This window comes from Artemia franciscana, chromosome 14 (genome assembly GCF_032884065.1).
Source record: "Artemia franciscana chromosome 14, ASM3288406v1, whole genome shotgun sequence".
NCBI lineage: Eukaryota > Metazoa > Arthropoda > Branchiopoda > Anostraca > Artemiidae > Artemia > Artemia franciscana.
In genome coordinates this window covers 14,017,595-14,089,683 of record NC_088876.1, presented here as the reverse complement: position 1 = coordinate 14,089,683, position 72,089 = coordinate 14,017,595, and the positions used below count along the sequence as shown (strand labels likewise).

The 72,089-nt window shown below is 36.0% G+C and overlaps 1 protein-coding gene across 1 annotated transcript; it reads left to right on the top strand.

Moving 5' to 3' along the window:
- Positions 1 to 20,823: 20,823 nt before the first annotated feature.
- On the top strand, positions 20,824 to 68,247 carry LOC136035359 (UBX domain-containing protein 7-like). Its single transcript, XM_065717109.1, has 9 exons — positions 20,824 to 21,059; positions 32,521 to 32,625; positions 39,157 to 39,318; positions 48,223 to 48,359; positions 53,442 to 53,588; positions 55,087 to 55,311; positions 58,048 to 58,288; positions 61,010 to 61,095; positions 68,065 to 68,247. The coding sequence occupies exons 1-9, from the start codon at positions 21,005 to 21,007 to the stop codon at positions 68,224 to 68,226; spliced, it is 1,320 nt and encodes a 439-aa protein (XP_065573181.1). The 5' UTR covers positions 20,824 to 21,004; the 3' UTR covers positions 68,227 to 68,247.
- The last annotated feature ends 3,842 nt before the right edge of the window (positions 68,248 to 72,089 follow it).

The following is a 72,089-nucleotide window of genomic DNA, read 5'->3' as shown; positions in this document are numbered from 1 at the left end:
TTAGTTCTGCTCAAAATAAAGAACTAATAATCCAGAATATAAACTTCAGAAACCGGTTATTTCTGTCTATTGAACGCAGAATTTCTCTTTATGATGCAAATTAAATAAAAAAAAAAGTTTTTTAAATGAAAGTAAGGAGCGACGTTAAAACTTAAAACGAACAGAACTTACTCCGTATATGAAAGGGGCTTTTCCTTCTCCACGCCCCACTCTTTACGCTAAAGTTTGATTCTTTCTCTTAATTCTACATTTTAAAACAGTAAAAAAAACTTTAGCGTAAAGAGCGGGGCGTTGAGAAGGAAAAGCCCCTTTCATATACGGAGTAATTTCTGTTCGTTTTTTAAGTTTTAATGTTGCTCCTTACTTTCATTTAAAAAACTTGATTTTTATTTAATTTCTGAACGTTTTTGAATCAATGCATGTTTTGATTTTGGCTCTCCGCAGAGGAATAATTAAAACGAAATTTGTATATTTATTTTTTTTGGCTAAATGGCTTTCTCATAATTTTGATCGAATGATTTTGAGAAAAAAAGAGCGGGGGAGGAAGCCTAGTTGCCCTCCGATTTTCGGCTAATTAAAAAAGCAACTAGAACTTTTAATTTTTTACGAATCTTTTTATAAGTAAAAGATATACGTAACTTATAAATTAGCTTACGTAAACAACTTTTGTATTCTTATGTTTTTATTACATATATGAGGGGGTTTGCCGCCTCGTCAGCACCTCGCTCTTTACACTAAAGCTCAAATTTTGTCCCAATTCATTAAGAATGACCCCTGAATCACAAAAGCCGCAGAATATATAGTTGAAATTACTAAAAATACTTTAGCGTAAAGAGCGAGGTATTAGGAGGAGGTGAGCCCCTCATATGGATAATAATTTCTGTTCGTTTTAAGTTTTAATGCTGCTGCTTACTTACAGCTGAAAAAACACTTTTTCATTGTTTTTTTTTAAGTAATGCTAGTAAATCCTGCGCTTTCTTTACGGAAAATTTCTTCCCTCGTGACAAATTCCTCGATGGAAGATTCCCCCAGCATATCCCCCTCTTCTCAACCCCTGCCTCCAGCCAAAAAATCCTCCTGAAAACGCCTGTACACTTCCCAATCACCATTACTATATGTAAGCACTGGTCAAAGTTTTAAAATTGTAACCCCTCCCTCGGGGACTATGGGGGAGTAAGTCGTCGCCAAAGACATAGTTATAAGGTTTTTCGACTACGCTGAATAAAATGGCTATCTCAGAATTTTGATCCGTTGACTTTGGGAAAATAATTAGCGTGGGAGGGGGCCTAGGTGCCCTCCAATTTTTTTGGTCACTTAAAAAGGGCACTAGAACTTTTCATTTCCGTTAGAATGAGCCCTCTTGCAACATTCTAGGACAACTGGGTCGATACGATGACCCCTGGGAAAAAAAAAACAAACAAACAAGCAAACAAACAAACACGCATCCGTGATCTGCCTTCTGTCAAAAAATATAAAATTCCACATTTTTGCAGATAGGAGCTTGAAACTTCTACATCAGGGTTCTCTGATACGCTGAATCTGATGGTGTGATTTTCGTTAAGATTCTGTAACTTTTAGGGGGTGTTTCCCCCTATTTTCTAAAATAACGCAAATTTTCTCAGGCTCGTAACTTTTGATGGGTAGGACGAAACTTGATGAAACTTACATATTTAAAATCAGCATTAAAATGCGATTCTTTTGATGTAGCTATATACCAAAATTCCATTTTTAAGACTTTTGGTTACTATTGAGCCGGGTCGCTCCTTACAACAGTTCGTTACCACGAACTGTTTGACTAAGTCCACTCTAGAAATATCCCCTAAACGTGCTATTTTTTTGCCAAATGGCATCGTACTTTACTCCGGTGTTATCCAAGACTAATATAAAGAATGCAATTAGCTGTGATTATTAGCTTCTGAATGAACCCTCAGTCATCTCCCAGCGATGTTAAAGGAACTTTCTAGCACCACAGGGAGGGGAAGAAGGAGTCGTCAGTTCTATCCATGCAAAAATTAAAATTTCTTTGTTTTCAAGGTAGGGGACAGTAAACTTCTGTTCAACGCTCTTTGACGATGGCGATTTTATATTCGCACTATTTGTGTCATTTTGACGCCACGTCGTGATGGATGAGATACAGGGTTTTTTCCAAATTCTCCTTAGTATGTTTTCAAAAATATTTCATAAATTATTGTTCTTTAAAGTCTACATAATAGTTATTATTCATTTTTTACTTGGTAGTTTAAAAAGAAACATACCTTAAAAATTCGACAAATACGTCCCATGGTCATGCTTCCCTCTACTTGGTTGTAGCTACTGTTGCAACTATTATGAGATGTTATAAACCTTATTATTTTTATTGTCAGAATTTTGCCAAATTTTATTGCCATAAGTGTGTTTTTATCTGTTATGACATTAACAACAAAACTATATATATATATATATTTATATATATATATATATATATATATATATATATATATATATATATATATATATATATATATATATATATATATATATATATATATATATATAGTTTTGCTGTTAATGTCATAACAAAGAAAAACACATTTATGGGAATAATTTTTTTTTTTTAGTAAAGCGTACATGACACTTAGGCTTTTAGAAGGCTTAGGAGGCGTTAGCCCTACTTCTGTTTGTGGTCAATGCTGCTGATTTTTCGTCTCGTTTATTCGTTGATAGTGATTTCTGTTTGGTTTAAGTTCTAAGTATTATTTGAGTTTATTTATGCTCGCATTCAGTTTAATGTCGTTTTTCATTTTCGTTGAAAAATTTCTTTTTTGGGAAAAGTTTGTGTTAAGCTAATTTAAGTAAAGGACGCATACCTTAGATATGGGATGGAAAGATTTTTATTCGTTTTCATTGCCTCTATAAACGATGGCTGTTTTTTGCAGTTTTGACTGATTTTCTCTTTCCCATCCCATGAATAGGACCTAAAACAGGACCTGACTATAGCCTATAGAGAAAAATTGTCTTTTTTGGAGAAATAGAGCACAGAATGTTGCTCAGATGAAAGCTTATATAGTGAATTCAGCAACACATATATCATAGTTGCGATAATAGCTACAACCTAGTAAAGAGCAAACCACTGCCCGTAATAACCGAACACGTAAACATGCAATTCAACAATAAAATAATTATTTGTAATTCTGATAACAATTTTAGAAAATGTCGGAAAAGAGTTAGAAATCCCTGTCAAATCGAAATAAGATGTATACGCAATAAGCATAAGCAATAAGCATAAGCTTTGATCTTTAGAAGGCTTTGCAAACAAGAGGTCCTAGATATCCCATTATCTTTCTTTCAGGACGTCTGGATGGCTTGAATGTTTTTGCATAGCATTCAAAATGGTATTTAGTTTGAACTGCGTGATTTATTGGTCAATATCTAACAACAAAAAGGCAAGAAAATCTTCGATACAACCACATACTGCGAAAAAAAAAACTATTGAAAATAGAATTTACTTACTGTTTAATACACAATGGCATTCATTCCTGGAAGGATGAGCTATTTACGATTACATAAAAAAAACTAGTTTTTTTAACTGAAAGTAAGGAGCGACATTAAAACTTAAAACGAACAGAAATTACTCCGTATATGAAATAGATTGTTCCCTCCGCAATCCCTCGCTCTTTACGCTAAAGTTTGACTCTTTGCCACAATTCTGCTTTTTAAAACAATTAAAAGCTTTAGCGTAAAGAGCGAGGGATTGCGGAGGGAACAATCTATTTCATATACGGAGTAAATTCTGTTCGTTTTAAGTTTTAATGTCGCTCCTTACTTTCAGTTAAAAAAACTAGTTTTTTTTATGTAATTTCTGAACGTTTTTGAATTAATGCATGTTTGATTTTGACTCCCCACACGTAAACTATTCAAATGAAATTAGCATATTAATTCCTTTTTTGGCTAAATGGCTTTCTCTTAGTTTTGATCATACGATTTTGAGAAATATGGGATGGGGAAGGAGGCCTAGTTGCCATGCAATTTTTCCGTTACATAAAAAGGCAACTATTAATTTTAATTTTAACGAATTTTTTTATTAGCAAAAAATATACGTAACTTTAGAATTAACTTACGTAGCAAACTTTTATATTCTTTAATTATTATTATGTATATGAGGGGGTTTGTACCCTCGTTAATACCTCGTTCTTTGCACTAAATCGTAAGTTTTGTCCCAATTCTTTAAGAATGACCCCTGAATCAGAAAGGCCGTAGAATAAATAGTTGAAATTACTAAAAATACTTTAGCATAAAGAGCGAGGTATTTATCTCCTCCTAAATACCTCGCTCTTTATGCTAAAGTATTTTTAGAACCCCTCATATGCGTAATAATCTTTGTTCGTTTTAAGTTTCAATGCTGCTTCTTCCTTTCATTTGAAAAAACGTTTTCATGTTTATTTTTCATTGTTTTCTTATAGTAATGCTAGAGAATCCTGCGCCCCTTTCATTGAATTTTTCTTCCCCCATGACAGATTCTCCAAGGAAAGATCCTCCAACATAGCCCCTTCTCCTCAGCCCCACCCCCAAACAAAATAAAATCCCCCTGAAAACGTCTGTACACTTCCCAATAACCATTACTATATGTAAACACTGGTCAAAGTTTGTAACTTGCAGCCCCTCCCCCAGGGATTGTTGGGGAGTAAGTCATGCCCAAAGACATAGTTATTATGGTTTTCAACTATGCTGAACAAAATGGCTATCTCAAAATTTTGATCCGTTGACTTTGGGAAAAAAATGAGCGTGGAAGGGGGCCTAGATGCCCTCCAATTTTTTTGGTCACTTAAAAAGGGAACTAGAACTTTTCATTTTCGTTAGAATGAGCCCTCTTGCGACATTCTAGGACCACTTGGTCGATACGATGACCCCTGGGGAAAAGAAAAAAAAAAAAAAAAAAAAAAAAAAAACAAATAAACACGCACCCGTGATTTGTCTTCTGGCAAAAAATACAAAATTCCACATTTTTGTAGATAGGAGCTTGAAACTTCTACAGTAGGGTTCTCTGATACGCTGAATCTGGTGGTGTCATTTTCGCTAAGATCCTACGACTTTTAGAGGGTGTTCCCCCTATTTTCCTAAATAGGGCAAATTTTCTCAGGCTCGTAACTTTTGATGGGTAAGACTAAACTTGATGAAACTTATATATTTAAAATCAGCATTAAAATGCGATTCTTTTGATGTAGCTATTGATATCAAAATTCAATTTTTTACAGTTTTGGTTACTATTGAGCCGGGTCGCTCCTTACTACAGTTCGTTACCACGAACTGTTTGATTTAATAATACTATAAAAGAGAAAGTTTGTTAAATATAGCTTTCGTTTAGTAAAGTGCTGGTCTTTAGATGGTTTAGAGGGTTCTTAGCCATACTCTTGTTCGTGGTAATTTTTTGTTCGTTTCAGATCTGATGATTCCTTGCATTTTTTGTTTGTTTTGAGTCTCATTATTTATTGACAGTGCTTCTAGTTTTATTCATTTCATTATCCATTGCTGTTTATTTCAGCTTTTAGTGTCATTTGGCTTTATTTCTGTTTGCCTTTGCTTTAATGTAGCTCTTTACTTTACTTTGAATTTTTTTCGCAAAAGTTTTAACATGAATCTCTCTTCTTTTTGAATTGACATTGTTTTTGTTGGTTAATAAAAGGATTGTATATAGTTTGGTTTTTATAGCACTTGGTATCTACCTAATGACATATAGCGATCGCAAATTCTGTCGGTCGATCTGTCGGTCTGTCTGTCCCGGTTTTGCTACTTTAGGCACTTCCAGGTAAGCTAGGAGGATGACATTTGGCAGGTGTATCAGGAACCAGACCAGATTAAATTAGGAATTGTCACTTCCCCGATTCGACCATCTGGAGAAGGGGAGTGGGGGGACGGTTAAATCGGAAAAATAAGAAAAATACAGGTATTATTAACTTACGAACGGGTGATTGGATCTTAATGAAATTTGGTGTTTGGAAGGATATCGTGTCTCAGAGCTCTTATTTTAAATCCCGACCAGATCAGGTGACACTGGGGGGAGTTGGGGTGGGAAAACCTAAAATCTTGGAAAACGCTTAGAATGGAGTGATCGGGATGTAACTTGGTGGGAAAAATAAGCACAAGTCCTATATACGTGATTGACATAACCGGAAAGGATCCGCTCTCTTTTGGGGAGTTGGGGGGAGGGTTAATTCTTAACAATTAAAACAATTAGGTATTTTTAACCTATGAAGCAGTGATCGGATCTTATTGAAATTTATTTTTTTGAGGATATCATGTCTCAGAGTTCTTATTTCAAGTCCCAATCGGATCCGGTGACATCGGGGGAGTCGGGGGGACCTAAAATCTTGAAAACGCTTAGAGCGGAGGGATCGGGATGAAACCTGGTGAGAAAAGTAATCACATGTCCTAGATACCATAACTGGAACGGATCCACTCTCTTTGGGGTAGTTGGGAGGGGGTACTTCTGAAAAATTAGAAAAAAATAGGTATTTTTAACTTACGAAGGAGTGATCGGATCTTAATAAAATGTCATGCTTGGAAGGATATTGTGTCTCAGAGCTCTTATTTTAAATCCCAACCGAATCCGGTGACATTTTGGGGGAGTGGGGGGGGACTATAATCTTGGAAAATGCTTAGAGTGGAGGGATCGGGATGAAACTTTGGTGGTAAAAATAAGAATAAGTCCTAGATACGTGATTGATATAACCGGAACGGGTCCGCTCTCTCTGGGGAAGTTGGAGGGGAAGTGTTAATTCTAAAAAATAATAAAAAGGAGGTATTTTTAACTTACGAAGAAGTGATCGGGTCTTAATGAAATTTCAGGTTTAGAATGAACTCGTAACTCAGATCTATCATTCTAAATTCCAACCGGATCCAGTGTCATTGGGAGAAGTTGGGGATAGGGGGGCGGAAATCAGGATGCTTTCCTGTTTTCATCAGGATGAAACTTGGTGGAAAGAATAAGCACAAGTCCAAGATAAGTGACTGACTTAACCGGACCGGATCCACTCTCTTCAGTGGAGTTGGGGAGGAGGGGAGTAATTCGGAAAAATTAAGAAAAAAATGAGGCATTTGTAACTTATGAACGAGTGATCAGATCTTAATGAAATTTGATATTTCGAAGGATCTTGTGCTTTGGAACTCTCATTTTAAATCCCGACCAGATCTGGTGACACTGGGGGGAGTTGGAGGGGGAAACCAGAAATCTTGGAAAGCGGAAATTTTGGAAAACGCTTAGAGTGGAGAGATCGGGATGAATACTGACGGGAAGAATAACCACAAGTTATAGATACCTGATTGACATAATTGGACCGGATCTGTTCTCTTTGGGGGGGCTGGGGGTTGCTATTTTGGAAAAATTAGAAAAATTGAAATATTTTTATCTTAAGAACCGGTAACCAGATCTTAATGAAATTTGGTATTTAGAAGGAACTCAAGTCTCAGAGCTCTTATTTCAAATCCCAACCAGATCTGTTGACATTTGGGCGAGTTGGAGGGGGAAACCGGAAATCTAGGAAAACGCTTATAAATGTCGTAGATTCGTGATTGATGCAACGAGACTAGATCCGCTCTCTTTGGGGGAGTTAGGGGGTGGGGTTCAGTGCTTTGGCGAGTTTGGTGCTTCTGGACGTGCTAGGACGATGAAAATTGGTTGGCGTGTCAGGGAGCTGCATAATTTGACTTGATAAAGTCTTTTTCCCCGATTCGACCATCTGGGGGGCTGAAGGGAGAGGAAAAATCAAAAAAATTGAGGTATTTTTAACTTACGAGTGGGTGATCGGATCTTAATGAATTTTGATATTTAGAAGGACCTCGTGACTTAGAGCTCTTATTTTAAATCCCGACCGGCATTAAGCCTCTGAATTTCTTTTTAACGCAATCCATTGATTCTTAGAATTTTGCTAGAGTTAATACCATATGTTCTCTTGGCTCTTGGCTCTTCCGACCTCGTCACAAGTGCCATATGAGCTCTTTGCTCTTGTTATGCTTAAGATTTTTGCTTAGGCCTACTATTTGACTACTATTTGATCAAAATTTGCAAACATTTTATTAATAAGCTTCAATGTAGAATGTTAGATGGATGGGGAGATATAATAGTAATAAAACAAATGAGTTTCGAATCTGCTTAATTTTTGTCTTTCTATATGACTGAAGCCGTCCTTACTCCCATCCTGTTAGAATCTTGAAATTTGATGAAGATTAATTAACTATTTAATTTTAAGAATCTCGCTGCATCGTATTTTTTTTCAACTGCTTAGATGCTTAAATACATATATATATTATATATATATTATATATATTATATATATATATTATATATATATATTATTATATATATGTATTATTATATATATTATATATATATTATTATATATATATTATATATATATTATATATATATTATATATACATATATATATATATTATTAATATATACATATATATTAGATACATAAGCTCGTTGATTATAAAGAGCTCTGTTTTGATGTTTCAAAAATAAAAACAGGATGTCAAGAACCCGTGGAACCAGATTTGCGTTAAGGCTCTCTTGGTTCAAAAATTTCAACCGAGGTATCTTCATGGTAAGAAATTCTAAAGCAGATCAGAATAAAAAAAATAGAATATTTTGATAAAATCTTCACGAAGAAGCAGCCCTTGAGGGAGGGGGGTGTAATTCATGAAGAATGAGCCAGATTTACCTGTATAATTTGAAAAATGAACGGAAATTAAATGAAAAAATGTTTTTTTTTAAACTGAAAATAAGGTGCAGCATTAAAACACAAAACGACAGAAATTGTTCCGCAGATGAAGGTTTGCTCCCTCCTCAATACCTTGTTCTGTGCGCAAAAATTTGACTGTTTGTCCCAATTTTTTAAGAACGGCTACTAAAGTACAGGGCCGTCTAATTAGAAAAGAAAGATTTTAAAAAAATGCTAACTGCTTTAATGTAAGGAGTAAGGTATTGAAGAGGAGTAAACCCTTCATATACGGAATAATGTCTGTTCGTTTTGGGTTTTAATGTCGCTCCATACTTTCAGCTAAAAAAGTTTTATTGAATTAAAATAACAGGTATTATTTTTTTTATTTCTGCCATCTATCAAAAATGGCTGAATTGAGAGGATTTTCATCTTCCTGTATTAAAAAGGTCATGCAGAAATTTGAAATAGAATCTGGACTACATAAACAGGACTAGAACAGTGGGATACAGCCTAAGATTGAGTCTGACATAGGGGAACATAATTAGGTGGTTAATTTGTATCAGTTTTATTGACGTATATTAGACAGGCTGTGAAGTAATAATTTTTGTCTGTTTTAAGTTTCAACTTCGCTGTTCACTTCACTTGGAAAAATTTTGTTTTTTTAATTTAGTCTTTGCTCGGTTTTGATTCACATTTCATGTAAAAACATCGCTGGCCTTATCTTCTTTATTTATACCAAATAATTTCTGTTCGTTTAAAGTTTTAATCCTTCTCCTTAGTTTCAGTTGAAAACAAATTTTTAGTATAATTTTTAATCAACACCGATTTAGGGCAGATTAGACACCTCTAGAAAATAGTGCAGACAGCCTTGACGGGTATGAAAAACTTCCAGTCTATGGTATAAAGTTCATTATCCATACTTTACAAAACAATAAATGTTTTTCAGGAACTTTTGTTTTCGATGAACAAAAAGCTGTTTTTACCCGGCCGACTTCGCCTGAAAAACCAATAATGAAGACAGGTCCATAAATAATGAACCAATAATATATCGCCTACTTACTAGCAGACACTAGAAGGCAACAGTAACTAAAGAGAGCTGTTTAAGGGCTCATTTAAAAGCTTATATTTATGCCTAATCACTTTTTATAAATTTAACTTGATAGTACATTCCCGTAAAGTGCACTTTTGGTTGTTTCCCCAATTTTTCATATGAAAAAAGTACTTTTTTCAATGGAATGGGCAAAAAAACGTGTTTTTCAAAACCTAGGCAGGATCAAAAAACTAAGGGGACAAGGATGTTCTTTCCCCTCAATTACTGCCATAAGAACTAGCATACAGGCATCATCGCAGAGTGAGGTTTGAAGGTTCAATTGAAAGTACTGATCATTCATGCTTAATTATTGGTATATTTTTCGTTGAAAAGTTGATAGTTCTTGTTAATTTGTATTTGTTAATAATATTTTACCTTTAAGATGAGTAGGCGATTTATGAAACATACTAAGAGGGTTTGGAGGGGAGTAAATTTGAGGGGTTGTTATAAACCTTCAGTTAAAGGCTTTGGACCATATTTATTACTTAATACTTCTACTTAAGATTTTGCACCAATAATACCGTTTTCAGTGCTGTATGGCACTTTTGGATTGTAAAATCGATAAAAAGCCTGTAGATATGAGTAATAGATTTAAATGAGCCGTTCCGGGACATGCTTTAAAAAATGAGTGCCTCACATTTGCAAAAATAGTGGATTATCTGAAAAGTAATCATAAGAAGGGACTAACCTTATTGAAAAATAAATCCAAGCAGGAACCAAACGTATAATAACTTAGTCTGAAGTCCAGTGCTCTACTAAGAGAACCACGCCTCTAATAATGCAATTTAATATATTTATGTTTGTAGGACTTTAATTACGGAGCTTTTTAATGGGGCGTGGAGGAGGAACATCTGGGAGGTGATCTTGCAAAGCTACAGTTAAGGGTTTTGTGCCGTAATAAATGCAATGATACCGTTTTATACTTCTAAGATTTTCAACTTACGAAGTGGCACCAAAAGTGCTCTCTTCAGTGCTATATCTCGCTTACTGATTATAGAATTCATAAAAAGCACGTAGATATAAGCTAAACTTTTCAAATGGGCCATTAACCATCGCTCTAAAAAGTTCTGGTAGCCCACTACGCCCAAGCTTTCCACTTGAGACATGGCACAAAAATAGTCGTTTTTAGTGCCATTTGATACTAATTTGATAATACGCAGATGTTGTAATTTATTAAAAGAACGTAGATATGAGCAATATTTTGCATATGAGCTATCAAAAATCTATCTAAGATGTTCTAGTTGCGCGCTAGACCAACCCTTTAGGAAACGGCGTAAAAAGCGCCTTTTGCGTTCCAAATGCCACTTGCAAATGGTGGAATGTATACCAACCACGTGCTTATGAGAAATAGCTTTTGAATGAGCTCTTAAGGATTTCTCTATGATGTTCTAGTAACCCGCTAGGCCTGGAAAAAAGAAGAAGAAAAAAAGAGCATTTTAATGTTTTTTTTAACTTTCAGTTACTATGGGCTGTGGTTTACTCTTTGCTAGATTGCAGTTAATGCTAGTTAAAATTGAAATCTGTGAAATCTAAAAGATGGTAGAATTTGTAAAAACCTAGTAAATATAAGCAACAGCTTTTGATCGAGCCATTAGACATCTATCTATGATAGTGTGGTAGCCTGCTAATGTTTCAATAGCTTACTGATGAGCAGACGATTTATGAAGATTACTAAGAGGGCTGGGAGGGTGAGTTTACGGGAAGGGTTCTTGTAAGCATCCAGTTAAGGGTTCTGGAACATAACTATTACAATAGTACCTGTTTTGTACTTCAGAGGTTTTTTTTCCTTAAGAAGTGGCACCAAAAATATTGTTTTCAGTGCTATATCGCACTTACGAATGGTAGAACGGATAAAAAAAAGCACGTAGATATGAGCAATAGCTTTCAAATGAGCCATTAAACACAACTCCTCTAAGTTCTGCTCGTCCAATAGCCCCAGCTTTTCCACTTAAGACATGGAACCAAAAGTGCCGTTTGTAGTGCCATTTGGAACTTGCAGATGGTGGAATTTAAAGGAAGAAAGTAGATATGAGCTACTTCTTTTATATGATCTATCGAAAATCTGTCTACGATGTTCTGGTAGCCTGCTAATGTCACTCCTAGGGAAATGACACAAAAAGTGCCATTTTGGTGCCATAAGGCCCTTGCAGATGGAGGAATTTATGAAACTCACGTAGATATGAGAAATAGCTATTGAATGAGTCATTAAGTATCTCTCTATGATGTTCTGGTAGCCCGCTTGGCCTGCTGAAAAAAAACGGGTTAGATCAGTGCTACTGATGCAAAAAAATGATTTTCCTTGTTGTTCAAATAGGGGAACTGTAATTTTGTTGCTCAGGGTTTTCGACCATATTGATTCCAATGGTACCCTTTTCATTTTGATCTGAGGCCATTTGCGAGAGGCTTCAGGCTTTTTTTCGAAATCACCATAAATTTCTTTTCGCAATAAACTTTTACTTTTATGACGAACCAAATACTAGTTACCATTCCTGAGTCAGTGTTAGCTGGCAATTTTTATTCACTGGCCAATTATTTTTTCAAAAACGCGTTTTTTAAGTTTTGGTTATTATGGGCTTTGGTTCCCTCTTTACTAGGTAGCATGTAGCTGCAACCATGATAACTCCAATTTCTTAAAGAATATTGTCTTAAAGTTTTTACAAAGACGTATAAAATCGAAAAAAAGTACTTTTTCTATCATTTCTGTGAAGAAAGCCGTCAAATTTTTAATTTAGCATCAAGTGATATTGTCTGTATCAAATTTCAGCTTAGCATAAGCAAAGTTAAAACGGACCTACGAATAAACAGGAATTTGAAACCATTGCCATTTAGAAATGTCATGTATAGTATTTCAATATTTGAAACACTACACTGCTATTACAACATACACTGACAACGCATCGCAACTCTGATGCAGATCAAACAGTTCGTGGTAACGAACTGTAGTAAGGAGCGACCCGGCTCAATAGTAACCGAAACTCTAAAAAATGAAATTTTGATACCAATAGTTATATCAAACTTACGAGCCTGAGAAAATTTGCCTCATTTCAGAAAATAGGGGTTCAGAAAATAAAGTCATACAATATTAACGAAAATAACACCATCAGGTTCAGCGTATCAGAGAACCTCATTATAGAAGTTTCAAGCTCCTATCTACAAAAATGTGGAATTTCGCATTTTTTGCCAAAAGACAGATCACGGATGCGTTTTTTTTCAGGGGTGATTGTATCGACTGAATGGTCCTAGAATGTCGCAAGAGGGCTCATTCTAACGGAAATTAAAAGTTCTTGTGCCCTTTTTAAGTGACCAAAAAAATTGGAGGGCACCTAGGCCATCCAAATTGGAGGGCACCCCAAAAGTCACCTGATCAAAATTCTGAGATAGCCATTTTATTCAACATAGTAGAAAACCTAATAACTATGTCTTTAGGGACGACTTACTCCCCCGTAGTCCCCTTGGGAGGGGCTGCAAGTTACAAACTTTGACCTGTGTTTACATATAGTAATGGCTACTGGGAAGTGTACAGATGTTTTCAGGGGGATTTTTTTAGGGGAGGGGGGGGGGGTAAGTGGGAGGATATTTCCACGGAGAAACTTGTCATGGGGGAAGAGAATTTCAACGAAGGGGGCACATGGTTTTCTAGCATTATTTGAAAAAAAAAAACAATGAAAAAATAAATCTGAAAAGTTTTTTCTACGGAAAGTAAGGAGCAGCATTAAAACTTAAAACGAACAAAAATGATTACGCATATGATGGGTTTACCTCCTCGTTATACCTCACTCTTTACGCTTAAGTATTTTTATTAATTTTAACTATTTATTCTACGACCTTTGTGATTCAGATGTCATTCTTAAGGAATTGGGACAAAACTTAAGCTTTAGGATAAGGAGCGAGGTATCGACGAGGGTTGAGCCCCCTCATACACGCAATGAAAACATACGAATATAGAAGTTCGTTACGTAAATTAATTCGTAAGTTACGTATTTTTTTAACAATGAAAACGTTTGTAAGAAATTAAAAGTTCTAGTTGCTTTTTTAAGTAATCAAAAATTGAAGGGCAACTAGGCCTCCTCCCTCGCTCCTTTTTTTCTCAAAATCATCCGATTAATTGTAATTAATTAATATGAAAATTTCGTTTTAATTATTTATGTGCGGAGAGCCAAGATCAAAGCATGCATTAATTCAAAAACGTCCAGAAATTAAATAAAAAAAACAAGTTTTTTTAAATGAAAGTAAGGAGTAACATTAAAACTTAAAACGAACAGAAATTACTCCGTATATGAAAGGGGCTTTTCCTCCTCAACGCCCCGCTTCTTACGCTAAAGTATCTTACTGTTTTAAAAATAGAGTTAAGAGAAAGAGTCAAACGGAGACTGTGGGGGAGTAAGTCGTTCCCAAATACATAATCATTAGGTTTTTTGACTATGATGAATAAAATGGCTATCTCAGAATTTTAATCGGGTGACTTTGGGAAAAAATAATGAGCGTGGGAGGGGGCTTAGGTCCCCTCCAATTCTTGGTCACTTAAAAAGGGCACTAGAACGTTTCCATTAGAATGAGCCCACTCGCGACATTCTAGAACCACTGGGTCGATCCGACCATCCCTGGAAAAAAAACAACAACGAAAAAACAAATAAGCAAATAAACACGCATCCGTGATATGTCTTCTGGCAAAAATACAAGATTCCACATTTTTTGTAGATAAGAGCTTGAAACTGCTACAGTTAGGTCCTCTGATACCCTAAATCTATTGGTGTGATTTTCGTTAATATTATATGACTTTTGGGGGATGTTTCCCCCTATTTTCTAAAATACGGCAAATTTTTCAGGCTCGCAACTTTCGATGGATAAGACTAAACTTGATGGAACTTATATATTTAACATCAGCATTAAAATGCGATTCCTTTCATGTAACTACTATTGATATAAAAATTCCGTTTCTTAGAGTTTCAGTTACTGCTGAGCCGGGTTACTCCTTTCTGTAGTTTGTTACCACGAACTGTTTGATATGTATTACCAGTGCCTAAAATTTGAGTGTCTAAAAATTAGTGAATGTCGACATTCACTGGTGAATGTCTTAAATACCTTTTTTTTTCTCGATGGATTGAGTCAGCGCTGCCAGACAACTTTTTCAATTAAAATCAAGGTTTGATGATGACAGGTAAGGTTAGATTAGGCTCGGTCAAGTATGAGTTGGGTTAAGTTTGGTTTTTAACCCATTTCTGATATTCGTAACCAAATTTAACGTAACCTAAATTAAACTAACGTAAAGTGTAATAACCTGACTTAAATATTTACCTTCATATGATGCGTCAGACTGATAAAGCTGACTCGCAGAGCTAAATTGGAGGGAGGTAAGCAAAAACAGCCTCGTTAAAACGGGTTATTCTACAAGCTTATTCCTTTGCTATCGGGTCTTAAATATCTATAGAGCGTCGTAAATTTGAACAGATTCAATATTTAATCGCTCAACACAGCTGAACCAGACGTTTGGAGTGACGAGGGAGGGTACACCGAATGCTTATTATTAGCTTTACTATTGACACAGAGATTTATTGTTACTAAATGTTTTCTACCTAAAGCATTAAGGCAGGACGAGCTCTCGAGGAATCTTCCTTGAGAAGGAATGTGTTCCCATTAGTTTGCCTGACGTTCCTGAATTAATGATTTCGGCGGTTTTTATTTTAACAGATATAAAGAAATCTGGTGAATATTTTGATCTAATAAAATCTTAAAGCCGACAATTATTTTTTTTAATTCCAAAATAATTATAAAACCTGTTTCGGGTTTGCATTCTAGATTGCTACACTTGACACTGTTGTCATAGTGTGTCAAAAAATAGAGCAAAAAATATTCTATTCAGTAATCAGAAGCTTATTTCTATAATACATGCTTGCTGGTTGTAGTTTCTTCAAACACTTTACTTATTTGTGCTCAGTAGTCAAATTTCCCCTAAAAAAAACTAGATGCAACTGCAATCGGAGCGCGTGAAAATGCATAAATTAGACCAAGGGACTAACCACTCGGATTGTTCTTGAGCGATTCAGTGAAGTATTAGTTAGTTGTAACCGGTTTAAACAGAGTCTGTAGAATAAGTAGTGTGCAGACACCAAGCTGCCGGTTCAAAATAAATATATATAAAGAAATTACACTGTATAAATAATTACAATAATAACTGCTAAGGATAACCTGCACCTAATCGTAATTTTGAGTGAGAAATCCCTTAAGTTCAACCTTCTCATGTTTATCTAGTTGAAGCGACAAAGAAAACTGATAACTTTGTCGTTGAACGAGTTGCCGCCCCTGAAAAAGAATTGACTAGGGAGTAAAATGTTTGGACTTCCGCTAGGCCTTAAACAAGATGCACTATAATTCTTTAACATAGACTTCTGATAATTTTTACTTTAAATTATTACAAGAATGTATATCTGCACGTATTAATTTACGTATGGCTTTTTATTTATTTATTCATAAGAAACTCATTTATTCATAGGAAATATTAAAGAATGATACTATCCAAAAAATACCTCCAAGGAAAAAATGGTTTTGGAGATTATGGAGACGAGGCTTCAGTGACTCTGACGGGTCACTCAAATCCCTGTGCCGGAATTATGTAATTAGGGAACATTTAGATTATGGTCACATAACCGATGAAGTGCAGAGGCTAAAAATATCGGAATTTTTGAGACAATATTTAATTAAAGGCGTGCTGAACCAACGTGTATTCGAACCCCAAACAACTGAACTACTATAACTGAACCACCGTCCAAAATGAACTTCTGCGTAGCAAAACCACCGTGCACGCGAGTCCCCATATAACTGGGCCCCTGTGCAAATGAACCCTCGTAAAACTAAACCACCGGGAAACTGAACCCAATTTAACTAAACCCTTGTGCAACTGAACCCCTGTGCATATATAAACATATATATATATATATATATATATATATATATATATATATATATATATATATATATATATATATATATATATATATATATATATATTAAGCAAGGAATGAGCATAATAATCTTCCAAGCGTAAAACTACCACGAATCACTACCCATAAATAAATGAAACTCAAAACAAACAAAAATTACAATAAACAGCCGAATCAAACTCATATCAAGCAAAAATTAACATGAGTAGGGCTGATAACCCCCCTGCCTTCTCAAGACCAGAACACAATTTGCGCTTTTCTGACAAAAAAAAGTAAATAAAATAAATGACCTTGGATGGTCAGCTTAATTGATATATACTAATATTTATTCCTTAAAGCTTTGAATTTTTCTATTTATGAACGTAAGAAAAATGAAAACATTTATAACTAATTTTGTTATCCGTAAAAGGCAAATTGTGTATTGATCTTGAGAAGGCATGGCTCTAAGAATTAGCTGTAAAGGGGGAGAAAAGAAGAGGATGGAGGTAGAAATTGTTTTATAATTCCCAGGCAGTTCTAGTCTTTTTTATAATTCAAAAATTAAAAATCAACCAACCGCAAGGGGTATTTTTGGGGAGAGATTTTTCACGGTAGATATTTTCTCCAAGGGGAGGGGACCATTTTTCCATGACTTAGTATTTCTTAAGGGTTATTTTGAACAGGGGGTGTTTTTCCCGAGGGGGGATGGTTGTCCTCTAGTCACTTTTGACTTTTAAAAAGGGCACTAAAACTTAAAATTTCTAATTGAATAAAAGATCCTTATTAATAAACATGATTAACAAAAAACTCCACAGCTCTCGGGGTAAGGGCTGTAGGTTATGGCAAGTTACCCATTGTCAAAATTTAACGTTTTTATAGAAGGGATTATCGTACAAACTTTGGAGCAGGCTCAATTGAAGAATCTGAGGTAATTAGAGCACAATCAGCCTCTCCCTCTTAACCGCCATTATTTCCACAAATGCATCTGATCGAAATAAAAAAAGTCATTTGTTTAAAACAGTCTAAAGGTCAAAATAGCCATGCCACTGCTTTTGGGGCAAGGGCTGTATGTTAAGGTAGTTGCTGATTGTTAACAAACAAAATTTTTATAGCAAAGCTTTTTCTGTGAGCTCCGGGGGGGGGTTACTCATTCGATTTAAAGTCAAAAGTTTCATGCACTTTTTCAAAGTTAAAAGTTATCAGAAAGCTTCCACCCCCAACTCTCTTTTTTCACCAAACACATCCAATCGATCATTTTGAAATGGTCATTTATTTAAAACAATATAAAGGTTAAATAACTATGTCTCTAGGTTTCACGACTCCCTGCCCCTGGTGCACGGGATGTGAATTACTCAAGCTACTTATTGTTGACATATAACGTATTTTTTTTTTATCAAGAACGCAGCATGCTTGATCCTATAAATAAAAAGCATAGAGTATTAAGGTTGCCAAACACAATTAAAAAACATTTTTGCCTTAGTGTTTGTGAAAAGGAAATACAAGCAATATCTAGAATGGCTGATGATACCAGCCATCACATTGTTCAGAAATTTTTAGGAGCATCTTCAACCAAATCAAGAGGCACTATGTGCATACAGTTTTACAGGAAGACGTATCTGCAATGTTTCGAGAACATCTGAGGGTATAAACCTGAGGGTACAGAGTTTAAACTGTCAGGGCATATTGAAGGATTGTTGAAAAAAGGCTTGAGGGCAACCAGTCCCCCTCCCATGCCCTTTTTAGCTGCAATCTCGTCAAAGACATCTAATCCCAATTCGTTATCTAGATTCACAAAGGTAAAATATTTTCAAGACATAAACTTATTATTTAATGTCCAGATAGGTCTGGATCATCTGAAAATTAAATAAATATGCTTCAATGGTTAATGACATCTGATCTACTTTTTTTTCCAAAAATAAAACAGAGCTTTTGTATGAATGATATTGACAGTCGTTTATATCATGACTTTAAGAAACAAACAATTCCAACAAGGTTGGACATATAAAGATTCTAACTTTTGTTTTACCAAATGATACTGCCTCATATCTTTAGAATGCTTAAAAACTGAGTTCAGTGGTTCAGTTGTACGATGGGTCACTTACACAAAGGTTCAGTGTTAAGGCGGCTCAGTTTTATGGTGATTCATTTGCACGGTGATTTAGTTGCAGAGTGGTTCAGTTGCACGGTGGTTCACTTACACGGGGGCTCATCTAAATGAGGTTGAGTTGCACGGGGGTTCAGTTGCACAAAGGTTTAATTAAATTAGGTTCAATTGCCCGGTGGTTTAGTTTTACGAGGATTCATTTGCAAGACAAATATCCAGTTTGCCTTTTTCAGCAGCATAATGCAAAGCTGTCTCGTTGTACGAGCCACCTTTTATGTTTGGGTCGGCTTCATTGCTCAACAGCAGCTGACAAATATCCAGTTATCCTCTTTCAGCAGCATAATGCAAAGCTGTCTCGTTGTACGAGCCACCTTTTATGTTTGGGTCGGCTTCATTGCTCAACAGCAGCTGACAAATATCCAGTTATCCTCTTTCAGCAGCATAATGCAAAGCTATGTCGTTGTAATAGCCATCTATTATGTTTGGGTCAGCTCCATTTTTCAGCAGCAGTTGACAAATATCCTTTCTGCCTATTCCAGCAGCTAAATGTAAAATTATTTTATTCTTGCAATTCCTTTTTTTATATGGTTGTTGTCTGTAGTCTGTTAGGGGTATTTTCTGGAAGATAATAATGCAGCCACTTCACAGGCAATTGAGACAGTACGATTTGAATGTGTGGACACATGCATGAATATTGTCCACTATCCATTTCACAGTGGTTGCATTGAGTTTCTGTTTTTAATCCTTTAAACACCTTCAAGGTTTGTAATTATTTCAATCCGTAAAATAACCACAGGTGTTGGCTAGCACCAAGAAGATGGAAACTAAAACTATGTGGGTTTAGTTGATTCAATAGGTTCAATGCTCCAAAGTTACTAAAAATTAAAAAAAAAAAAAAATGACAAAAACTAGGCTTTGTCCGCAGTTGCTCTGTAGAACCGAAGGCAATAGATGGCATGAAGAAAGCCATCTTTCCCCAGTTTTATGTGTTTGGTCTTATTTTCAGTTTCAGTTTTTCAGTTTTAAAATCAAGTAGCTACATTATCTCAAGAGGTACCATTTATCTTGAGTTTTTATCGCTGTCGCGTATAGCTTTTCTTATTCATTTCTCAGAACAAAACGCGGTTTTCCCTTTCTGTTTAAGCCCTAATTTTTCGTCATTTTCCTACCTTGATTTTTAGCATAATGGCAAAGCGACAGGCTCTTTAATTTAATTGATTAATTCACAATACGAAAACGTAATAGCAGAACGAACAGCAATTGATGGAACTCCGTTTTGCTTCTCGTCAGTCATTTAGAGTGTGTTCTTACTGCTTTTCATAGATTAGTCTTAAACCATTTTTTAACCGCTTTAAACAACGGTCAGAGACGAATGGGCAAAATGAAAGCAGATATTCCTCTGTTTTAATGCATGTAATGCAGTATATATTTGAACCTTGTGCTAATCTTTTTTTTTTTGCAGTTTTATGAATAATAATGAGCTGTGACTTTGTATTTCCCCTTTATCATTCGTGAATAACTGTTTGGAGGTGGTGGTAATTTTTTTTTTATCCATTTAACTCAGACTCAATGGTTAAAGGCCAGGTGTTTGGAATTCTTCCAGATGTTCTGTCGCGATCCAGAATTTAGCGGGCTGTCATTTGGAGATTGAAAAAGTGAGAAAAAGTAGGGGTTGATAAAAAATTTCTTAATTGTAAAGCTTTAATGAAAGAATGAAATACAACTACGTTTAGATTCAAAATCAAATACATTTCATTACTTTTTTTCGAGCTTCTAGCTGATTCTTTCTGCAAAGTTCATCAAATTGATCAGCGAAATCACATTTGGATCCCATCGTACTGTTCTCTGAACTTTTAGAATGTGATACTTCACTCTCAAATCGCTCGAATTCCTCCAACAAAATAAAAAGAAACTTTCTTACTGAAATTCTAACGAATTCTGGGAGCTATCTACCAATTTCTACCGATAACTCACAAAGGTTTACTGATTGTTTAAAAACACAAATGGAAACGCTGCATATTGCCTAGACATATTTCATTAAGAAGAAACTGAAACAAAAAAGTTAATTTCTTGGAATAAGCACAGCATGATTATGAGTTATTGCAACTTCGCATTTGCAGAATATTTATGAGTCAATGTTTAGATAGGAGAAATTTTCATTATTGTGCACTTATTTAGGCTGCTTCAGCTAACCATGGCAGACAATGATAGATCTAACCTTCTTTCTCAATTCATGGCTGTCACTGGCTGTAAGTATTGTCACTGCCTATTTTGAAACATTCATAGTAAAAATGATGGATACCAAAAAGAGTATTAATTTACAGTTAGGCCTACTGAGAAGGGAGTACTATTGAATTCTTGTTAAATTTGGAGATAGCCTATTTCTGTTGCTGAGCTATGAATTTTGTGAATGTACTTTTGTGATGCCTTTTATATGCTTTTATAAAATACAAGGTAAAATTCTACTTTAGCTACTTTTGGCTATCTTGGAAAGGGATACTTCTACAGCAAATTCAAATTTAAGCAATTTTTGACCTAACCTTATTATAAATAATTTTTGCTCTGACAAAATGTAGTATAATTTTATTGAAAATGGCGAGGAGGAAATGTGGTATTGTTTTGTTAAAAACAACCAATAATTCATACTTTAATTGAAAATTTTTATCATTTTTAGGAGTTCAAAAAGTATGTAAATTGGGACTTTTTAAGTGATTCTAATATTTGTAAAGAATATAAAAAAGGCATTAAGTAGCATGCTTATTTTATTGGTAAGTTAGTTATATGAATTGCAAAAGTTTTACCTTAAGCTGTATTAATGTTTAGGCCTATTTGTTTTTTTAAACAAAATTTAGGAAATGATGATAATGATGAGGTAATTTCAGACCCTTTTTGACCACATAATCACTCAGGCTTTTGTTTTTTGAAGAATGATTCTATGTGTCTTCTCTGGTGCATAGGCTACAACAATCACAATCAATTAAAATATGTTCAGCTGTCTCTTCACTGTCACAATGATCATAGATGTTATCCTCTCCATAAAATCTTGCAAGGTACAAATAAGCACCTGCATGTCTGGACCTTAAACAAAAAGCTATTGTTCCTTCTCTTCTGGTCAGATTCCTGTAAAGTTTCAGTTCCAACCTTTTTGTTTTTTGCATTGTAAACCAGTTTCCAGAGAGGTTACAATTTTCTTTGAAGTAGTATTGCTGCTGCTTTTTTATAACCTGTTTAATCATCATAATCTGAATTGGAGTTTCACAACTTGTAAAAGGGTTACAAAGAGTGGTGCAATTTTTTGTAGTTCTTTCAGCTAGTTTGTTTCCTTGTATATCAACATGAGCTGGAACCCACTGTAAAACAATTTCTTGACCTGTAAGTATTGTGACCAATTCTCAATAACAACTGGCCACTTCTCTTGACCATGTCAATGAGTACCTGCATGTCTGGACCTTAGATGAAATTTTATGGTTCCTTCTCTTTAGGTTAGATTCCTGTAAAGTTTCAGTCCTGTCTTCCCTCTTGTGTTTTGTATTGCAAACCAGTTTTCAGAGAGGTTAAGTTTTTTTTTGAAGTAGTATTGCTGCTGCTTTTTTTTGTAACTTCTCTAATCATCATAATCTGAATTGGAGTTTCACAACTTGTAAAAGGATTGCCAAGAGTGGTGCCATTGTTTGCAGCACAGTCAACTAGTTTGTTTCCATGTATATCAACATGAGCTGGAACCCACTGTAAAACAATTTCTTGACCTGTAAGTAGTGTGACTAATTTTCTGTAACAACTGACCATGTCCCATCTCTGCTTATGTTGGCAATAGCTTCTAGTGTGCTCTTTGAATCAGAGCAAATTAATACTTTTGGATATTCTTTTAGCTTTTTTTGCATATATCATTGCTTTCTTTATTGCTATCACTTCAGCTTGAAAAATCAGCATTTGTTTAGGTAACTTGTACTGTGCTGTAATTTTCTTTTTTGGTATAACAAATGCAGCATCAACTGGACTAAAATCATCTACTATGGATATGTCTGTATAAATATCTAGGAAATCCCTAAATGATTCTTCAATCAGCATCTTGAAGCTAGTGGTGAAGCCTAAATTTCCTTTGTTTTCCATAATTGTTGAGCATTTTATTCTGTAGTACTCCATGGTGAGGGTAACTCCATGTCTGGAATATTTAGCATTTCTGTGATCTTTAGTTCTAGGTCAAATTGAGCACATATTTAAATGGATCTTTCAAGGAAGTTTATTTGATTCTGTTTTCTGTATTTGTTTGCAGTTACATGCAGACCTTGTTTTATAATCCTTGATTTCACTGGATCTGTTTTATCTGACCCTCATACTCTTGCTAAATATCTTAGTGTAATAGTGTTCCTTCTAGTTTTGAGGTCTTTGAGGCCACTTTCTGGCAACATGAATGATACTGGGGTCATTTTCCAAGCTCCAAATGCAATCCTCAATGCTGTGTTTTGGATAACATTTAGCTTTTTGAGGGATGACCAATTTGCAGGGTGATATGCAACTGCTGCATATTCTAACTTTGACCTGATATATGTTGTGTAGAACTGAATTAGAAAGTCAGCTTTGCTTCCCCATGTGATGGCTGTTAATGTCTTTATTATATTCATTCTCACTAATAAAGGCTGCTTTAATGCTTTCAATGTGTAAATTCCAATTCAAACGTTTTTCTATTGTGCATCCCAGAAAATGTGTTTTGTCCATAAATTCAGTGGGCATTCTATTTAGGGTTAAAATTGGCTCTTCTATAGATTTCTTTCTTGTGATAAGGATAACTTTTGATTTGTGAGTCAAAAAGCTTAAATCAATGTCACTTGCTCAATTTTTAAGCTGTCTAAGAATGGATTTTATTACTGGCATGACTTCTTCAATTGTTCTTCCCACTGCCCATAGGTTATTTTCATCTGCAAAAATTCATGCCCTAGAATCACCATCATCTGAAGGTATGTTGTGTTCACTCAGATTGTAATAATCTGGACCCAAAACTGATCCCTGCGGGACTCCTCTTTTTCTATTGGTAGATTGGCTGGAGATAGTGTTTCCCACCCTAACATGCACTTCATGATCTTCAATATCGTTTTTTGTAAACTTTAACATTCTTCCACAGATCCCTGCCTCAATTATTCCTAGTAATATCTAACTGTGTACCAAATTATCAAATGCACAGTCGACATCCAGGAAGACAGTTATCATTACCAATCCACTTTTTAAAGCATAAACAGTATCACTTGGGAAACAAACTAGGTCTTCTATTGTATTCTTATTTCTCCTAAACCCACACTGCAAATTTTTCAGTATTTTTCTTTTTTCCATTTCCAGTTTAACCTTTTTGTTTACAACTTTTTCATAAATTTTGCCTAACACAGGTAATAAAGTAATAAATCTGTGGTTTTCTATTGTTGAAGTGTCTTTACCTGGCTTAGGAATCATCACTGCTAATCTTGCCTTCCATACTTTTGAGAAACATCCACTCATCCAGGTAGTTTTTTTTTATTATTTTTAACTTGTTGAGGATACACTATATCTGCACCAGGGGCTATATTTGGCAAATTCCTGATGATGTCCTCTATTTCCAACAAAGAGAATGGCTGATTGTATGGTTCCTGTTGGTTTTTATTAGTCAGTTGTTTCTGTTTTGCTGCCATTCTTGATACTGCTTCTTTATCTGAATTCTCCTTTTCAATTGTTTTTTCCATATATTGGACACTTGCATTAGCTTTGTTCATATCACTTATCCGAGTTATATTTCCACAAACTAGAGGTGGGCTGCTTTTTTTGCTGCTTGTTTTGCATCCTGCATATAAACCCATAAACATTAGGCGCTAGTTTTCTGAAATTTAGATTTTGAAGAAACTCTAATGCTGCTCTTTTTTGCTATGGACTCTGTTCTCCTAAACCTTGCATAGGATTGTTGGTCAGATTTTCTAATTTTGTTGCTATGGCATATATTCTTTCATTTTTCACATAGTCCTTCTTTGCCTCTTCACATTCTTTACTCAACAAAATGTTGTTTTTGTGAGTCCTTTTTTAGCTACCTTTTAGTGGAAAAGCTTTCTTTGCTGCTGTCAATATACTGCCTTGAAATACATGAATTTTTTCATCAGTCAATGTCTCTGCTTCCACTAATACCTGAATTGATATGTTTTCAAGCTGTTCTTCATACTCAAGCCAATTTGCTTTCTTCAATCTGAAGTTACGAGAGCTTGTGCTGTTCAATTGGGCTGGATTATTATTGATATTATGACCCTCAATTCAGATATTTATGGGGAAATGATCATCAAATAGCATTATATGATCCAGAATTGTAACAGTAGTCCTTGTGGCTAAGTTATGGCTTTCATGATTCTATGATAAAATTTTAAGGTTCATTTTGAGCATTGTCAATTATTCTGTTCATATTACAAACACTGGCAATTTTTTGCTGATTGAGACACCCTAACTCTAATTCTTCCACAAATCTGCTAAGTCTTTCAGTTCAATCAGATAGTGATATGTTGCTCATTTACAACAATTTGGCTTTACAGAGTAAACATATTACCATTTTTTCTATAGTTTCTTGTTTTGTAACCTTTCTTATTTGTTCAACACTGTTTGCTGAAGTAGAATTGTTTGGCGCTAGTCTTTCCATATCTGTCCTGTTAGCTGCATTTGCATAGCTATTGTATGTTACTTAAGCCACCCTGTTACTCATTTGGTAATTTTCTGCCACTTGAAGTATTTCATGATTTTGTTTCCTCACTGGGCAAGCAAATGAAGTAGAGGCACGACTTCCTCTACAATTGGCACAAAAATAAGCCTTGGTCTGTCTGGTGAGATATCACTTTTCAAAAGACATTTGTCTGATGAATGTTTATTTGAACAACATAGGCAAACTGGCTCCTTGGCTCTGCAATCCTTTTGCAGGTGACCATATGTCTGGGATTTGTGGCACTGCATGATTCTACAATGGTAAATATGGACTTCTCTTTTCCTCCCACAAAACTAAATGTTTGGAGGTAATGTATCACTTTCAAATATTACCATTACTGCAAAACTATCTTCTAGGTTTTTTTTTTTTTGTTTTCCTGTTGAACCTTTTCTTTTGCTTCATGAATAGACTCTTTTTTAGGCACTTACATGCATGGTTGGTACACTCAGTTTTTTCGATATATCTACTGTATGTTACTTTGGCTGTAACCTCTGCATGGGTGCTAAAGTCATCATCAGTGATAAATCTAATATATTTTAGAGAGTGTATAGTTGGAGCGATTCGAAATGCCTTGACTAAAATATCATGTTCCATACCTTTGCTTGGTCCCTGCCAGTTCATAAAACACGTATGGTCGGGAAAGCAAATTGTTTTCATTCTTGCAATGCTTCATACAAACACAATAGTATTTATTTCTAATCTCAATATGTAGAAGCTTTTTTGAATAAATACCACTGACGAATCCGCAACCAGACAAGGCAGAATACCTATTGCCATAGCTTTTAATGCACCAGTCACTGTCAACTATAATACAAGTCTCCACTGAGCCATACATGTCGATTTTTTCGCCTGCTTTAATAGCCATTCTGCGCCCAATCCTGCCATTGTTCAGGAAATATTGAAGAAGTGTTTTTTCCAAGTTCTCGCCAATGTCCATTTCATATTTTACAAAAACTTTTTGTGACAGACAGTTTAAACCAAAAGTAGAAAAAAGCTCCCGAATCTGGGGACAAAGGCTTACCATCTTTTATTGCACCAACTAAAAACTTCCTTGTTAACGTTTATCGTCCTTTGTTGTAAAGTTGGTTCTTTTCGCTTTTTTCAGTCTTTTATTCTTTTGGTTGTAAATCTGATTCCCAACCGTGTGACTGGCGAGATGTTTACGACTTTTTTTCAGCACTGGTGGCATTTCAGTGTGTAAAGTAACCTCTTCACTGCACGATTTACATTTGAAAATGAAACTTGAACGTAATCCAGCCCTGAACTCTCTGTCGAACATCATATTTGCGATAAGTTGTATGTCTTGGCGCCTGAATGAAGACATTGGCTAACAATTCCGGCTTTCAAAGAGTATGCAGAGGATGGGGGTAGGAGGAGATCAGTTTCCTATTCCATTATTCTTGTTTATCATCTTTTGCTCTAACTTAGTTTTTGTCCTTCCTAATTACATGAATTTTGCTATATTTGTTATCAAGAGAAAATGACAAATGTAGTAAAAACTGGTAAAATTATTATTTTTATAGAAACTAAAATTGGAATTCAAGTCGTTTCAAAGAGAATTTGAAGAAAACGCCACTCTAGTGTGGATTGTTAAGATGGGACCCTCAAAGCCTCTTGTTTAGAGTTTTAGACGAAGGAAAACTGATCAGCTCTCTTTTAATTCCGATTGTAAAGCAACAGACCTTTGGTCGCACAAGATGACAGAAAGCGTTACTTTGTTGCAGCACAATCCCATGAACAGTTTTTTTTTGGCACTAGACCTTCCCCGCCGATAAACTCTCCCGCACTGAAAGCCCCAAAGTAACCCCTTCCCCCGTAGAATCTTAAGAAGCCATGGAGAAAGTGCAATAGGTGCAACTCATTAGAATGCCCTAAGGGGTAACAAAGGGCTAGATGACGGACTTTTTAATGTAATATACCCTGCCTTCTTCAGTAATAAAATTAAATGAGAAAACTAATGAAATCAAACAGTTCATCACGTTTTATGAGCAAAACCATGAACCAAACAAACCAGATGAAAATAAAAAGAGAAACACTGACAACACAGAAAGTAACAAGAAATAAAACTCAAATTGAAAAAAATCTGAAACTCTCCCTGAAAAAAAAATGTATTTTTGTCAAAGAAATATCCATAGGATAGCTTTAGGACTAGGCCTAAGTTGAAGTGTTTCATATCAAGAATCCTACAAAGATGAGCTTTCTCTTCACGAGTCACTCAGATAATAAATTAATAAAATTCATAGCTTACAACGGCTAAACTTTCTATTACAAGGATAAACATGAACAAGAAGAAGAACAATAGAGAATTATTTTCGTAAGACGTTGGAATTCTATATTTGAATGAATATGTTGACCTTTTGTCCAAGGGTAGTCTTCAGCAAAAGATAAATATATAAAAGAAAAGAGACTTGCATTAAAATACGACCATTAAAACCAAATGATTTTTTTTTTAACAGTCCCAGTATCCTTACTTCAGCGAAGTTTAATCAGGGCACTATTGGACTGAGTCTTGGTTGAAATAAGGGGGGGGGGTCTTAGGCAAAAACTTAGGGGGGTGCAGTGTGACAAGGGTGCCAGTAATTGACCAAATTAGCTAATTTATTTAAAAAAAGAGTGAAAAACAGGAAAAAATGAGGAATGAGGTCACCAGATAAATCTTGGGGGGGGGGGTGCTCTTTAAACCTTTAAAATTGCTCTGTTTATTTTGTAGTTAAGAAGGCAGGGAGATGCCTCGAAGGGTTGAAGGCGAAAATATCCCAAGTCTCATTGAGCCTTCAGATAAGTAAGTAAAAAAGTAAGTATTAAGGCACTAGACCCTCAAGGTCCAAACCGGCGGTGCTAATTATCGTTTTGTGACCCCTCAGCCAGGACCTGCAACGGGGGGCTTGAGGCCAGCCATCCTGTGCTTTTGCATACCCTTCCTGCTTACCTTCCCCAAAGTTCTCCAGGTACCACCTGGGTCACTTCTGGCTGAACTTACTGAGTCATGCCAATGATCCGATTTGTTAGTACAAAAAAATTAAATGCCCCTTAAACTTAAAAAAAATTAGAAGGGTGCGTTAAAATGCACCTTTTAAGGCATCTCCCTCTCTAACTAACTACAAAATAATCAGAAGACCTAATTGTAGAGATTTAAAGCCATTATATGCAAATTTTTGGAATTTCCACACAACAAGGAATTCACATAAGACAGCAAAATTCTTTTAGATATTAAAAATATTTCAGCTAGCAAGCTAGGGAGGGAGGAAGATGTGAAATTAATATTTTATCCTTCTTTATTTCAGGGAATATTTCTGTTCCCAGAATATTTATTGAATATTCCTATTCTAAGCTGTTATTATGAAAGTAAATAGTAACACTAAACCCCAAAATTAGCAGAATTTATTCCATATAGGAGGGGGGCTGTCCCTCCTTCATCTGCACCTCAAACCAAAAGTGAGACCAACCAGCCCTGGGGGGGGGGGAGTATTTTACGCGAGGGGGGGGGGGGGGTAAACACCGTCTCTAAAAATGTTGCATAAAAAAGGAAAATAAAGTAAGAAAATTGAGATAATAAAAAAAAAAAAAAAAAAAAATTGCAAGAAAATATGTAATCGAAGGTTCGAGGAAAACAGGAGCCAACAAATCAGCAAAAAGCTGTGTCAGTTTCTTAGTTATATTTACCTATAGGGGGCGAAGTGGAATCAGCCCCCCTTTGCTTTAGAAATATTTATTCGAATCTTCATAAACAAATCAAACAAACTTATTACCTCCCCCTTACATTTTCATGAATCCCTTGCAAGAGTTGTAAATCCTTGAGAGTGTTTGACATGCAGGTTTCAACCGAAGGTTCTATAGTTCAGAAGCCTTGAGAGAGATTATGTAAATTTACAAGAATACTGGGATTTGTGGGGGGAGGGTTAAATAGAAAATATGCATCTCTAGGACTTCCAAGTTATGATAAGCAGTTTTCAATATGCTATGCGGAAAAAATTGTAGGACAGAAAAATATATTGGCGATTTTCAAGATTTAACCAAAAACTGAAAGTGGGGGAGTCTGGGGTTATCAGATATCTCTTAGGATATCTAATAAATATTTTGAACTATATGTTTTGTGCTTTCGCTGTGGTGCTGTACTTTATGGTTGGGAGAAATTTTCTGCGGGGGATGGGTTTCCTGTGGTGGGGGAGGATTTTCCAAGGAGGAAAAACATCAGCCCCAATTTTCACCCCTAGACCGTTTTTCTAAGAACATTCCTTAAACCTTGGTTCCTATAGGCTATGGTTCGCTTTTTACTGTGGTGCAGCTATCGCTGCAGCCATGATCACATAAAAATATACTGGTGGATTTAAATATAAATTGGAACACCTTATGCATTGGAGGAAATTAGATCTTGAAACAATTTATGGTTCCAAAGGGTTTTCTTTTTATGACCAAATGAGAAAACGGTTCAATGGCATTATTCTAATCCTAAGAACTAAGTGATAAACTTTTGGAATTTTTTTTTTGAAAATTTGCAGTTACTATCATAATTTTAATTGGATGAATCGATGGATTTGAGAGTAATGAATCCAAGGATATTTGTGTTTTGTCCTTCAGATGCAAGTTGCAACTGCAGGCTTGAATCAAACTCCTGTGTTTTAGAAGAAAAATTGAACTTGAACAGTACAATTTTTATACCAGATGTAAAAAAAATCGGCAAAAGGAAACGCTATGTCATCACCATCTGGGTATATAGTTCTTTTTTATACTACAAAAGACTTAAAGTTAAGCATTAATAAACCTTGGCGTAAAGAGCGAGGACTTTTAAAGTTTGGTATTTGCCCAGATATTCAGGATAATTGTGTTCCGTCTGCGATTAGAAAAAGTTCATAATTGGAAAAATAGGGAGCTAGTGGTGCAGGGACTTTTCTCATGTGACTTTTGGGTCCTTAACTTTTGGGTATAATGAAATTATAACTTTCGGGGCATATAGCCAATATTGTATTTTGCTCAGGGAAACCAAGAAGTATTACATGGATTTTTTTTATGTTATCCCTATCTTAAGATGCATCTTGGTCACCATTAGTTAAAATGCGCGAATATCTCAAATGGTAGCCTCTAAAGCATGTCACGTATTGGTATTCCACCTCAAGGCCAAGCAAATTTACTGGAGCAAATCAAGGCATCCGTGGTTCCAGGTCTTTAGCTGTGCATTTTCAAGCCCATATCAAACTTAAAACCAACAAGGAATAATTAGATAAAAACGAACTACTGCAGGGTACCAATTTTTGAAAATTTATGAGAAGGCGAGATCTCTTTGCTTAATCAAAAATGAAGACACCCGTAGACATCTTTATAACATATAAGAGATTTTTTTCTCAGTAGAAATACTAACAAAAAGCAATTCCAAATCTATGACGAGAAATAGCCCCAAAATGACACTCCAGTGAAAGCGATAAATATTCTGAACCTCTACAACTCTTTGTTTTTTTTTTAATTTTGGGGGAAGGCGGGTTAATGTAACCATATTTGGGCTCAAGACTGGGAAACCATATTGTTTTTCTGTAAAATTAAAAATTGGTACTTACATATGTTTGATTACAAGATCTTCGTAGCTCCTCAGAAAATAAGGCACATTGATTATCCAACGACCATTGTTCAAGATATCAGATTTTAAATTGCGGCCAGCTTTTATTGTTTTTAGTCTCGGTGGTTCTGTAATGGTTTCCCCTTGCGTAGATATTTCCTCCAAGTCCAGCAAATACTTTGGAAGTCTTGGTCTTCCGTGTTTCATGTATATTTGTTTTAACTTTTCCCTGCCCTTTTGCATATTAATTAAACCAAGTGCTCTTTTATTGTGCTTTTTTCCCATAATTCAAACAGTTTTCCAATCTTTTGGTGAACAGGCGAACAGAGGACATGCATATTCCATGACAGGTCAGATGCACGAAATGAATAAGGGCAGAATAAACTCGTCAGGGAGGAGACTTTTGCATCGTAGGATAACTTCTAGCTTCTTGGAGCAAGAGGATCTAATTTGACTGAGATGCCTGGTTCATAAGATATCTGAAGAGAAGTTAACTCCAAGTAGTCGTAGTGTTTCAACTCTTGCTATTGCCTTTCCTTTTAAGATGCAATCAGGATTAGCCCTCATATTATGCCGCTTAAAAATTAGGAGCTCTTTGGTTTTCTATGCGTTCAAACTTACAAGTAACGCATCTTCCCACTTCTCAATTTTTTCTATGTCAGCCTGAAGCTCCTTGTGGGTCTGCTGGTATCTTCGTTCTTTGCAATTGATGTTTTTGTTGTCGTATCATCAGCAAAGTGGTGAGGTTTCTTCACAAGTTTGTCACCTAGGTCGTTTATGAACACCAAGAAAAGAGTTGGCCCAAGAATTCTTCCTTGGGTTAATCCTGATAAGAGTGGGTGTTCTTTTGGTACTAAGCCGTCGAGGACAACCTGCAATGAAAGTCAGCAAGCACATCAAATAGTTGACCATCAACTTCAAAGGTTTTCAGTTTAGAGAAGTCCCTTGAGTTATACACGATCAAAGGCTTTAGCGATGTCAGAGGAGAGAAGACGAATATCGTGCCCTTAAAAGGACTTTCCGAGAGAAAATTTTCTTTAATTGTGTCTGCTTCCACAGATCCAGTCTCTAACAGATACATTTATAAAAAATTACTAGTGATATTAGTAGTTTTTGGCTGGGTATTTCACAAGGGTAGTACAAAGAACAGTATTGGCTCAGTATTAAAGTTTCTTGGTTTTTTGTATGCACAGTCATTACCAATGCGCATTTCATGGAACAACTCTACCAACTTATTAAATGGTCTTAGGCACGGTCCTAAAATATCATCTAAATGGGTTACATAGAAGGTTCATAGTAATTACAGTCTGGCAATAGAAAGTTAAATCAATAACAGAAGAACTTAATTTCTTTATGAATATTTTGGAGGTGCAACTAAAGATGGGAAGTTCGGGTTTGAAATACACAATCATTAACTGTCTTGCTTTAACAACTTTTGTACTAATGGTCAGTGTATTTCTAGGTTCAAGCGAAGAATTGGCAAAGAATTTTCTAGATGCATGTTCGTATAATTTGGAAATGGCTATTAACATGTTTCTTGAAGGTGGTGATGAAGCAAGGCCCCAGGGTTTGTCATCTATGTCTTTATTACTGTTGCTTATGCTGATAATATGATGAGAAGAGTATAAATGCTTTTCTTTAAACAATAATTTTTGTCTAAATAGCAGCTATTTTTAGATAAAATTTGGACAGTTATAAATCCTGTCACTTAGTAGTATTTTTATTTTTGATAATCTTTCCATGATTATTTATGAGCACTCCAGCACAGGAAGAGGGGGAAACCCGCTCGAAATTAGTCCAAAAACCCTCCTTCCAGGAAAAATGCTCTTTTTTGAGACTAAGACATGAGGACAAAGTGGCATTTGCTTGGGAATGTCTAAAAGCAACAACACAAATTTTCTGGCAATTATTTCTTTTCAAAATTTACAACTTTATGATGAAACTTAAAAGATAATGGGTTGTTTTTTCTTCCTAATTTGCATGATTTATATAATTGAAAAATAAAATTGGTTTTCCTTATCCTCCTAAAATGACCTTATAAATATATACTCTTGATCCAAAAAAAAATTAAAACATTAGATAGGTTTGAATAACGGCAATAAAAAAAAAAATGTCCGGATTTTGTTTAAGCTCCATGAATATCCCTTAAAGGTTATTCTAAGATAACCGTGTTTTTGAAAACCCTTCTGTTACTGTTCTCTAATTTTGAAGCTAGGTTTTTGAAAACATCTTTCTTTTTGATAGTATAAAAATGTATATTTTTATTTCGTATATGTTGGTTTTAAAAATAGAGTACGTTATCTGCCCGCTCATTAAGTCCCATGCCAACTGATGAAATAATAATAATAACTTATTTATAACCCATTAGACAAAACAATGTGAGGATAGTTGAGTAAAAAGAGAGAAAATAAAATAAACATCATAAAAAAACAACACATAAGTACAACAAAATCAATAGAACAAACGGATGAGAACAAAGGTACAACACAATAACTACAACAGAATCAACAAGGAAAAAGGTCAACAGAATAAACGGATGAGCCTGTTGATATGCTTGTGCTGATAACTTATCATGAAGCTCCTGCAGTTTTGCAGTCATATCGGGAGTTTTGTATTTTTGGATTATCCTCTGATTTCGATACGATAGAGGTAGGTAAAGCAGGTATTTACAGGTATCTACGTATCTACGTAGACATCTATATAAGTCACTCTTTTTCAGTAGAATGAAGGTCCCAGAAAGATAAAGTACAGAGTGATCACAAAAAAACTGAATTCAAAGAAACCAGAGCCTTTCGATTATACTTGACCGGTTTGACACACTCTTAGTATCCAAATCTGACTTTTTTTTTACAAGCTTCAGATATTGCAGTCTGGCAGAAAGAGAACATATTTTTACAAATTGTTAAACCAAGCCACCGAAAATTTTCAACAGAGGGAATGGATGTATTTCTAATTTGAAAGATGCAGTTTTTAGCAGTGTTCCTCTTTTTCTTTTTCCTGTTGCTAAATTTAAGTATCTGGCTCCTTTGATAACTTGCAACACTCCTAAGCTTTTGTTTATTTAAAATTCTGGTATTAATGTGTCTGCGTTTGTTATATTGAGATATTTTTGCTGAAATTATGTTGCATAAATTGAATGACTATCTCAGTTTTGAGGTAATCGGAAATGAAAAGGGGTCTGCCAAGGTACCCTTTAAGCGTAAATAACTTTAAGTGTACTCTGAATACTATTCTCAAATTTTTTCGAGATACTTTCATATTCATCGATATTTCATAAGCTACACAGCTCATACTGATGATTTTTTGCTTGTAAGCCGTAATTTGTCTTGCTAAAAAAGCTTGTTCCAATTGACTCTGAATAAAATTGCTCTTGGTGTAATCCGTCCATATGCTAATGCATTGTTTTTAATAAACCTAGTTGAACGAATCGTTGTCCATTGGTTTTTGATTTCTTAAATTCTTCATCCTGTTGAAAATTGAAGCCTTATTAAACTGAAGTGTCATTTTTTTTAAACAATGTTTCTTTGGTATGATCAGGTTTTAAAGAAATGTTTAAACTTTACATAACATTAATTTATTAAACTGCATGTTGACTTCATATACAAGAATGGTTTCAACTCGATTTATATAATATTTTAGTAGATTCCATTAATTTATATGTGGTAAAGAAGAAAAAAAAATGATGCAAATAGAATTAGCCATTTTTTTAGTTCGTTGATTATTTATAAATTAGCAATGCATTGTATTTATGTGTTGTATTGGTAGTAAATAGTTTAGACTAGGAACTAAAATACTCTTTATGAGCTCATCAGAAAATACATTTATTCAGTCATAGATTTAATTGACTGGGTCTTGTTTTGCTTTATACCATTTGTATATAAAGTGCATTACAGCTCTATGAGGGTATTTCTTTCTAAATAAAGGGTATATCAAATATTGTAAATGACTTATGCATCTACAACATTGTTTAGTATCTTGCATTAGAGATGCTCCTCTGAAACTTCCAAAGATTGTAGAAATTGATGATAAGTTGATTCAAATGCTCAGATATTTAAAAAGTTTTCCAAAAGGAGTTTAAGATCAGATATTTATTTTTGAAAAAATGCTCTTTTAAGCCCTGAAGTGCCGAATTTCAGTTTCAGGGTCAATAAATACAAGCAGGATGAACGAACAGTAAAACTGGTAAGTCAATGCCGAAATTAATATGTCAGAATGAAATCCATTCATTAGTCCTTATTTAAACAGCATGTTAAAATGGTAAAAACAAGTAAAACTGAATAACGAAAATGTCAAACCTAAAAAAAATTAAAAGGGACATTAAAAAGGGAAGAAGAAAAAACGAGAGAACAAAGACAAAAGATGGGTAGCACCTATACCAAGTAATAAGGAGAAGGAAATTAGCGGATTTTTTTTTTCTTCACAATATAGGGGACATAGGTTTTTCCATATCTGGAGATACAGCAGCATTGAGGAGGCAAGGTAGGAACAGACTGGGAAACGGCCGTAGGAGGATGGAATCCGGATGAGGAATGGCTTTTGGGAAGAATGTTTTCCATGCGTGGGTTTGGTGTTGAATTAAAAAGAAGAAACACAACATACATTTCTTGTACTCGAGTGTTTTAAAGTTAACTTTTTCTAGTAAGTGTGAGCATTGGACTTTATCCTCCTTGAAAATTATTCGCATGACTTTTTTGGATAGATTCAGTTTTATCTGAGTTCCCTGGACATACCAGGCTGCGAAACTGAATAAGTTCATTTGAGATGAGGGTGGGCAAAAGAAGTATAAATCCTTAAAGAATGGAAGAGGGGCTAATATATTTAGAAGCTTCAAGAGGGATATGGAAGTATTAACTCCATGGATGATATTTTTAATATGGATACTTCACTTTGAATTAGAAGAAATTGTGACGCCAAGTAATAAAAGAAGGATAGTGCAATTTTAGGGGGAATAAGATTGAGAAAACGGGCGGGGCTTTAAGACAGCAAATTTCTCATTATACCATTAACTATTCTGTGAAAAATATTTTCCTTGGAAGAGATAACTCTAGAAAATCATCATCTAGAATCAAACGTTTTTCCAAATTCATTAGATTTCGTGTCATGTATTGTTTCTCAAATGCAATGATTTTTAATGTTGACACTCTCACTATCGATTATATACTAACAAGGATTCTTTCTTGCTAGCAACAAACTTACTTCTTTTTTATTGATTGATTCAGATTGGTATTTTCAATATATTTCACTATTACATTTAATCCGTCTTGCAATCTTTGTATATGACCTATATTCAGTTTTGCTGCAAAGCATAACAGTTTTTCGATTTGAATTTGGTTAATGATATTTCATATTATGCAACCATCTCGTCCCACTCTAGGGTTAGCCGGCAACTCCTTGGAATTTCTACTGCTACCTAAGGTACCCTAGGTTTTATTTCGCCATTGCTTGCGCCTTCAGTATCCAATAGAGTAAAAGCATCAATTGCTAAAGAATAATATCTTTGATGTTGACATATTAAACTTTTTCAATACTGAGGTGAGTTAACCCTAAGATCTAACAACTCACGTGTTGTTGACCTTTAAAACCAGTTTTTGTCGGATTATGAAGGTCCACCGGAACCAAATCAAGTCACGTAAGATTGTATCGTGTTCACTCGTAATTATTGGTTCACTATTATTTTGTTTTACAACCGGGACTTTCCCCGCTTGGCTAGCGGACCTTGAGATCTAACATGTCATGCAAGATTGTGTCATTCCCAATAAATCTTCCTAGTCAAGCAAGATTGCATCACCCTCAACATAAGTAAACAAACTGCTAACGTACAACCGAAAGTAAACATGATTTTACGGGGGCCCTGAAGGTTTTTTCCTGATTCTCGTATGTTTTTAATTAATGAACTCGTTATTAATGATCTTTCGTTTAGAAAACCGTCTCTATTAATTAGTTAACACCTGCGTCTTGAGAAAAAATGGCACTTAAATCTTGAAGAGCTTTCTTTAAAAAACTGGCGGGGCTGGGATTCGAAGGGATAGGGCTCTCATAAAAGTAATTGGGCCGTCACTACTAACGGATAGCGAAAATTCTACAATGACCCTGCAGAAAATAGAAGATTAATTAAAATGCTCTCAATAGTTGTTCACTAATCATGATACTGACAACTTTTAGTATACCATTGTAATTTTCTAATAAGAAAATGAAACAATCTAAGTTTTTAATAAAGTGCTAGTTTTTAGAATCCTAAAATGTAGGAAAATATCATGAGCGGGTTAATTTAACCTAATTTCTTTGGATATATCTTGATTATCTGTGAAGCAGTAATTTTATTTGTTTCAAGTTCCAACGTCGATCTTCACTTTCCATAAGAAAACTTTGTTTTTCGAAATTATTTTTTGCATTTTTTATTTTTTTAATTATGCACAATAAAACTTACAAAAAGAACTTTGTTTAACTTATGCGATGAAATCAGAAAGGCAACATAGCGCTTTTATTGCAGCTAATGAGTTTTTTTTAGATTTATTGGATAGCCTAAGCACCTTTTTTGGAAATCATCAAGTTTTTTATATATTTAATGGAAACTAGTGCGCCTTTCTGGCAGCTGAGAGGTTTTATGTTTTATTGTTTCCCTTTGTGAAGCGGCATTGTTTTCAAATGTTTCCCTTTCCCTTTGTTTCCGTGTTTCCCTTTGTGATTTGCAATTTATTCCAACACACACACACACACAAAAATGAACTATTTCATTTTTTGAGATGGGCTACTTTTATAGGATCTGATATTTGCCTCCTCAGGAGATTTGCTTTGCTATTTTTTTGTTTTTTCTTTGTTTTTGTAAAAAAAACGAAAAAGGAAAGATCCCCAACCTAGTCATCCTGTTTGCAGTGGGGGTTTGCTCAGTAGAGGATTGTGAATAGAAGACCTTTTTTGGGAGGGGGCCTCGCTTCTGCAATAGGCCCAATAGTTCAGAACATAATTGATTATGAATCTTTTGTGCGGGTATACGCATTGCATGTCTGCGTCTAGATATCTTATCATTCTTAGATTTTGATGCACCCACAGAAGAAAAAAAATAATACAGCAAATATACAATGGAGTCTAAGAAGTAAGGTAGAATTATCTAACTATCTTAAGGTAGGAACATATAAAGTAATGTAACTGGAACGAGTTTAAGACTAAATAGTTAATACTCCTGTATGTCTCCTGTGAAATCATATTGATTTTGATTTCTACCTATCTGTCACTCTAAGCAAATTGACATGCAGAGCTGCTGCATCTCTACTCGGAAATTCGCTACACTGGGTCAGCGTATCTCTCATGGGTTTCTCCCCTTTAAAGGAAGAAATCTTAGCTTTTTCCCCTTTTCACCCTAAGCAGAGATGGTGTGAATAGAGTAGCAGAATATCTTCAAAAAATAAGTAAGTTATTTTTTTGTAAAATAAGCACTTTGGCCTTATTAGATGGTACTCTAATAAGAAGATTTTAACAAATGTGAATTTTAGTGAATGAAAAAAAAAATCTTTCCCGAGCATATACTAGCAGAGCTTTCGAGCATTCCAAGGTTACTTATCCGACAAGCCCGATTGCTTAGCGTTTCACGATAGAGTTTAGTGGGATAACTGCTTAAGACACTCTGGATTGGTTGTCGAGTAAGTTACTCCTTCTATCCCTAGCAAACGCAGGATTGCCGAAGATAAGTGCCGTCATATATAAACACAAAATTTTATCTTTTCAGACATGAAAAAAAAATATGTGGAATTGTATGCAGAGAACAAAAAGAGACAGACAGTAATTGTAAACTATGAAACACCTTAAGTGATTTGTAAATAAGCTTTGCTTACAGTGGAGTACACCTGATTAATGCTATTATCCGCCTAGTTGCCTATACCGTTTCAACTGACAAGTTGCCGGATAAGTATTTGTTGCTATCTTTTGCAGATTACACCCAGGGAACTTAATATTAAGTGGACAAGTCAGGTAAGGGATGCTCGAACGCACTCTATGAAACCAATTTGTCTTGTTGATATATATATGTAGTATTTGGAAAATGTTTAAAAATATTTTAATCTATTTTCTTTCGACATGAACTGCATCTGGTCTAATTTTGCAGGACCGAGCACAGGCTCCGAGGAAGTTGTACGAGCTCCTATACCACACAAGCAAGAGACATTGGTTGAACAAGAAGTTCTTACCTTTGGGTTTAGAGGAAAGCCTAGAAAAAGAGCAGCAACATCTGTTTTTGATACCTTTAGGGATTTTCAGGCAGAAACAAGTAAGATTGGTTTTACTTTAAATTTGTGAGTATGGGAATATCAAACTATTGGAAGCATGAACATTTAAAATTGCTGAACCATGGTTGCTAAAACGTTGCAGAAAGCTATAAAAAAAAAATGGTCCGAGAATTGTAAAAAGCAAATACCAGTTACTGAAAATTTATTAAAGTATTGGAACTTTTGTATTATATAAACCATAGTTAGACAATGTCACTTGGCATGTAGACATAAAACTTATTATTTTGCTGTGTATAGCGATCGTGGAAAGCTTAAGTAAGATTAGTGCACTAGGTTACTTTGTCCATATTTATGCTATATAGGTAAGGAACAGGTCTAAGTGGAGAAAAAGAAACTCGTTCGGAATGAGATTTTACTCATACCGAGATTTAGCTTTCCGCTATCACTATACATTGCAAAATACATGCGTTTTATGGCTAAATTCGAATGACACTGCCCAAGTGTCATTGATATAATACGTAAGTAACAAAGTATTTGCAAATGCGTTGCGAAACCGTGTACCTGCATTCTGTTTTATTTTTTTTTATTAGTGCTGACGCATATCTGCTCAATATGCTTTTGTGGGTCCAAGAAATACTATGATGAGCATCATTGGACCGAAAGTTATTGGCCCAAAAATCTTGATTGTTCACATTTCCCCTCTGCTAGGCATCTAAAAAAAACTCCTATCCAAGGCTTCTAGCCTCCATCCCCCAAAAATATACGAAGTGATGTCAGGCATCCACTTGTCAAATCAGTTAAAACCACATAAGAAAAAGTAAACAGTAACAAGAGAAATATTGTCAGTTTCAGATTCAATTGTATCATGGTAATCTTCTAATAGAAGTAGCGACAGGATTTGGTCTTGTATTTGCTTGCGTGTTTGGATATGAAGTATTTCCTGAAACACTTCGGATTGTAAAATTAGTCGAAAAGAGTTCGAAATAATGTTCATTATTCAGTTTTTTTTGTTTATTCTCTTACAGCATCCTGTTTAAAAGTTCTATATCCTAAGAATGCTATTCGGAATACATGCTTCCCAAAACTTTCAGTTCCTGTTATGGATTTTTTGACCTTGCTTATATCAGACCTTTTCAGTCGTGCAATAAGTTTAGTAGTTGGACTGGGATTACACTTATGAAGTAATTCTTTTAATTCCAACTCTTCTTATGTCAATTTGTCCCTTCCTCCCAATGTTCTAACTTCTCTCTGCTACCTTCCGGCACCTCTGACAAATTGGAATAAAAGCTTATGGTCCATTTCAATGATGTTCCATTCTTAGCTGCTTCATCTGTCATTTCAGTACCCTCAGTCCTATAGTGTCCTAGGACTCGCATCACGGTAATTTGGTTTCTAGTAGAAGCTAAATTATTCGACTCTTCATAGCAATCAATTCTTTCTTTTTAAAGCCCTTAAACATGCTTGATTATAATTTAGGATATAAATATCTCCATAGTTTCCGTTTGCGCCTGTCTTTTAGCTCCCTACTCTATTCCATACATATCAGGCTGAAAAACTGTACCAAATTCTCTGATATATTACTAGTCAAGTAACATATTTTGTATCAAACCGCGAATCATGTATATCGATAACATAATATACATGGACGTATATAACAGACTGCCGTGTTACTTTGAAGAAGCAGCTCAACCTCCTACTCAATTCCATTCTTATCCTTCATGGCAATATGCAACTGTCTTACAGATTTTAGTGGTGGGATAAAGCTACCAGCAGCTCTATTCACTTAAGCATCAGTAAGTTGTAGATGTCAGCAGGGTTTTTGTTTTTTCTCTTTCGTATCCGCTGTCTCTGGATACATTGACGGTTTTTGTATAATCTACCATCACTTTTTATTGCGTTTTCCTCTAGAAAACATTTCGTGGGTTTAAGTCCTAATATCAGCTCAGCGAATGCTGTGGCCGTTATGTGGTAGGCTGTGGCTATCATTAACCATGCTTGTCTTTGAACCCTTGTTAGAATATCGTGACTTTTAATTTGTGTCAAATTGACCCACACCACTACTCCATGTGACAAAATCGGTCTGATTAGTCTCGTATAGGTACATAGTTTTATTTGGAACTTGTCCCCAGTAGCCTAATTGAGGGGGTCATAATGTTCATAATTCAAATCGAGTCAACTAAAACCACTGCTCCATATGATAGCATTAGTCTTGTTAATAACATACATGGTAAACATTCTTGTTTGGAGCCAGATTCCAATTCTGCCCACAAAGCTGCCATTGAACTAGGGAACCTGTGGCTTTCCATGCTCTTTCGCTACAATGTATTTTCCAGCTTACGGGAAAGTCAATTATGGTGTCCAAGTCTTTCACCTTTTTTTTTCAGAGACATAGTTTTCATATATTCTTAGAGCCAAAGGGACTTGCTGGTTTTTTTTTATATATATATATATATATATATATATATATATATATATATATATATATATATATATATATATATATATATATATATATATATATATATATATATATATATATATATATATATATATATATATATATAAAACTACTACCTGACTCCTACTTTCTTTGAAAACTACTACTTTTCTGGTGCTTGCTGGGGTTTTGGATTTTGTGGTCAACTCTGCATTTCATCCAGCATTTGTTGTCCAAATTTAAATAAAGACCCTAAAAATTTGCCTTTCAGTAGGGATACCAGATTAGAATGTGCCTTGGTAAATCAGGAATGTTGTTTTAGTAACTTCGAAAGACTACTCGTTACAGGCCTTCACGGGACCTTCCTGCTCCATGAGGACAACCTTCTTGAACGGTTCTTGATTGCTTAACTTACTTAACCTCAACGAGTACTTGTAGATTTTGGAGCCTATGGGACTGCCATTTCTCGATAGATCCATCCGATCTTGCTTCTTCCATGACAGCTCCTTTCATATACGAAATAATTTTTGTTCATTAAAATTTTAATGATGCTCCTTGATTTCAGTTGAAAAAACTTTTTTTTATCATTCTTTAAATCGGAGGTTGGAATAATCTCCTTTCCCTGGTTTAGGTTTAAAAATAGTTCTAGCTCTAAGCCACATACTGGGAACATAGATTAAAGTAAGGCTCCTTTTAGTAACCCCAATATAGTGAGCTTGTATCTTACCTCGTCCATCATTGTCATCCATATCATTGGGACATTATGGGATGCAACTTATCCGCACCAGGGGATTTAAGTGATCCACAGATTTTTCACCTAGTCCTCTGTTAAAATTTTGGACGCAAATTTGATGTCCAAAAGTGACAGGAGATCGCCGGCTTGTCATTGCTTAATCTAGCTTTAATGCTGTGAAGAGATTAATTAATCCAAAACTTCTCTTCTTCGTCTTGTTGTAAAAGTTGAATTCGAATCCCTTTTGCACCAGGCGAGGTTTGCCTCATCCAGATGCACCAAGAAACTCAGGCCTCATCCATCCATATGAGAACTCCCCATTATGTGTCATGTGCATTTGTGTTACATCAGGAGACGAAGGGGAATTTTTCTCCTTTAGAAAACTCCACCAGCTGCATTATCTTCTTCACTGGTCGATTCTCATCATGTGACATGTACATTGAGCTGAATACCACAAGTTCATGACCAATCAGATTTTTGCCATAATAGTTTCTACATCTCTAGAACAAAATTGAGATAATTTCTATTTGTCTAAATTCTATGAACCATAAGTAGACGCCCTGGGAGCTGTGCTTATCTCTTTACTGACATGGAGTTTGGTTCCCCTGACCTTTTCCATAATCCTTCTGGCAACAGTGCTATGGAGCCCTGTGCCATTGTTTATGTCTTCATCTTTGCCAGCAGTCTTCCAAGATTATGGGAGACAGCCTGGCAGTGACGCAGGTTGATCTTCCAGCACTAGTCATTGCGGCTTATATCCTGGTATCATTTTAGTACAGATGGTACTAGAGCTTTATTCGAGATTTACTCTGTTTCAAGATCTTTTTGTCTTGGGTTACAGCGGCAACTTTCGTCAGCCGCATCAGTGTCATTCTCAGGAATCCTCAATCATCGCTGGTTCTGAGCTCTTGGAGTCCACGATTGTTGACAATGATTCATTGTCACTTTGCAGCAAATACTTCTCGTCAATGTTCATTGACTGCAGAAACAAATTGACTTCATCGACAATGGTCTCGTAACTAGAAGACTTAAATATATACTAAACTTGCAACGAATTTTGAATTCAAATCAGTTTGGCTAAACATTCCCCTTTTTAAGAATTTGTATATTTTCTTTTGAAATGAAACGAGCTTTTCCAACTTCAGCTAATTCCAACTTTTCCAACACTTTCAGCTAATGTTTCAGACCTTTTCAGAAGAAAAGCAAATAAAATTTAGACCTAGGAACAATTATTAAAGGGAGGAGGGAGTGCTGCTGTCCTACTCAGTCTTCTGAAAAGTTGAATTGGATACGCTCCAATTTTTTCCTGAAACTTGGTCATCACTTAAATACACTGTGTGTTCTCTTTTTTCAATTTAATTTGTTACGCAAGGGATAATTATAACCCATTATGGTTTGCAGGGAACTCAGTGGGATGACAAACCCAACCTAAGATATGGTAATTTTCGCGTGGTTTAAGTTTTGATAAATCTACTTGTAAATAGAAAGAATATGATATTTATTTCAATTAATATTCGGTTCTGTAGTTCCAGTATAGGAAAAGCTGGCTTCATTTGATCTTTGTCCAATAAAAGCAAGGTCTGTAGACGAAAGACCCTTGCCTTGGTTAGAATTTTGTACCCTTGGCTTAAAATTTTTAACCCTTGAGAATGACCACTCGACTTGCAAGATAGCCTTTCCGAGTTGTCAACCCGCTCTGTGGATAGTGGGTCTCATCGTACCCGAGCAGTAGCACAGGTGTTTAGGCCTTGTAAAGGACAGTCCGTTTTAGAAACAGGGCTCTAAACGATGAAAAGTAGATAAAAGAAGGTGCGTGCCTGTGTATACACTCTAAGCTTATGAATTTATACGTCTTTCTTGAGTCTTTTCTTAGTAATTAAGCTATGTGTTTGATCGTACACTGGTCAAATGGTCAGTGGAGGGGACTTTTTCTGATGACCAAAAATTTATGCTTAGTCTCATTTTCACAAATTTTCCGTATGACTCTTCAAACATAATTTTTGGAGGGAGACACGGGGTAATTCTTCTTTCTCTATACCCCTCGTGTGCAGTTATTGCTGTCGAGTATTTTGTACTGGTCTGCAGTGTCTCAAATTTGGTTTTCAGACCATAGCACACGCAATGCATACTCGTCATTTTTCACGTAGTCCATTGCTATGCTTAGGGGCAAAAAGCAACACCGCAAGGTTACTTTTTGCTGTAATTGTTTGATATTTTAGGAAATTTTTAACTTTGTCTTGCTTGAATTTCTTGAAACTCCAATAGTAATCTGGACTTTTTGGAGGGCAAAATTGACGTCTACCAATTAGAGACGTGCGCAGCGGGAGGGGAGAGGGGTTGGGGTCCTCCCACTGAGATCTTAAGTTTTCTTGGATTTATGGGTGCTTCTCATTCGGGCTATAAAATCAAATCTGCCCTATTATTTCTCTCTCCTCCTCCTCCTCGATAAAAAAAAATGCTGCGTATGTGCTGCTTCGAGCAAATGGTGGCGGGAAATTCAATTTGATATGGCCAGATTTCTTCAGCATTATATCTGCAAACTCTGTTTCGAATGAGGTTTCTCCAATTTTCAGTTGCTGCTGACTGAATAAGATTGCCCCCGAAAATAAAAAACGCAAAAGCAATCACATAACAGAATAGGCGTGAATTTTTTCAATATTTGAGTGAAGGGCTCGGAAAGTAAAAAAAGAGTTCATTTATATTGTATAGATTACGCCATTTCTTCGGTTTCTTTACTGACTTTTTGTGAGCCCTCCTCCCATTATGAAAACTATTCTTTTGAAAAGCTTTTATTTTGTGAATGTCTAGTTATGGATAAGTTTATTGATTTTATTTCATTCTGAGAAAAGTTGAATAATTTTTGCTGCTAGGAGTTCAACAATTAAACAAATGAAAAGTTTTGTTTTCGTATTCACGCTTTGACTGACAATTTTTCTAAGATTTTAGGTTCATTGTCCAAGACTCGGGGGTTTGGTTAAGATTGGATAAACTTCCATGTAATGTGTTTGGTTCTTCCAAGGAAAAATATGTTCACTAAATACAAATACAAAAGAGAGAATAATGAGGACGTTTTTTTCCAAGACAGTGAGTGAACAAAACCTATTTGAATAATTCGGCCCTATATCTAAGGGCCGTCATCAGCAAAGAACATAATAAAAAATAACACAAAAAACGCTTACAATAAAACTTAAAATGTTCTATTTGACGAAACAATTCTAATTAGCAATGACCTAGGAATCAAACAAACTGTCCGCGAGGCAATCGAAATCAAACGAAACTTAAATAATAATACATCCCTAAATAGAGACTTGGGTGAATACGCACTCAAACCTATGTACACAAAATTAATTATAGAAAATAATCTAATTCAAAATAAAACAAAAATGGGAACCAGTAAGAACAGGCCCAATCCCAAAAGAACTACAAGATTAGCTGCGGAGAAGGCAAACATCGCCATAAGAAATTGAATAAAAAAAAAACAAGTTTTTTTAACGGAAAGTAAGGAGCGACATTAAAACTTAAAACAAACAGAAATTACTTCGTATATGAAAGGAGATGCTTCCTCATCAACGCCTCGCTCTTTACGCTAAAGTTTGACTCTTTCTCTTAACTCTACTTTTTAAAACAGTAAAAGACTTTAGCGTAAAGAGCGGGGCGTTGATGAGGAAGCATCTCCTTTCATATACGAAGTAATTTCTGTTCTTTTTAAGTTTTAATGTCGCTCCTTACTTTCCGTTAAAAAAAACTTGTTTTTTATTTAATTTCTGAACGTTTTGAATCAATGCATGTTTTGATTTTGGCTCTCCGCAGATGAATAATTAAAACGAAATTTGCATATTTTTTTGTCATTTGCATATTATGATATTATGATAAATTTGCATATTATGTTTTTATTAGTAGAAGATATACGTAACTTACAAATTAGCTTATGTAGCGAACTTCTGTATTCTCATGTTTTTGTTACGTATACAAAGGGGTTCACCCCTCGTCAGAACCTCGCTCTTTACACTAAAGCTTAAATTTTGTTCCAATTTCTTAAGAATGACCCCTGAATCACAAAAGCCGTAGAATAAATAGTTTGAAATTACTAAAAATACTTTAGCTTTAAAAAGAGCGAGGTATTAGGAGGAGGTGAGCCCATTATATGCGTAATAATTTCTGTTCTTTTTAAATTTTAATCCTTCTCCTTACTTTCAGTTGAAAAAAGTTTTTCATATTTATTTTTTCATTGTATTTTTTTAAATAATGCTAGATAATCCGGCGCTCCCTTCATGAAAATTTTCTTCCCCCATGACAAATTCCTCCAAGGAAAGTTCCCCCAACATATCCCCCTCTTCTCAACTCCTCCCCCCAACCTAAAAATCCCCCTGAAAACGTCTGTACACTTCCAAATAACCATTACTATATGTAAGCACTGGTCAAAGTGTGTAACTTGTGGCCCCTCCCACGGGAACTACGCTGAATAAAATGGCTATCTCAGAATTTTGATCTGGTGACTTTGGGAAAATAATTAGCGTGGGAGGGGGCCTAGGTGCCCTCCAATTTATTTGGTCACTTAAAAAGGGCACTAGAACTTTTCATTTCCGTTAGAATGAGCCCTCTCTTGAGATTCTAGGACCACTGGGTCGATACGATCACCCCTGGGAAAAAACAACAACAAACAAACAAACAAATAAACACGCATCCGTGATCTGCCTTATGGCAAAAAATATAAAATCCCACATTTTTGTAGATAGGAGTTTGATTCTACAATAGGGTTCTCTGATACGCTGAATCTGATGGTGTGCTTTTCGTTAAGATTCTATGACTTTTAGGGGTTGTTTTCCCCTATTTTCTAAAATAAGGCAAATTTTTTCAGGCTCGTAACTTTTGATGGGTAAGACTAAACTTGATTAAAATTATATACTTAAAATCAGCATTAAAATGCGATTCTTTTGATGTAGCTATTGATATCAAGATTCCATTTTTTAGAGTTTTGGATACCATTGAGTCGGGTCGCTCCTTACTACAGTTTGGTACCACGAACTGTTTGATTATCCCAATTTTTAATTAATACAGTTATTGAAATGAATGTAAAATGTTAACTTTTTAGCTTGTAAAATGTTAGCTCTCATCACTCAGTCTTGGCTGAACTTTTCGTTAAGAAGTAATGATGCCAAGGCTATTTTAAAAAACGGATTTTTAACCAAGAACTTTTATTGTAAGTGTTTTTTGTGTTTTATTATTTTCTTTGCTTAAGACGACCCTTAGATATAGGGCCGAAATATGTTCATAGATATAGGGCCGAAATATGTTGGTTTTGTTCATTCACTGTCTTCGGAAAAAAAGTCCTCATTATTCTCTCTTCTGTATTTGTATTATGGAAAGGCAGTGTGGTCTTCGCCATTATTCACTAAATAATAGCTCTTGGACCAATATTGTATTTCCATTTAGGATTAACATCGAAGGAAAATCTTTTTTTTTCCTTTTTCATTATAATTAAAGCAAAATTCTTGTCAGAATGTCACATCAGGAGATGCCTTACGTTATTAACCGTTATTGTTAACGCAACGTTATTTACCTTTACCTTATTGACCTCCACGGTATTAAAAAACAAATTTATTTGTATCATTGCTGTGTTTATATTGTCACATTGGATTTTATTGGTTTAAACAACAGATTTAGTTTATCAGATGTGAGTTTCTTTCAGTTTTGGTTTTCTTTGTATAGCATTTTTCAGCTATGAAACAAGATGATAGTCCATCTAGTCTGCTCAAAACAGATTTATTGTTGCAGGATTGCAGGAAGCAGAAGTCAAGAGGAACGGAAGTGCAAATGGTTGTTCGTCAGTTGAATCTCCTTCGAAGAGGAAAACGTTAGAAGATCTTTTTCGTCCGCCATTCGATTTAATGCACAGAGGAACTTTTCAGAGCGTATGTTATTTCCCTTCTTTTTTTTATAATCTCCTTGCCGTATTTTAAATGCATACATTCTTGTAAGAGACCTAGTTTGACGACGTTACTAGTCTGTGTAATTTATGCTACCTTTCTTGAAAGCAATCATATTTTTCTTGAAAGAATTTAGTGGTTTGATTGAAGCTTCGCAGCTGGGGTGTTTCCTATGATTGAATGGATTCTCGTGTAAAATACGCTTTGTTTAACCACTCTTGGCTGCTAGTTTCTAATCTCAGTAAAACGGTTTTTTTTGTGAGTTTTGTTTCGGATTTCTGGAATTACAGAAAAGCCCTGTAGTGTGAATGAATCATATTTGGATTTATAATGTTTTGTAGTTTGTTTAAAACCAACGCATGTATCTTCATTATAACCACATTTGATATATCTTCTGGGATGATACTCAATCTAGTGTGTTATAAGTCTATGTATCTGAAACCAAGGCCAAAAAATTGATCTTTTTGATGTCCAGCTGTTTTAGGAGGGAAAGATGATGGGGTAATGGCATATAACCCCATATTTCACTTTGATGGGCAGAACCACCCTCTTCCTTCCATTTTGCTGCATATCACGGGCGGGCTGCGAAGACTGTATCTTCATTTTTTTTTTTAAATCACTTATGATATAGATTTATTGCCTGCCAAAACTGTAAAAATGCAATAGGGGGCAGAGTAAGAAAATAAAAAAAAGTAGGAAGGTACAGCATAACATAAATATATACAACAGATTGAATACACTCAACTTTCAGCTATTAAATATGATTTCTAAATTGAAAACGTCCTCTGAAGAGTCACCTAAGGGTGACCTAGAGTCTGGAACTTATTTTGAAAATAATTTACTCCCATAGGGACAGCAACATCTGGGGCGACCGACCAAATCTTTTAATCAAATACTGGTTACTGGTCCACGATGGTAGCACAGGAAAAATACTTACCATACCTAAACTAAATCATACGCAGCTTTTTCTTATCTGTCTGAGTGAAGCATTTCCAAAACAAAGACAGGTATACAAAATGTGGTAGAACAAACAGATTATGTAACCGGGCTAGAATATGACGATTAAATCTTGTCTTATTCGGAACAAGCCTTCCATATGCACTACGAACTTTTCTAAGGGTATCGTCAATAGCCAGTTCACACGTAGCTTTGAGCGATATACCAATTCGGACTCAAATATAAGTAATAGATAGAATTGGTTTGACCTCAGTACCTTCTAGAATAATAGATACATCATCGGTTGGCACATTATAGTTAAAAAACAGCAGTTCCGTTTTTGTTGGGTTAAACAAATGGCTGAAAAGAGAATACTCATCCGTTAAAGCACTGAGACAACATTTTATTCCTTGTTGAATCGTACTAATATTTGAAATATCATCTGCATAGCTAATGAGCGACACATCAATCCCATAAAGAATGAGTGTTTTGGGGCTTTAAATTATGCTTCAATAACAGAGCTATTGAACAAATCTGGCGAGTTCACAGTCCCTTGCCTTATACCCTTCTTTACTGGTATATCAGACTCAACTATTACATCACAATTTAAATTTGGGCACTTAATTCTAACTCGAAGAGAAAATTCATTGAGTCAAAGGGCTTTATAACACTTGCTTGGACGCCTCTTTATGCTGCCGAAAACAGAATATGCTCTTGAACGGATGAATCGAAAGCACGAGCGAAATCGTGTCCTGCTAGGACAAGAGAATCATTATTACTTTCTGCGTCAACCAACATAGAAACTAATGAATATAGCGCATGATCACAATCCAGAGATTGCTGGAACCCAAACTGTTGTAGGGGGACTGAACACTTACTTCTTACTTCATTACCGATTACAAGTTCAAATAGCTTACTTAAGGTGGACGACACAGTAATAGGCCTATATGAGGAACACTGTTTGGGAGGCTTCCTTGGCTTCAGAATCGGTGCTATTGCACCAATACAGAAGCTATTGGGGATTATACCCCTTACAATGGTCATTTGAAATAACAGTGATAGGTTTTCAAGAAGAAGCTCACTGCCACAGAGTAGATGATGGCCACATATTCCATCAAAACCTCGCGAGAACTTTTTCTTCAGCTTTTTCAGGCATTCACTGATAACGCTTCTACTCACAACCATCTTATCTCTCTGTAGTTTGAGTATTTCGTCAAGGTCATTTCGATAAGAATTCTGTAGCACTGTATCGGGACATTTAAACTGATCTGCATAGTAAGTACTCCAGGCCTCTTTAGTTATGAATGGAGCTTCAGAGGATGATTCTCTTGGTTTCAACAAATTTCTCTGCACGTCGAAGGGCGTGGCATATTGAAGCAGAATAACGGTTCAACAAAAGTCTCTGCTCTGCAACCGAGAGGTTACACTTGGGCATCAGTAGCGGGAAGGGGACTTCAACCTTTTCAGGTATATTATCACTCACTTGCTGATAGTACTGGATTAGTACTGGGTAGTACCGGATAGCATGATCAAGCTTACAGTTTTGCACAAATTTAAACTTTGGTGCTGCTTGTTTTTGTACTTCAGGAAATGGGCCGTTTAACTGCAGGGATATGGGTAAATGATCACTAAATGTGCCGTTGACAAATAATAACACAGATAGATTCTGCACATCAATTGACATTCCAGCATGGCCAAGATTAGAAACAGAGCCACTGTTATGACAATAAGTGAAATTTATATCTTTATTAAGAATTTTGAAGCCGTCTGGCAATATTCCGAGAGCTACTTGCGTTCTTCGATTATCAGAATCAATGAGGTCACAATTGAAATCGCCAATAATTCAATAGTCATGACCCAACTGCTTTATTCTCGACACGCATGTAAGCAAGTTTCCCAAAGGATAGGTTGAATTTTCTCTTCGATTTTTCATTCTTACAGCTCGTGGGAAAATACACACAGACTAAAACAAGCCCGCAGACTTCCATTGCAATAAAACTTTCATGCTGTTCAAAAAGTTTGGAGGTGAGGTTATCTTTAATTATAACGGTGAAGCCTCCAGAAGGCCTTCCAGTTCCAGTAAACCTTGCTTCTTTAATAAAGGACTGATACTTCTCAGAGAACTTGATACAACCGAAGCTGTCTTTGCTTAAAAAGTGTTCAGCAAACTTTTTAAGAATCGGTAACTTATCCCTCAGATTTCCGCTCATGCTCCGAGATACTACTTTAAGAGATGGATTAATGTCAAATAGCGTTGCGATTTTTTATTGCATTCAATACTTCGGCACAACGGTTGCTGTAACACGTGTGGTTATCAGATTTGCAAAGCGCACAGCGAATAGACTTTTCACAAGGATTTTCTTTTTCTGATTTATGTCCTTCTTCGCCACATCTTGTGCAACGTTTTAGCGTTTTGACATTTAGCCGCTATATGACCAAAGTTCTAAAGATTATAGCAGCGGTGTGGGGACAATTATAGCAGCGGTGTGGGACAAGGATAAATTCATCAATACAAATTCGTTCATAACTGAACACGGGAGGGTTTCATATTGCTCGATCCAGATCGGCCTTAGTTGAAAACTGTAATTTGAACAACCTTTTTGTTCTGATTTGCTCTGCTTTTCCACAATTTGGGATCATGATTACTAGACTCTCCGCATCAATTTTCACAGGTACAAATCAAGCTATTCATTTTGGGATCCAGTGTCGTATTATCTCCATTTAGAATAGCAACACTGAACTTTTCTGCCGCTTGTATGTCTTTCAAACATATTCGCCATTCAGTTGGGGTTTGCTTCAGTTCACCGACCTACTCCTTGTGCTATAATCGTTGTTACACAGACCGTCAATGAAAGCTTTCCTCACAGCAGCGGAGGATGGCGGACTCGGTGTTTTTTTTTTTTTTTTTTTTTTTTCAGAATGACCGCATAGGTTGCTCTTGGCGTCGTTTGCGATTTCTCAATCGACAATGTTAGCTCCTTGCTCTTGGCAAATAGAGTGTCTACCTTCGTATTTAGCTTGTTGATGTTTCTTGTAACAAATGCACTGATTTGACTTCCACATGAAGGGACTCCCTGAGGCTCGGCAATAACAAAAGTCGGTAGCTCTATGCGTTTTTACGTCTTTGAATATTTTATTATGTCGAGAACATTTTCACTGTCACTCTGCCGCATTGAAGGGCGTACATTTCCATGAACGATAGAATATATGAGAATCTTTGCTTCCTTAATCGATTCTCTTTTGAAGAAGTCGGAGCACTTTCTCACTATTTCATCCTTCGGTATACCACCATGCATTGACCTGAGCAGATAGTTCAAGATAGCATTCCAGATTAAGTTTTTGTACTTATTCATTTCGGGCCAAAAATATTCTCCGAGAAAATCATAGGCAACGCCGTGCATGGCAAAAAGTTCAAATTAACCTCACAGATATCTGCGAACAAGGGAAGTGTAGGGACCCACCCACCTATTTCTCACATTTTAAGGTTAAACAAATACCGATGGATGCATAGGGAGCTTGCGGCAGGTTCCCTCCCCTCTTCTGCTTGCTTCCGATGAGGTACGTGCAGTCGCTGAGGATGCACCTTATGTATAGGAAATATAGATGATGTTCTGAGCACTTCTTGAATCCAAATAGAAAAATGTTATATTGACAGGTCTCAGGAGAATTCAGAAAACTAATTAAGGCTTCTTTATCCAAATATATGGAGCAGAACACTAAGGTAAACCTCTCAGTATAATACTTAGGGTCACTAGAATTAAATAATGACCTGAAAAGTTAGGAAAAATATATCTGTCCTATAATTCAAGACTGCAAATAGGGCTCAATTTCAACACAACCCACATGGGTTTGTTTATGTATTTTTGTGGGTTTGATTGTTGTTATTGTGATGGACGTCGCAAGCCCACTCGTTCTCTATTCTTGAATATTAAGATTTGGTTTCGTGAACATGCAGTTCTGAGGTTTTGGCTGTTTAACGGTGATATTTTGAATCGACATGAAAAAAAAAATATATCTGAAATCATAAGTTTATTCAGGAAACATGACAGGCTTTGCAGTTGTTTTGATGTACCGAACTTATCGGATTAAAAATAATATGTCCTAGATCTCACTGTTTTCTGTTTTTCTTAGGCCAGGGATGCTGGTGTTGCTTTAAACAAATGGCTGCTTGTCAATGTTCAAGATGCAGCTGAGTTCACATGTCAAACATTAAACCGTGATGTTTGGTCAAATTCTGCAGTCAAAGCAATTGTTCGAGAGCACTTCATTTTCTGGCAGGTAATATTTCTATTTGTGAATTATATCATTTAGGCTAGTATCTGTTTACCTGTCTGGAAATATATCCAGATAGCGGGGGGCGGGGGCTTTTTTATGGTTAAAAATTTATGCTTGGTTCAATTTATTCAAGATTTCCTGAATGACCCTTCAAGCATAGTTTCTTAAGAGAGAGAGAGGGGTAAATTCTGCTTTCTATGCCCTGGCCCATGTGTGCAGTTATGTCTAGCATTTATACTGGTCTGCAGTATCTCAATTTTGGTTTTCGGATTATAGCACATGTAATACAAACTCATCATTTTTCACGGAATCCAATGCCATGCTTAGCGACAAGAAGCACCAACGTAAGTTTACGTTTTGCTGAAATTCTTGGATTCTTATGAAAAGTATTGATATGATTTTTCAGTGTGGAAATATTTGTGAGGATACTTGACCTCGCATATTCTTTGTTAGGATCTTTTACGATTTAGTGTGGTTAATTCTTCGTAGTCTTCTTCTATCCATTTGATAATTTTTTTCTGAAAAGGAATTTGTTAGCCTTCACTTCACTGGCCTGGAGGTCCGTTTTGTGAAAAGTTTATGAACTTGTGATTTATTAGTGATGTGTAAAAGAAATCTGAAATAGTGACGGGTAATTTTCTAATTCAGGGTTCCCCTTTTTTTTCTCTCTTTTTTTTGCTTTTACCGGTGAACTCTATATCTTATTTAAAAAAAAAAGTTGAACTTTTTCTATTATTTATCCTATTGTTGTTTATTGAAGTAAAATTATTCGTTGCAGTGATTTGTGTGTGAAATAAAAATATTAAGGAAACGCTTTTATATCCAATTGCACAAAAAAAGAAAAAGTATTTTTTTTTCTCCTACCCCATAAGAATTATACATTGTTTCTAAAGATGACCAAAATAAACGCAGAACTTATGAAAGCTTGGGGCAATAGATAAAGCAATGGTATTAAACAAAGAAAACGGTGTACCACAACTTATAAAATAAATGACATTTTAAAAATTAAGTACTTACGAAGGGAACCAGAAGCAGAACTGTCCTGCCCAACATCGATGGACTTTGGAATTTCATCCGACGACCACTTCAATCTGTCGATTGCAGCTTCCTCAGCGATCTTCAGTCAATCTCTGTCCCATCTCCTACCATGCCTATGGAAGCCTACTCATGGCTCAAGGTCCTCCTGAAATTTTTGCCAATTGTTAATAGTTAAAAAACAATCTTGAGTACATAGTTCATCCAGTTTATGAAAAACTGCAAATTCAGAACTAAGGGGTTTACCAGCTGAAATTCCTTGATTTCAGTTTGGCTCCCTACGTACCCATACGCAGCGTCTATGGATTCATACAGTTGTGGAAAGTGTAGTGTATGTTAATTATTCAATATATATGAAATCATTGTACATAAACCAGGACGCTGTGTAGTACAAAAAGGGCATATAAACAGTCTTATCCGTATAAACAGTCCACATTCACCACTTTAGTGTTTAAATATTTTCTAGGTATATATATCAAGTGAAGAAGGTGGAAGATACAAGACATTTTACCCAGTTACAAAATATCCATATGTTTCGATTATTGATCCAGTAACTGGCGAATCTTTAACTGTATGGCACTCCCTTGATGCTGTTACTTTCTGTGATTTGACTTCTACTTTCCTCGAAAACCATATAGGTGGTCCGTTACCCGGTGCTGGTGAAGGGCCTCAGAAAAGGAGGAAAATGGAGGTACTTATTTATTATCACTTCAAAAAAAAATTTTGATTCAGCATCCCTCAATAATATCATTGAAATAATCAATCACCGTGTCCCTATTCGGTCTTAGTGCCAAAATAGCGGCAAAATCCTTTGCTAGTCTATAAAACTATTTAATAACCTATTACAGGGTTGAACTTTGTTTTTCTATTAAATAAAAAAAGTTGGTTTTTTCAACTGAAAGTAAGGATCAATATTAAAACTTAAAGTAAACTGAAATTACTAGTAAATGAAGGAGCTGTCTCCTCCTCAATCTCTCCTTCGGTACGCCGAAGTTTTGCTTTTTGTCCTAATTCCTTAAGAACAACTCCTGAAACATTAGGGTCGCTTAATTGGAGTATACAGCTTTTGCAAGCACTAAAAAGCTTCAGTGTAACGAGTGAGGGATTGAGGAGGAGTATCTCTCTTCTCATACAGAATAATTTCTGTTCGTTTGCAAGTTTTAATGTTGCTCCTTACTTTCTGTTGAAAATACTGTTTTTTTTTGTTTTTTTCATCATTTTTCCAATCATACCGGGATATTCCCCCTCCCTCAAGAAAAATTATCCCAGGAGAATTCTCAACCCCACGAAAAAAATTTCCGTAGAAAATCACTCCCCCCCCCTCTAAAAATTTCTGCATATTTTTCAACGACAAATACTATATGTAAACAATGGGCAAATTGCATATCTCAAAGCCCTATCTTCAGGGGCTTTGGGGGTCATGTCATTGTCAGAGGTATAGTTATTGGACCTTTAAACCATGCTGAACCAAATGGCTATCTCAAAATTTCGATCGGATGTCTTTGGGGAAAAGGGGGCATGGAAGAGGGTCTAGCTGTCATCCAATATTTTTGGTCATGTTGAAGGGCACAATGCCTTAATTTCTGCCCGAATGACCCACCTCCCGACCTTTTAGCATTGTTGGTTTGATAGGATTACCCCTGGGGAAAGCAACAAAAAATATTAGGGAAATAATATTGGGGAAAGCAACATTTTTATAGATAAGAACTTGAAACGTTTACAGTAGGGCTCTACCAGGCAAAACCAGGCAAATTTTCTCAGGCTCGTAGCTTTTGATAGGCAACATTAAATTTAATGAATTTTATATATTTGAAATCAACAAAAAAGCCCCTTTTTTAATGTGTTATTTGTTATCTAAATTCCTTTTTTAGATTTTCAATCACTATTCGTCCGAGTCGCTCCTCACTTACAGTTCGTTAGCGAACTGTTTGATTCCTTCTCTAATTGGCCGGTTGGGGTTTTGGAACGCCTACCATGATATGGTAGAGAAACTTTGGAAAGGAAAACCTACCTTGTTAATCGTTTTCCTTTCAAATGATTTGGAGGGGGGCTGTTTAAATTTAGTAGAGGTTTTTACCACTAACTCGGCATCAATTTTTTTAAAGATTAGTTGGAGATATGGGAAGTTCTGTCTGTATGAATAAAAATGAAGAGGGTCTTGTTATGGAACACCCTCACTTCATATGCATTCATTTAAACGGATCAGATATATTTGTCCAAAAAAACTGTTTTTGAGAGTTGTAGCAGTGGTAGTTTGAGAGAGTTTTTAAGAGGATTACTAGGAAGGCTTTAAGGTATACAGCAAAGAAGATTGAAATGTCATTTTTACTTTGTTTTCTCCCTTCGAGCCAAGGGAATTGTCCATTATTTATTACAACCTAGAAGCTGCAAATTTTCTTTTGAACGAGTTTCTTTTGAAAAAGAGTTTTAAGAGGAATGTTAGGAAGTCTCTGAGGCATAGAGCAAAGAGACTAAAGCATCATTTCTAAATGTTATTTTCTCTCTTCGAGCCAAGGGAGTTGTTCATAATTTATTAAAGCCCAGAAGCTGTAAATTTTCTTTTCAACAATATAACATAAGAGAAAGTATTCTCGTGGTGCCAATGGTATCTGAAGTATGGAATTATTAGTCGTTTGATTCACTTAGGAATTTTCAAATAATTTATAAGTCGGGACTGGTTCCCCACTCGTTTTTTACTGGTATTGTGATGCCTGTTCGGAAAAAGACATATACTAAAAATTCTGTACGACATATGACATATTCTGTCCGACACCGACATAAGTGCTTGCAATTAAAGAAGTAAATATTTGTTGTTCTTCCCTAGAATCACAGTTCGGATTTTAAAAAGGTATGAGCATAGAATATATTCGCAGAATACGATAGTGATCGTATGCTTATGCTGATGATATATTAAGCTTAAGCTGGTCTATGCTGTTTTTACCCCAAGAGTAAAGATTATGCTTTGTTTGGGGTGAAGTTTGGTGGTCAGGAAACTTATTCTACCAATTCACTCGCTTACCTATGACTTCTTATCGGCCAAAATATGAAGCTAACCGTTATGGCTTGATCGCAAATTTTGATGAGGTCCTGTAAGCTATTTGCTGGGTTAATATGTTGCAAAGGGTGTCATAGCTGTAGCATTTGTTCGTGTTTGCGTAAGCACGTTTGCTATTCTAGTAACCCCCACTTACTAGCCACTATTGACAACCAGCGATGTTCTTAAGCAAATTATTGATGTTCTTATGCTCTTATGTTTTTCAACTAATCCTGTCTTTTGTATGTATTTAGTTTTTGTAGCTTCAAAGTATATATGTTAAAAGTTACAGTTGTATTGGACTTGATCCATTTAAGTATTGAACCATATATTTGTTTGCATTGAGTTTTTTAATTTTATTGCTGTCTGCCGTAAAAAATCTTTCCTTTGCAGGCTATTGTAGATGCAGATGAAGAGACTCAGTTTAAGGCGGCCATTAAAGCATCACTTGTTGAATCTCAGTCCAAAGTAGAATCAGATAGTGAAAGTGAGATAGAAAGCTTTTCGGATGATAGCAAAGACGTGGCGAACCTCCCTCCTGTGCCAGTTGAAACCTCAAGCAAGAGTGATCTTGAAAAGCCTGAATTAAAAGTAGATGATAAATCGTGGGAAGACTATCTAGGAAGCCCAGAAGGTAAGTTTGGTGCAGAGCTGCATCGAGACTAATCTGGAGTGGCTTTTTGAATCTCAATCCACAGTACAAGATAGCAAAAGCGAGCTTCAAAGGTCCATATGATACCGGCAGGCACGTACGCAGGAATTTTTTTCGGGGGGGGGGGGGCAAAACCTTTGAAACAGCAGATATAAAGAAGCACTCTTTTTATTTAGTAGCTAAATAAATGCAAAAAGCACGTACATCAGAAAATACAGATTAACTTTAATCTATAGTGTTGTAGCGGATGGGGGGGGGGGGAAGACTGAAGCCTCAAAAGTACGTTTTAGGCTCAGGTTATGTTCATAGCGATTCGGAACCAGTGGTTAATCTATTATATCCAACTGAAATGGAAATTTTAGGGTCAACAGTGCAGTATGGGTGCTGTGGGGGTAGTTCTTCTATTGCGAAAACGTCGATTTTAATGAAAAATGATAGTTTCCAAAATTGATCCTTTGAAAGCTGTACTTTATCCAGAAAAAGGGGGATAAACACCCTAATATCAAGGATAATTCTATTTTGCTATGGAAAGCAAACTCTCTTTACGAAAAAAAATAACAGTACAATCGCTAATTACTTCAAAGAGGGTAAAAAGTTAGACAGAAAATGAGTTAATAATTGGGCAATGACTTGACCGGATAATTGCATGCTGTAAAATCCAAAAAAGGGCTTCACATCTAGATTCTAGTATCTAGATTCTTTACAAATGTCCTACTTTTGCCAGAAATCCCAAGAAACCATGGGGAAATTAAACATTTCACAAAATTTCGGGGGGGGGCAGGCCCTAAGGCCCCACTGCGTACGTGCCAGGATACCGGACACGCAGTAAATGCTTACTAAAAATGCCAGCAAGATTAATCTAGTAAAACCTGGATTTAATGTCTAGTCTGATCTAGGTAGATCCTCTGTATAAATAAATGAAAAATGTCTTTTTATAAGTATATCCATTAAATCTGCTGCAGCTATGGTTCCTACTGGACCCCCAAATCTTTGCACATGTCTGACTTTGCGTCGGTAACCCTTTTAACTAGGGCTATTCAGGCCAAAAGTAAACTAAAACCTTAATTTTTCCCGCAAATACAAGCGAAAATGCAAAGCTTTAAGCAATTTCCGGTAGAAATATCCGGTTTGGCACAGTCTTATTTTTTCTGTCGTGTAAATTAATCAGGCGCGATACATGTCCTTTCTTTTTGGACACGACCGTACGTACTATATACACGGATAGAAACACACACACACACTTAAATCTTTGTTCATGTCTGACTGTGCGTCTGTAACCCTTTTAACTAGGGCAATTCAGGCCAAAAGTAAAATAAAACCTCAATTTTTGCCGCAAATACAAGCGAAAACGTAAAGCTTTAAGGAATTCGCGGTAGAAATATCCGGTTTGGAACTTTCTTTAGAAAGTGCCTATGTGTCTTATTTTTTCTGTCGTGTAAATTAATCAGGTGCGATATATGCCCTTTCTTTTTGGACACGACCATACGTACTATATACATAGATGGAAACACACACCTGCATACACACACACACACACTTATACATACACACACACACACATATATATATATATATATATATATATATATATATATATATATATATATATATATATATATATATATATATTATATATATATATATATATATATATATATATATATATATATATATATATATATATATATATATATATATCATATTTTCTCAAATGATTTTTGCTAGATTAAACAACAAAGAGTTTATTTGTTCCTTTTGTGAGTTTATTCTCTGTATGAATAAATGAACAATTTGTCTTTTTATAAGTATATCTCTTAAATCTGCCGCAGCTCTGGTTCCTACTAGACCCCTAAATCTTTGTACATGTCTGACTGTGCGTCTGTAACCCTTTTAACTAGGGCTATTCAGGCGGTATTCAGGTAGTAGGTTTGCGGTAGAAATGTCCAGTTTGGAACTGCCTTTAGAAAGTACCTATGTACCTTATTTTTTCTGTCGTGTAAATTAATCAGGTGCGATCCGTGCCCTTTCTTTTTGAACACGACCATATTTACAGTATACATAGACAGGTACACACACACAGACGTGTTTTTTTTTTAACCTCAAAATTTTCCCAAGGACTAAGAAATGGTATGACTCCGGGGTATGGCACCTCCTGTCAACTAAGCTTCAAATTTTTTTTTGTTTTTTAAGATTTTTTAGTTGTTCTGATCCCTTGTCGTAAAATATACAAATTCTCTTGCAATTATCAGTTTTTAGCTCTTTAAGCAATTTAATGTAATAAGGCATGAGAATCTTCAATTTTTCAGAGAAATATGACAAGTATAAAAACGTCATTGCAACACTGATGAGTATAAAAATGACATCGGTCACACAATTATTTTTTTTCTTCTAATATTAAAGCTCTTAATGAATTTTCTCAAACTTCTGACCTACCTAGATCGTTTTTCTTTAAGCCAGAATATTCCAGGATGTCAATTTTCCCGAAAAAATATGGAGCTGTTTTCGAGAAACAATAAATGCATACACAATTATTGCTCACATGTAAAGATAGTATATATATATATATATATATATATATATATATATATATATATATATATATATATATATATATATATATATATATATATATATATATATATATATATATATATATATATATATATATATATATATATATATATATATATATATCTTTTTCAGATCCCAAGTCTAGATTGGTGATAAGATTTCCTGAACCATTGAATAGCAGAGAGCAACTTGTGGTTCCGTGTAGTTCGACTTTTATGGTAAATCATTTTGAACACTCATATTCTTTTTTTTTATTCAATAAGACAAAGTGTTATCTATGTACTCGGCATTTGTCGAAACAAAGTCATCCCAGCCTAAGTTATCTTTATAAGCCTTACTTAAAACTGATCTGCGATTACCTGCTTGTTTTTACCACCCATCGGGCTATTTAGTGTAGTTTTTGTTGACATACAATCTTTGTCTATCCAAAAGACTTGTCAAAGCCATTTCTGCTGGGGCGACATTCTAGTCACGCTTGTGGATAATCTCAAAATTTGCATTAAATTTATAATAGGCCAATCGAGTATCCAATGCACATTTTTTTGAAATCAGGAAATATGTATACTTTGAATAGTGGTTCTCCAATTCTTAAGATGAATCTGGCAGCTGAGAACAAATTACTGTCACTATAAGCTTTTTTAAATCAATTTCTTCTCATCTCAAATTTCTGTTTGTTAGTTCAAGCGTGACGTTAACATCAACGAAATCTGTATATAATTCTGTTCTTAGAATAATATATATTCATGGCTTTTTATCAGCAGGTATGGCTATGATGTGGCTGGGGTATTAAGCTGATATTTTGTGATGCTTGCATGAAATGCAGTCGAATTGCTTCGGCCATTAAGAATCGTATTTCCCGATTCTAGTCATGGCAAAGGTATAATGTTACTTTTTTTTCTTTTAAGCTGATATCTATACTCAATTGCATTAAAACGGGCGTGCTATTTAAGCTGATACCTATACCCAACCGCATTAAAACGAGCGTGCTATTTAAGCTGATATCTATACCCAACCGCATTTAAATGACCGTGCTTCTTAACCTGATACCTATACCCGACCGCATTAAAACGACCGTGCTATTTAAGCTGATATCTATACACAACTGCATTAAAACGAGCGAGCTATTTAAGCTGATATCTATACCCAATCGCTTTAAAACCAGCGTGCTGTTTAAGCTGATATCTATACCCAACCGCATTAAAACGAACCTGCTATTTAAGCTGATGTCTATACCCAACCGCATTAAAACGACCGTGCTATTTAAGCTGATATCTATACCCAACAGCATTAAAACGAACGAGCTATTTAAGCTGATATCTGTATCCAACCGCATTAAAATGGACGTGCTATTTAAGCTGATATCTATACCCAACCGCATTAAAACGAGCGTGCTATTTAAGCTGATATCTATACACAACTGCATTAAAACGAGCGAGCTATTTAAGCTGATATCTATACCCAATCGCTTTAAAACCAGCGTGCTGTTTAAGCTGATATCTATACCCAACCGCATTAAAACGAACCTGCTATTTAAGCTGATGTCTATACCCAACCGCATTAAAACGACCGTGCTATTTAAGCTGATATCTATACCCAACAGCATTAAAACGAACGAGCTATTTAAGCTGATATCTGTATCCAACCGCATTAAAATGGACGTGCTATTTAAGCTGATATCTATACCCAACCGCATTAAAACGAGCGTGCTATTTAAGCTGATATCTATACCCAATCGCATTAAAACGAGCGTGCTGTTTAAGCTGATATCTATATCCAACCGCATTAAAACGAGCGTGCTAGTTTAAGCTGATGTCTATACCCAACTGCATTAAAACGAGCGTGCTAGATTGATTAGTCGACTCCATGCTCCAGTAGGCTACGTCTTTTGCTTCTCATGTTCCTTATATTTTTCAAAATACGGTTTTTAATAACAGGCTATTATTCCACAATTCAACGTTTCTTTTTTATTTCTAGAAATAGTTATAAAACTATCATAAGAAATAGTAAGAAGAAATAGCAAGTTTTTGACACTAGAATTGTTTTTGTGGAGATCATTAAATAGTTAATCAACTAACCTAGACGCTGAGTTGATAATTAATCAACTAAATTAATTTCCAGCTTAGTACTTTTCAGTTCCTGAAAATAGAATGTTTACCCCCCCCCCCCCCCCCCGATTTGACCTTGCAAATTGACTTGTTATTCATATGTACTCTAAGAAATAATCTATTAGAACCTTGTGGGTTTTGCCTTTTATTATTCTAAAGTTGTAAAGTGTGATGGATGTTGAGGCTTCTCAGAGCGTCGAGTATGGGTCTGAGGATCAGCATTTGACCGTCTGGGTTTTCGAAAATTTTTGGTGATGCTGTTGATGACCAGACTGGAAAATGGCTTATTACTAAGTTTGGTATTGAGTAAAAGAGCTAAGTACTTAGCGGAAATTAAATTATGTAAAGTTTGGTGTTAGGGAAATGTGCAATTTTGGAGTTGTGGTAACCCAATGAATATCGAGGTTGTGCTTAGTATGATGCAAGGAGTGGTATATTATTTGGCAAATATAAAAAACTGGGGAAATATTGTATTTTAATTCACCAGGCATTGATATTGGGGATGAAGTGGAATGGAAATCCTGAAAAATGCTGGTATCGCTACGTTACTGCTTTATTATTACACAGTTAAAATTTTATTCCAAAATATGTCACATCAGGGTCGTTGGCAGCATTATAAAATACCAGGATTATCAAAACCAAACGTCAGGAAGAAAAAAGACCTGTCTAGAGGCAGAAAAAAGAGAGTATGTGACTCGTAAAAAATCTGCAGATGTTAGAAATATCTTAAAAGAATAATTCGCTTCTTACATTTCATCAGTTATGCTTGAGGTAACTTTTAAGTACTCAAAGAGGTTTCAGGAAAGATTGCTGTGTGACAGAAATCCTGACCTCAATCAAGACAATCGTTTATGCTTGTGTTATATCGAAAACCTCTGATAATTAATGAGAACCAACAAGCTAATTAACTTTGGCGTAAATTAGGTTGTTTTTTAACTCAATACAAACTTGGTGAGTTTAGGACAATTTTAGAGACATTTCGTGTTACGCTCCTGAAATATTTTCAAAAAAGCTTCTAAAAATTCAGATGGTTCTAAATACAGCAAAAAACAAAAGATTATGTTATAGCTTATCCTTAGTTCCTTTACAAAAATACCACCCTCGTAGATAAGAAGCTAAAACTTCCTTCAAAGAGAAGGTTTCTTCCTGCCCTTTGTGCCAACTCTTTTCAAGGACTGGCAAATAAGTAGACAAAGGAAATATGAACAAACCCAGTCATTAAGAGTCAACCATTTGGCCCCTGCGGTAAAAGCTGTAATTTCTGTCATTCATAAAATTCTACTGGTAGAAGTGAATGAAAACTCAATAAGATGCTAGTGGCTTGAACTGTAATTTCAAGCATTGTTGTGCCAGTTTTTTTTATGGCACTTCGTATTAACCCCCCCCCCCCCCAATTCGGAAAAAATAGAAAAATTGAAGTATTTTTAACTTACTTACGGCGTTAATTCGGAAAAAATAGAAAAACTGAAGTATTTTTAACTTACGAACGGTTGATCAGATCTCAATGAAATTTGATGTTTGGAAGAATATCGTGTCTCAGAGCTGTTATTTTAAATCCCGACCGGATCTGGGGACATTGGGGGGAGTTGGGAGGGGGAAACATAAAATCTTGGAAAACACTTAGAGTGGAGGGATCGGGATGAAACTTGGTGGGAAAAATAAGCACAAGTCCCAAATACATGATTGACATAACCGGAAAGGATCCGGTCTCTTTGGGATAGTTGGGGGGGGGTTAATTCTGAAAAATTAGAAAAAATGAGTTATTTTTAACTTGCGAACGGGTGATCGGATCTCAATGAAATTTGACATTTAGAAGGATATCGTGTCTCAGAGCTCTTATTTTAAATCCTGAACAGATCTGGTGACATTGGGGGGAGGGGGGGGGGAGTTGAGAGGAGGAAACCTAAAACTTGGAAAACATTTAGAGTGGAGGGATCGGGATAAAACTTGGTGGGAAAAATAAGCACAAGTCCTAGATACATGATTGACATAACCGGAACGGATCCGCTCTCTTTGGGATATTGGGGGGGGGGTTAATTCTGAAAAATTAGAAAAAATGAGTTATTTTTAACTTGCGAACGGGTGATCGGATCTCAATGAAGTTTGATATTTAGAAGGATATCGTGTCTCAGAACTCTTTGTTTAAATCCCGAACAGATAATTCTGAAAAATTAGAAAAAATGAGGTACTTTTAACTTACGAAGGGGTGATCGGATCTCAATGAATTTTTTTATTTAGAAGGATATGGTGTCTCAAAGCTCTTATTTTGAGTCCCGACCGGATCTGGTGACATTGGGGGAGTTTTGGGAGGGGGAACCTAAAATCATGGAAAACGCTTAGATTGGAGGGATCGGGATGAAACCTGGCGGGAAAAATAAGCAGATGTCGTAGATACGTGATTTACATAATTGGAATGGATCAGCTCTATTCAGGGGGGGGGGGGGGTGAATTCTAAAAAAATTAGAAAAAATGACGTATTTTTAACCTACGAAAAAGTGATCGGATCTTCATGAAACTTCATATTTAGAAGGACCTCATGACTCAGATCTCTTATTTTAAATCTCAACCGGATCCAGTGTAATTGGGGGGGCAGTTGAGGGGAACCGGAAATCTTAGAAAATACTTAAAGCGGTGAGATCAGGATGAAACTGGATGGGAAGAATAAAAACCTGTCACATGACTGACATAATCGGACCGGGTTTGCTCTCTTTGGTGGAGTTGAGGGGGGAGGGGTAATTTTGAAAATTGAGGTATTTGTAACTTACGAAAGGGTGACCAGATCTTAATGAAATCGGATATTTAGAAGGGTCTTGCGCTTTAAAGCTCTAATTTTAAATTCCGACCAGATCCTGTGACATTGGGGGGAGTTGGGGGGGGACCGGAATTCTTGGAAAACGTGAAAATTTGGCTATTTTTATTTTACGAATAGGTGATCGGGTCCTAATGAAATTTGATATTTAGAAGGAATTCATGTCTCAGAGCTCTTATTTCAAATCCCGACCAGATCTTTTGTCATTGGGGGGAGTTGGAGGGGGAAATCTTGGAGTGGAGGAATCGGGATAAAGCTTGGTGGATAGAATAAGCAAATGTCCTTGATACGTGATTGACGGAACCGTACTGGATTCGCTCTCTTTGGGGGACTTGGGGGGAGCGGTTCAGTGATTTGGCGAGTTTGGTTCTTCTGGGCGTGCTAGGACGATGAAAATTGGTAGGCGTGTCAGGGAGCTGCACAAATTGACTTGATAAAAATCGTTTTCCCAGATTCAACCATCTGCGGGGCTAAAAGGAGAGGAAAAATTAGAAAAAATTAGGTATTTATAACATACGAGTGGGTGATCGGATCTTAATGAATTTTGATATTTAGAAGGACATCGTGACTCAGAGCTCTTATTTTAAATCCTGACCGGCATTAAGCCTCTTATTTTCCTCTTAAATCAATCTATTGATTCATAGAATTTTGCTAGAGCTCATACCATATGATCTCTTGGCTCTTAGCTCTTCTTGCCTCGTCACAAGTGCCATATGAGCTCTTAGCTCTTGTTTAGTTCTTGTATTTCTGAGACATTTGTTGGTGAAACTATAAAGAAGTTGTTAATGAAATATTTTGATCGTGATAGGGTACAATATAGTGTCTTATGTGAATCAATTAAATAACGCCTCACCTTAGACCCTGTGGTACCTATAGAAGTGCCTTCGATATCATTTTCTCTGTCCAGTTACCGCCAGTACCTTTTCCCAGTGATACCTTTGACACAACAGGACGCAATGGGTATTTATCACGAGACGTTTTTGGGATAGTCCCTCCCCCTTGATCTTGGAGTTTGCCATTGAGAATGTGTCTTTGGGATTAATTAACCATGTACTGCACATTGCCGAAATGTCATCGATGTTGATGAATATAAAAGAGAGGTAAGGCATACGGTATTAGACTTAACAGTTCCCTATTGGCGGTGCTGATCTCCGTTTCTTGGCCCTTCAGCCAGGAAGTGCAATAGGGGGTTGGGGGCCAACCATCCTGTGCCTTCGCACGTCCATCCTGTTTATCCTCCCCAGATTTCTCCAGGTGCACATTTAGAGCTGGGTTGACTTTGGCTAAGCTTACAGAGCCACGCCACTGACCTCCGTCCCAGTATAAATAATTAGGTACAATAGGCTCGAACGCTCACCCTCTCAGACAAAGGATCCTGAATCCACCGCGCCAATCCACTGGGCCAGGACGGCTGAAGGATATTGATGGATGATACGTATCATGAGACGTTGATTGGTCATGTGCAATGCATGTTGAAAATTCACCGAAGATAGGTATTCGACACCAAAATCTGATGCTTTTGCTCTGCTTTTGAATGTAGTTAGCATTTTGGCTACATTTAGTGATGGACAGAATGTTATTCCTGAAGAATCCAAGTAGAACACAAAGTGAAATGACGGTTGATTGTCAGATTTATTTTTTAATTGTTGAGAAAACCATTCCATCTTGGTCGAACGCCTGGTAAAAATAGGTGGTAGAATATAGCCGTACCAAGTATGGAAGACCTTCCTCCATTTTCCCTTTCTTTTTGATGAGTCAATCGACACTTAAGATCGTGGTTCAATATTAATAATCTATAAAATTCTAAAGAAGAAAAGACGTAGCTTATTTAATTCAATGCCTAGAGGATATGGAATCTAGAAGTTGTCACAAATGAGCAGTACATACAAGTTAGGACTCGGAGCTGCACCATGGCTCTTAATTAATTTGCCATTCAGGTGTGGTCTGCTCACAGCCCAGTTCTTGCATTGGCTTGCTAGGGTCAAACTTGAGCTCAAAGCTCCTCGTTGGGTCGAATATGTTATCAGCTGAAGTTTTTCTGCTGAAATATTGGGTGGAATTCACGATAGCAAAGTTTCAGTATGGTAACACACAATACATTAAATCCGTTATAGAGAAGTCAGTTTTGCAGTTACGATATATTTACTGTCAAGCGATAATGTGTCTTTTGCCATTGGTGCCAAGTTTTTATCTTCCTTGAGTTTTAATTTTTCCTGTTGAAAATTAAATAGAATATAATTTTTAATAGTGACTAATGCTTTATTCTTTCGTAGTTGGTTCTACGTTTTATGGAGTCAAAAGGCTTTCACCCGAAGAGCTATGAATTAAGAACTTCATTTCCGATTCGTGTTCTATCGCCAGACGACCGAAGCAAAACATTGAAAGAGATGGGTCTGTTTCCTCAAGAAACTGTTTTTGTCAATGCCAAAGACTGATTATTACACATTTTATATATATTTTTCAATCTTCCTTACTTTTACGTTGTATCCTTTCTTGAAAGGTGCAAAGGTCCAGAGGTAGTGCTTAGGGTTCTACTTTAATTTTAAAAATAAAGCCTTTAGGGTCGGAAGTAAGTAGTATTAGAAAAAGCAATAGCAGTTAAAAAGAATACAAGGATTTCTTGCGGATGTTACTGTTTAATTCTCACGTCGAAAACAACTGCTACAGTGTTGACTTTATTTTCCAGTTTATTTTATTTTCTTTAATTTTGGCGTTTTGAATTGGACCTTTGCCTTTTTCAGTAAAGTCGTTATCTAAAAAAAACGCAGTATGCTAATCTCAAGAATTCTATTTTTATTAGTATCTGAATTTATCTGTAACTTTTTGTATAATTTGAGATTAGAAAACTGAGGTTCTTATGTGTGCGTTTTCTCTATTCCTTCAGTGCTTAGCCTAAGAATATGAATCTAAAGATTATAACCTTTGCGCATTCAGACTGTGAGGTCCTAGACAAGGTCTCAGAAGCCCTTCAGATATATCGTTTTGGTAACTTATTTGAAAAACATACTATTCGAATACTTCTGGAATTTAAACTGATTATCAAAACAGTTTGTCAAGATATTCATTTTTGGCGATGGCCCAGAAGATCGCCGCCATGTTTTGATACGCACAAATACTGTATTCTTATAAGAAGGATTTTAGTCCCAAACCTGATAAAAAGTCCATGTCTAGTTATCAAGTTTTAGTAATGAAATTGGATATGTTTGAGTTTAAAAAAAACATTTTATGTTAAGTTATGCTTTATAATCCTAATACTCCATGATATATTCTATTTCTTTCAGTTCAAAGTCAAAAGAAAAATGACGCTAGAAAGTTCTCAAATAACTTGTATAAATCTTCTGAACGAAATAAACAAAAAAGCCACGTCAGATACACAAATAACCATTTTAAAGCAACATACTAGAATATTGCGTTTATTCAAATACAAAGTTTTTCTTTATATAACACTTCCTGTGGGAGTGAAGGGGAAGGGCTCTAGTCTCCTAGTCGCGCTTCTAGGCACGTTAAGATGACGAGAATAGCTCCTCCAACCCTTCCTTCTACTGGTAGCCTTCATCAGGAAACTTTTAGGCGTAGACATTTGTTATGATACTTTGGCCGATTATGAGCAGGCCCGCGGAATGAACTACCAGTAATCATCTCAGGACCTTCGTAATCCGTAGATACAAGCTTAAGAAACGCTAAATGCAAAAAGGTTAGCGTAGGGTCCAGTAGAAAGTTAAGACGGAAGAGGAAAAAGAGAAGCTCTGAATTACTTCAACAGGAGGAATCGGGTTTACATTGTTCGCTGCACAAAGCAGGAACAAATTCTTAGAAACACAAATAATTTTTCAGACCACGTTATAGTCAGTTTTATTTTGTTTGTTGTTGTTTTCTTTTAGATTTTGGAATACCTGCTTTTTAATAGCTCAGCTAAAATACCTAAAGCAGCTAGGGAACTGTCTATGACGTACGAACTTGCGAAAATCAGCTTTACGAGCAAGGGTCAAGACGAGAAATTACATATTTGGAGTAAATAAGTAACTAAGTAAATTGAAACGCCTATTGAATGCTAAGCTCCCTACGTTGGCCCTGCTGTGTTACTGCACCAGGGTTCGATCTCTGGGTCCCGTGTTACCAAGCTAAGGTCAAACCCACTGCGCCACCACAGGACAATTTAGAAGAAGCGTTTTTAAATTTTCCGATTCGAATTTTCCTGTCCCAGAGCAGACCTTTTTATGGCACTTGGTATCTACCAAGTGAGATATAGCGATCGGAAATTCTGAGGGTCGGTCGGTCTGTCTGTCCTGGTTTTGCTAGTTTAGGTACTTCCACGTAAGCTTGGACGATGAGATTTAGCGGACGTATCCTAAACCAGACCAGATTAAATTAGAAATTGTCGTTTCCCCGATTCGATCATCAGGGGGGGGGGGGGCGGTTAAATCGGAAGAAATTGAAAAAAATGAGTTATTTTAAACTTACGAACGGGTGATCGGATCTTAGTAAAATTTGATGCTTGGAAGGAAATCGTGTCCCAGAGCTCTTATTTTAAATCCCAACTGGATCCGGTGACATTGGGGGGGGGGAAATCTACAATATTGGAAAACGCTTAGAGTGGAGGGACCGGGACGAAACTTGGTGGTAAAAATGAACAAAAGTCCTAGATACGTGATTGACATAATCGGAACGGATCCGTTCTCTTTGAGGGAGTTGGGGGGGGGGATTCATTCTGAAAAATTAGAAAAAAGAGGTATTTTTAACTTACGAAGGAGTGGTCAGATCTTGATGAAATTTCATATTTAGAAGGACCTCGTAACTCAGATCTCTTATTTCAAATCCCAACGGGATCCAGTGTCATTGGGGGAGGGGCTGGAAATCTTGGAAAACGCTTGAAGCAGAGATCAGGATGAAACTTGGTGGGAAGAACAAGAATATGTCTAAGATACGTGACTGACATAACCGGACCGGATCCACTCTCTTTGGTGGAGTTTGGGGAGAGGGTAGTAATTCGGAAAAATTAGAAAAAATGAGGTATTTGTAACTTAGAAATGGGTGATCGGATCTTAATAAAATTTGATATTTAGAAGGATCTTGTGCTTTAGAACTCTCATTTTAAATCCCGACCAGATCCGGTAACATTGGGGGGCGTAGGAGGGGGGAAGCGGAATTCTTAGAAAACGTGAAAATCGAGGTATCTTACGGATCGGTGATCGGATCTTAATGAAAATTGATATACAGAAGAATCTTATGTCTCGGATGCTCCATTTACAATTCGTATTAGATCGGGGGACATGGAGGGCTGGAGGGGGAAACAGAAATCTTGGAAAACGCTTAGAGTGGAGAGATCGGGATGAAACTTGATGGGAAGAATAAGCACAAGTTACGGATATGTGATTAACATAATTAGAACGGTTCCGTTATCGTTGGAAGAGCATCGGGGGGAGTGGGGGGACGATTAAATCGGAAAAATTTGAAAAAATGAGGTATTTTTAACTTAAGAACGGGTGACCGGATCTTAATGAAATTTGATATTTGGCGGGAACTCATGTCTCGGAGCTCTTATTTCGAATCTCGATCAAATCTGTTGACATTGGTCTCGTTTGTATGTCTGTCTGTCTGTCTGGCCCGTCTGGTCTGTCTATCTGTCTGGTCTGTTTGGTCTGTCGGTCTGTCTTGTCTGTGTGGTGTGGTCTCTCTTGTCTGTAGGTCTGTCTCTCTGTTCGTCTGTCTATTTGTCTGGTCTGTTTGGTCTGTCTGTTTTTATGGTCTGTATTTTCTGTCTTGTCTGCCTGGTCTGTCTTTTCTGTCTGATCGGTCTTTCTTGTCTGTCTGTCTGTTGTGTTTGTCATATCAGACAGACAAGACGGACAGAAAGACAGACAGACCAGACAAACAGACAGACAGGACAGAAAGATAGACCAGACAGACCAGACATACAGGAGAGACAGACAAACAGGCCGGACCAGACAGACAGACAAGAAAGACAGATCACACACACAGAAACATCAGACAGACAGACATACAAACCAGACAGAAAGACCGGACCAGACAGACAAAACATACCAGACAGACAGACAAGACAGATAGACCAGACAGACACACTGATCCGTCTGTCTGTCTGTCTTTCTGTCCATCTGTTCGTACGTCTGTCTTTCTGTCTCTCTGTCCGTCTGTCTGTCTGTCAGGTCTGTTTTGTCTGTCTGCCTGTCTCTCTGTCCGACTGTCTGTCTGTCTTGTCTGTCTGTCTTTCTGTCCGCCTGTCTGTCTGTCTGTCTGTCCGGTTTGTTTGGTCTGTCTGTTTGTTTGTTTGTCTGTCTGT

Coding starts and splice junctions, on each gene's coding strand:
- LOC136035359 (XM_065717109.1), top strand. CDS start 21,005: ATGGCAGACAATGATAGATCTAACCTTCTTTCTCAATTCATGGCTGTC. Junction 21,060..32,520: donor ATTCATGGCTGTCACTGGCT/GTAAGTATTGTC, acceptor GTGTATTTCTAG/GTTCAAGCGAAGAATTGGCA. Junction 58,289..61,009: donor CTATCTAGGAAGCCCAGAAG/GTAAGTTTGGTG, acceptor TATCTTTTTCAG/ATCCCAAGTCTAGATTGGTG.